This window comes from Euprymna scolopes, chromosome 31 (assembly GCF_053919585.1).
Source record: "Euprymna scolopes isolate OS-2025 chromosome 31, ASM5391958v1, whole genome shotgun sequence".
NCBI classification, from domain to species: Eukaryota; Metazoa; Mollusca; class Cephalopoda; order Sepiida; family Sepiolidae; genus Euprymna; species Euprymna scolopes.
In genome coordinates this window covers 73077694-73149782 of record NC_136512.1, presented here as the reverse complement: position 1 = coordinate 73149782, position 72089 = coordinate 73077694, and the positions used below count along the sequence as shown (strand labels likewise).

General features: G+C 33.9%; 1 protein-coding gene across 1 annotated transcript; it reads left to right on the top strand.

Annotated features, from left to right (window-relative positions):
• Positions 1-12742: 12742 nt before the first annotated feature.
• LOC145255816 (SRR1-like protein) lies at positions 12743-65728 on the top strand. Its single transcript, XM_080114521.1, has 7 exons — positions 12743-13030; positions 16169-16209; positions 19859-20283; positions 26657-26755; positions 42228-42385; positions 55130-55177; positions 61958-65728. The coding sequence occupies exons 1-7, from the start codon at positions 12873-12875 to the stop codon at positions 62136-62138; spliced, it is 1110 nt and encodes a 369-aa protein (XP_079970647.1). The 5' UTR covers positions 12743-12872; the 3' UTR covers positions 62139-65728.
• The last annotated feature ends 6361 nt before the right edge of the window (positions 65729-72089 follow it).

Below are 72089 nucleotides of genomic sequence, written 5' to 3'. Positions count from 1 at the left end.
GATATTGTTCTGCCGTTTGTGCATATTATATTTGCATGAAATATCTTGATTTTTAATCCTATTAATGTCAAAATCAGACGGGAAAAAATGAGTTCATTTTATTTATATATATATATATATATATATATATATATATATATATATATATATAAGAGAGAGATAGAGAAGAGAAGATATATTAGCGATTTCGAAAAGAAAAAATGACTTCAGTGCCATCGGCTAGATTTGAAACCACAACATACAACTCTCCAGCCTGATTCCTTAGCTTCTGAACCACACCCGTACACGTAAAATTAGTTAAACAAATAACGTTGTTTAACCTATGAAAGTTAGTTTGTGTATGCAAACAGGTTCCGTCGACAACTTTTGACAACGTCAACTTATTTGTTTTCAATTTTGACCTCTTGGTTGTTGTTGTCGGCTAAAAAGAAAATCGGAAGTATGCTATAGGTCCTAATACTCTATATATGAAATTTCAACTCTGTAGACCAAATATTTAGAGAAGAATTTGGTAAACACGTTTTACACACACAAACACACCGACAAAGTCACTTATATATATAATTGTCAAAATATGAAAGATTATATAATTATTTCCGCAGCCAAACAACGTCGAAGCACACAAGAACAGTAACAGTCAACAAACCGGAAGTCCAAGACTCGAGTTTCGTCCTCATTTGGGCTCATCAGTTAGACATATCCGAACTCGGGATTCGAAGCCCGAGTCTCGAATATGTGTGTTAGAACGTGTTCATCTTAAATTCTATGCAATTATGCAGAATGTAGAAACTTTCCATAAATAGAATTTACGGTAATAGTGAAATGAAACCGCCTGGAGTGATGTCACCCCCCCCCCCGGATATGTTCAGCTGGACGGATGGCCCAGTTTGAATCCTTGATGCATGGTTCAGACCCGGTTTCTAGCTCGAAAAGAATTAATCGAAAGTACAGACAAAGGTCAAAGCATCGGCAAACTCTTGGCTTTGAAGGTAACTTTCCTTAAAGTGTAGAGCGAAAGCTTGTGCCACGTACGTCTTACCCCTCATCCTCTACCGATTGGCTGTACTTCTTCTGCCTGCGAAATACTGTTACACATATGAATTGCTATGGTCGTCTTCGTTGTATAAACGAAGCTTTATTCGTGTTCAAATGAATACGAGACACTTTTTATGTTTTAAATACAGATTGTTTATTTACACTTTCCACTTCAAATAACAGTGATAACTATCATCATAGCGCAGTGGAGGCTAAGGACGAGGGTGGGTCGCAGAACTCTGTGTCAACCTATATTTTCGCTTTGTGTCTCTCGCCGCTGCTTTCTTTCTGCTCTTTTATTTATATCTCTTTGACCTGTTGACCTTTTTCTCGCCAGCTTGTTTATTGTTTTGCAACGCTCTGGGTCATAGTTCCTGTTGATTGACCTGTTAACCTTATTTCTGCTAGCATTTGTTTATGGTACTTTTTGCTGGTTTTGGTCTAACCAATTTAATATCGGTTAGCTTTCGTTTTAAATCCCGGGATTTCCCATTGTGTTCTTTTGTTTACCCAAATACGCTCTATAACACTATTGTAGGTCACCTTTCCTGGGATTGACTTATTGTGTTCTTTGGTCGTCCGGACACCTCTCCCTAACAATACCTAAAGGCCCTGCAGTACCAATTGTCTTCGCTTCTTTAGGACAAGAAAAGGCATCGGATTCACAGACAGGTCTGTGTTCAACGTCTGTTTAAGAGAGGTTGGGAATGCCCGACTTGAAGTGTAATCTAAACGCTGAGAGGCTGGTTTTCCTGAGTCGAATATTGACGATGGATTCCGCATGGAATCCCATGGTCGATAATGCCTTTCCCGACCTCATCCTTAATCATTCAGTCAAGGACCGAGGGGTAACATATAGTTCCTAAGAGAGTGTCGAACCACATTCAAGAATCTTCCAAGGTCCAGCGACCTTTCTCTGGTTTCGAGTAAAAACTACATAGGGGATTATTGACGGGGGGGGGGGGTCTCTGACGATCCGCTTGTCGGGCAGTTGGGGTTTTTGGAGGAGGAGAGCTGCTTGCAGAGAATTTAAGCGCCAGGCTTGAGTCATCTTAACAACTCTGAGTTTTACTTGACCTGGCGGTTGACCCCGAATGTGTTACCACTAAATGTCATACTACACAGTTTCAGGTTAGTAGATTCGCCTAGTTGTCCCCAGTGCAGAACAACAGCAGAAGAAACGCCGGAACATGCTTTCTTCGAAGGCAGTGAACTCCAGAAATACAGGGGGCTATGCCAACGAGGTGACAGCTAATATAGATTTTGAGCATCCTCGGCCGCTGAACATATTCTACATCATCAACAATGTCGGGGAGAAAAGAATGGTGCTTCACGCGATATTGACAGTAGCGAGAATGGTGGTGTGGTTGTTGCGTTTTAAGGAGAACTGAGGGGGTGAATCTTTTGGTGATCAACGTCTGATCGCGCTCTTCAAACACCAATTGAAGGTCAAGATCAGATGTGATAGGAAGAGATTACACCCTGCGGCCTTAAAAAGAAGGTGAATTAAAGTAGTACGCGCGTGTGTACGCAGAGGAGTCAAGTTTGAGTTTGTGTTCCCTGCTTAAGCATGACACACGCAGTTCCTGGTACTGTCGGATTCCACACCCTTTAAGGTAACCCTTCTTAGTTTCTTAGCTTGGCGAGCGAATGGTCCCACCCCTTCCAATAGGAAACCTCCAAGACGCCGACTCCCCATTTTTTAAATATTTTATTCTGGCCTCCCCTAAATTGCAAGGACATCACATACTCCCTAACTCCCCTATCCTATGTTTTCTTTTCCCATCTAGATTTCAGCCCCCATGTAGAGATCGACCTGTTTGTTTTCGGTTCCTATTAAGCCGGAAAACAGTGGGCGATCTACCATTTAAACAGAGTTGAGAGGGTCTTACTAACATCTGTTTGTATTTTCTGTTTTTCCCACCCTGCACCAATGAAATGATTTTAATAAAAACGATTAATTTATGTTCCTATTCATTTAATAATAAAACAAAATAAATGTATAAAAAAAAAAATAAAAACAACAAATTAAATAAATAAGTCGATTTGGGAATCTTAAGTAGGACGACCCCTGGAGTGAATGTGGTATTATAGTGATTGGATATTCTAGCTGAGAAAATTATATATATATATATATATATATATATATATATATATATAAGATACAGTGACAAGGATGACTATAGACCCCCCTCCTCAACACTTTGAACGACCTAGTGCCTAATTTATTTTTGTATTTTCCATAAATAAATTTTTCAGAGTGTAGTATCTGTTCTAACGCTACACTTAAAGTTAATTTTCTTTAGTAAATGGAAGGGGAAACCCTTCTATACTAAGGCAATTTTATTTTGGCCTACTACGAGTGTGCCTCTTTTTGGGGAGATGGTTTTCCCCTACATTAAAAACGACCTTGTGTCACATTTTTCTCTCGTTGGGAAGCAATTAAGTGCCGATAGAAAAAGCAGGCTTTTATTATCAAACTTCACTTTTATATAGGTAGATATAAACGCACACTTAAATGTTGAAAATCGATAGAAAAAAATATTCTATCGCTTTATAAAATTTTATGCGGATTGTAGGGGACTAGGATATATAAATCCCAATCCCGTTACAAAAGAATAATGAAACGAATGGAATTGAAGGAAACAAAGACTCAATTGATGGATAAGATAAACGTGTCGTTTATTTACTGTTGAAAGAATGAATGTTTTAGACATAACACGTGTTCATGCCCGCGCGGGTGTAACCATCGTTCGTTGCGGGACTGGTGTTGTAGAAAGAAAAGGAAATGTGTGTTCATCTCAAGTTCGGGTCACTATCGTTTGTTCGCGCGTGGGAAGAGAAGTAAGTAATGTAATAGAACGAGAAATGGCAGTCCATCGTGTAGACAAAGAAAAGGATAGAGGGTTGACGTCAGTTAGCAGTCAGCTACGCGAAGGTGTTCTCAGGGATCAGTAGTAGATAGAGAGAGAAAGAGTGAGAATGTGTACGTACGGTCTGTTAGCTTTTTGTCCCACATAGTAGTAAATGGTGTGAGGTACGCGCGGTCGGTCCGTAGAACGACCAGCTTGAAGGCTGGTCTGAAAAGGGTTAGAAACAGCTTGTCTCTTCTTTTTATACTTGTTTCCGGTGGTTTTTTGCGCATGTGTGGATTTCCTTTGAAAGGAGGTGACATCGTCCATCTGTGTGCTTACGTGTGCGTGTGTGTGAGTACATGTGTGTATGTTAGCGTGTGTGTATATACACGTGAATGTGAGTGTATGTACGCGAACGTGAATATATGTACGTGTGTGGACGTGGGCGCGTATGTTTGTGTGTGCGTATGTATATGACAAGTAATATAGCTTGAAATGTGAACGCGTGTTTTTGTGTGAGACTGAAAAAATAATTATTTGTATATATCTTTTTGGAGAAAATCTACTTAAAAAATATTCAAAAAACGAACCTGGAAACGTTTGAAGTGTATATATTTGCGGCATCTCTGCATGCGAGTGACATGAAGCGAATGTGTGTATTTTAGTTTTAAGAACCGCTGATAAATGTCGCTTGTCAGCCAAAGAACAGGGGTCAATAACTCTTCCTTTTCTAAAAATGCGTGCGAACTAAAATTATATTTTGATACATTTTTATACAATCTTTCTGTACAAAACAAAACAAAAACAAGACAAATTATTCTTAAACCTCTATAAATATTTCATGTCTTTAAAATTATATTTTGCTACATTTTTATACAGCCTGTGAGATTTCTCTCACAAGGGTTTTGCCCTTGGCAGAATGGAAGAAAACCAAGATGGATACTGCTAGCTGGGCATCCACAAAGGGTCCTTCGAGTCAGTCAAAAGGCGGACAAGCAGGTCAAACCGTAGACCTTAATTTCGTCTTGAGAGACATTAAATTGTAGCACAAGCGTACAAATATAATTTGCCCTACTTAAGGGCATTGGTAATTGCAATGATGATGTTCTGCTTCACGTTTATGCATTAAAACGTCAAAGCAACAAAGTATTTTTCGCTGCCTTGATTCGAGTGAGAAATCTGTCCAATCTCGTAGGAGATGACCTTTTCTCTTCCTTGCAACCTCTATCTCACAGAAGAGATGTTGCGAGTTTGTCTCTGATGTATCGTTATTTTCATGGAAAGTGTTCGACTGAGCTTCAATCTATGGTCCCCCCTCGCCAAACTTTCACAAGAAACATTCATCTAGCTGTAAACACTATCAATAATTCCCCCCACTCTTTATCTGTGCCTAAACCTAAACGTAGATTCCATGAACAGAGCTTCTTTCTTAGAACTGCACGCCTGTGGAATTGTCTTCCGTTTTCCTGCTTTCCGGCTGACTACAATATGGTTGTCTTCAAGTCTAACGTAAAAAAGTTCTTGATGAGCCGTTCCATATAAGTTATCAAATTTACCAAATTTTCATTACTAATGCTTACTATATTGTCCAATTTCTAATGTACACTCTTTAACCCTTATCCTTGAGTGGCCTCTTGGCCTTGATAATGTGGTGATGCCTATGTAAAAAAAAACAAAAAAAAAACAAAAAAAAAAACTCAGCGTCTTTTTAGATTCTGGTCTCAAAAAGGGAATATTGGCGCCAAGAACATTCTCGGCAATTAGTTATAGCATGCAATTTGATTGGTTAAAATAATTCCGTGGATAGAGAAACCGTCCAATAAAAAGCTTGCTTATTTCTGCAGAATTTCTTACAAGCCTTACCGTAAAAAACCAAAAAAAAAACCAAAAAACAATCTATAACTATTTCATGATTTTATAATATTTATTATTATTTTTCAGTTATGAATCACTCATTGAAAAAAAAATTATATTTATACATTAAAATTATATTTTGATACTGTTGTTATATTCAATAAATGTTTAGATTTTCATGTTTGTGTTATTTAGTTCGTTATTATCTATTTTTGCGTTATCGTAAACACTTGTTTGTACTTAAGGTTCACATAATGGCCGCTAGACGTCATTTCTCTTTCGAAGAACAGTAGCCGATAACTCGCCTCTGTTGCTTATATGTCACTGTCCTGCAGAAGTGCCAAATTTGCTCCCAAAAATGTACCTTAAATTTTATTCAGCAGAATCTAAAAAAAAAAAAAACGCATCTTACTATGTCTGAATATAATCACAAGTAAGTTAAATAGGAGTATGAGTTACAAACTTTTCACTAAATATGCAACAAAAAAATTAATCGATCACCCCAAAAAATTACTCCTGCTCTTTACAGAAGACTAATGCGGGAAGTTAAAAAAGACTCAAACACAACTTCTATGCAAATGAAGTATATTACGAGTGCAGAGTGCAGATTGTAGTTCCCAGACAATTGAGCAACATTTAAACAAAAAGCGATTTAGAAAAAAAAAAAAAGAAAAAAAAGGTTGCAAAAGCCATGTCTTTTTTCTATGTGCGCTAGTATCGAGGAAGAGTGCTGTATTTATGCTGTTAAAGACTTGGTTGATTAGGTTACAGTCCTGGGTCGAGGGAGAGCGCTAGAGGAAATATATGTAGCTAATGTTATGTTCCATGTTAAGTCTAAAGTATATAAAAGCCTGGTCATCTGATTCTAGTTTTGTTTCTCTAGTCAAGAGGACGATGTTTTAAATATAGACTCCAAGTCCGTGCATATGTCTGTCTGAGTCCTTATGGCAAAGTGGGAGATAACCAGGCATGTTAAAGTGGTTAGAGGGGATGGAGGAGTGTAGGTTAGTTTCACTTAGTGCTAAGATATCCAGGAAGTTTGCTGGGAGAAATGATTCAATATCATCTAAATTAGATCTAAGACTGCGGATATTTGTGAATGCAAGTCCCAAAAGGGGAGGCAAATTACTTTTGTTTGAGTTTAAGACTTGTTCTATCGTAATTTTTGATTGAACTGCCATTTTATTTTATTTAAGAGTTTGAGTTTTAGGGCGAGAGAAGCTGGACAAAGTGGGTATGCAGAAAACCAAACATGCAACACAAGTAGATCATCAGCGGACTCATCTAATAACCCTAACCCTAACCCTAACTCCTCATCTACAGCATTGTGGCCTCAGGAAAACCCACCGGAGATGAATGCAGGGCCCCTTTCCATGCGCGACATAGCACTACAACCATCCTGATACAATACGGCTGTTGATGGAGCAGCCATTGTAAGTGCTACCAAAGAGTTAAGGCTCTTGTACTATCAGTCAGAAACAGCAGCCAGAAAACTATCAATCTGGTACCCTCAACTTATCAGACAGAAATCACTCCAATCAAATTGCATTGGCATATATGCCACTCAGTTTTTTGGGATGAGATGTGGTGGAAGCGGGGAATGGCGTTCATTGCCCTAATCAGGAAACAAGGTTGTTTCTGTCAAGTCCCTGTGATCGCACCTCTGTGCCTGGCTAATAGGCAAAGAAGGAATATGAAAGCCGGGTTATAGACAGAGCCTATTTACTCCTTAAGCAGTTTAGATTTGCAAACCGGCAATTTGTTTGAGTCACCAGCTCTAGGAAAGTCATTGTCCAAAACTAGAGAGGCCTCCCTCCCCTAGGTTTAGCTTCAGAGTTTTCCTTCTCCTAGATGGATGACCTGAGAAGATCTACGGGTCCATCAGCACCGAAAGGGTTAGCCCCACGCTTGAGTCCTAAACCAGGTATTTCTACAACCCCACATGGGTAGTTAAAGTTAATGGGTTAGTTATTAAAGGTTATATATCTACTGAAAAATTACATTCCTCAAAATAATTAAAAAGGACATTACTATGTTTTCCATTTCATTGTTACTGGAAGGGGGGGGGGATAAGTAAAACCTCATGCAGTGGAAGCAACTAAATTTGCAACTGGTTGGTTTGAGATGGAGAAGTTAATATTTGGTTAAAATATTGTTCATATGTTAGTTTAGGATTAGGATAACATGTTAAAGTATAATTAAATTAATATTGGGAGTTAAAATAAGAGTTGATGCTTGAATTCTGGATATTTAAGACGATAGGAGGGATAATTACATTTATCTATTCAATATAGAGTAAAGTAACAACATATCCATGATTTGAAGTACAATTCAATACATATTTTGAAGTAAAGTGTAAGCTATGGTGTATTCAGTATGGATACTTTATTATTATAAAATATCCACCCCTGTTATACTTCTTCTGATTCTGAGGATAATGAGGAAGATCTCATACAGTTCAGGGATGATCCTGATCGCCTACTGCCCCTACAAGTGAACATAGAAACACTACCTACAGAACCAGATGAGGGAATGATGGAACATACTAGTGGTAATAGTGATGAGAACGATGGACATGAGGAAGTAATATCACCAGTTTCTCATCGAAGTACCCGAGAAAGACGAATACTGCCCACCTGCCGTGATTGTGAAACACTGCCTATAGCACTACGAGAGGGGATGATGGAACATACTGAGGAAGATGGAACCGAGGAAGTGATGCCTCCGATTCTTCGACAAAGACGGATACTGCCCCCTTGCCCTGATTGTGAAACACCGCATAGGGAACCACAGGGGGGGGTGTAGGGAAACGTGTGACTTACCTAACTAGCATGTGTGCATAATTCAACGGGTCGGTCGTGGAATGAAATGAATGAAGAAGAAAGAAACAAAAATGGCTGCCTTATCTCTTTATATGCCTGCAATGTGACCACCCGATATGCAAATGAGATGCTCCTGGTTGGAGATAAAAGAGGGTTGATTTTTTAGAGGGACGTTCATTTTGAAGTTGGATTTCAAAGAAATAAGTTGAATTAGCAGAAGTTCGTGGGGAGTTGAGAGAAGGTGCATTACGTATACAGAAGTTTGGAAGTTTGGACAAGAGTGTTAACCTTACCCAGGAAATTATTGGTGTGACGGGCGGAAGAAATAAAACTAAAGTTATTGAATTATATAAAGTATAAGCTATGGTGTATTCAGTATGGATAATTTATTATAAATAGAAACATGGTCATATTTTCAGTAGATACGAACATATAGAAATTGTAGATATTAAGTATATTTCTTAATAGAGTTATTCTGAGCCCGGATACGGACCAAAGTTACAAGTGACATGCTCATTCTATAGTGTTTTGGTAAAAGAATATGCACTGTTGATGGATGTATTCTTAGTTAAATCTAGCCAAAACAAGGCGAATTGGTTGAGGAGAGTGCTTCCGTGGGGGTTTGATGCAATTAAAAGAAACACTGAGCCTGTGCAACCTGCCTGCACTGCATCCGTGAGCTTCGGTCGGATTGGACCAAATCAAAATTGTTCACCATTTAGCAGTCATCCTGGTGTGAAACGGACCCTCTACTTTGCAAAACAAATTAATCCTGGGATTTCCAAAGTCACTGTGAGAACCTTCATCAAAGAATGCAAAGAGTTTCAGCGATCAATTTGTTACCTATACACTGGTCAAAAGAGGCTTTAAATGAATGCCTCGCCCTTGTAGACACTGGATACACCTGGACCCTGGTGTGCAAGGCATGTTGTGACACTTGGTATAAGGAGAGAATCTAACTGTGGGTGGAGGGTCATCAGCACAAGCATTGCGTAAGCCCTGGTGGTGAATAGGGAACTGCTTGGGTACAACCTACTTCTCGGGATAGATTTGATTACACAGTTGGGTGGAATCACTGTTGACTGCACTGGCAAGATAGAGTCCTCCTGACATGAGAAACGTGTTTGTGCCGCGATTACCCTGGACGAGCCTGACTTTCGGAGTATGACAGGGAAAGCAACGCGTGGACGGCATCTTGGAAGTGGTCTGGCGATCAACCATCAATATTCTTACAGAAGCGACTATCAGAGTACCCCCCTCCATTGAGCAGGGGGCAGTATGAAGAAGAACTGCAGACTGGATCAACAATGGCTGGCTGCTTCCATACCCGGAGGATGAGCTCGAGCCCCCGGAAGACTGATTCCCCTGATGGCTGTCTTACAAGATAGCAAACAGAAGGCCCAACCCCTCATGGACTACCATGAGCTTAATGAATATGTTGACCCGTACACGGCAGGGGTGGATGCTTGTATACTCAAATTAAAGGAGTGGTGGCAGTAAGCGGCAATTCTGGACCTGAGCTGGGCCTACCTGCAGATACGCATTGAAAAAACGCTGTGGCCATTTCAAACTGTGGAAGTTAAAGGAACTCGCGGTTGTCTGACCAGGCTAAGGTTCAATCTTAACGTGGCACCAGGTATTGTGACGGCAATTATGCACACGATCTGGCAACAGGATGAGGCTGTGCACCAGGCAACATCGTCTTACATCAACAATATCTTTGTAAATGAGAGCCTCATGTCTGCCCAGTCGGTCAAAAAAGCACTTTGAGAACTTTGGACTGACATGCAAGGAACCAGAGCGTCTGCAAGACGGGTCAAAAGTACTTGGCCTCTGCGTGAGCGGTAGCAAGGAGAGGCTCTACTGGAGGAGAGGTGATGACGTTTTCTTTTTGTGGAAAGCTGGTGGGCCACTTCAGGGTAGCAGTGGTGGGCATAAAACGTCTGCCACATCTGTATCATTGGGATAGGACGATAAAGTGCATGATGCCACACTTCTGAGCATGCTAACAGAAACTGTGGCCAGGGTGACTCATAATGACAGGGGAGGCAGTATTTTTCGACCCTCTAGACTGTAGATGAGAGCGCAAGTGAACAAGAGGTCTGCACAGTCCCCCTTCGAAGAAGCACCCAACGGAAGTGAGCACCTCCTCCCTGCCATCTCTGCGATCATGAGATCAGGGAGGATGTGGGGAAAATAGAAACGAAAATACAAACGACCTACCTGTGAAGCGCCCACGTGTATGCTTGTCATGCATGTTGGACAGGAAAAAGAAAAAACAGAAACGGTCTCATATGATCTTGCAAGTTCACGCGAGATTCACATGGGTGAATGTAATATAAAGCAGGTCGCTAGGAGGAATGGAGGAATTTTTTGCGGTACAGACGGTAAATAGGTGACGTTACGAGAAGGTTACTCAGTGTATTGGGATGAGTGAGGAAGTTGCCATTCCTAGAATTCCTTTTGGGCTACTTTGCTGCATTCACTTACTATATGGTTTATTGTTTCATCTCTTTGTCCACAGAGTCTGCGTTTGCTGTTTTCTTGAGTTTTGCCGACCTTTGCAGTTGTGGTTAGTTCTTATCGAGTTATCTTGTGCTGCTGTTATTAGGGATTTAGTTTCTCTGTTTACGTGTCCTTTTCTCATCCATGCCCATGTGTTTTTGTTTATTCTCATCTTTTGTCATCCTTAGGAATCTTTCGTGTAGCTGTTTCTCTTCCCATTTTTCTATTATTATTATTATTATTATTATTATTATTATTATTATTATTATTATTATTATTATTATTATTATTATTATCATTATTATCAATATTTGTTCAATATTATCTAATGGACTCGTATTTATTATTTAGTTTAGTTTAATTTTATTTAATATATGCGAAAAATGTATATTTTTTGGAAATATGTTAAATTAATATTCATTTATTTTATTGTTCATATTTTATTTAATTTATTAAATGTGAAAAATATTCATTTATTTTATTGTTCATATTTATTTAATTTATTAAATGTGAAAAATTCATGCTGCATTTAACATTCATTATTTTTGTGAAAATGTGTCTGTAAATAAAGATATTAAAATATGTAAATAAGTATATTATTAAAAAAAAACGTACTTCTCCAGTTTATCACCGAAAATGGAGACGCCAATTTATTTCGGGCACCTGTCGTTAAAATCAGAGGAAGAAATCAGTATTTTAAACTATGACCGAAGTAGGGAAAAAAATTTACAAAATTGTTTTATTAAAATTACATTTTCTTACGCAGATTTTTAAATAATTGTCTTTACAATAAATGTTTTGGTTTTCAAATGGCGTTTGCCAAGTTTAAACAATTATGTCTATGTCATTTTCATTTTCTGTTTTTAACAATAAAAAAAATACATATATACGTTTCCTGAAAAACTTTCCCGTTTTCATTAATTAAATCGAAAAATTTCCAATTAAACAATTACGGATATATGTTCTCTTTCACTTTCTTTATTTACTTTTTCATATTTCTTTCTCTAAGTAATTAATATCTAGTTTAATTTAAAAAAATTTTTTTTCATCTATTTCCTACTTCGGCCATAGTTTAAAATACTGATTGTTCTCTCTGATTTTAATGGCAGGTGCCCGAAATAAAATGGCGTCCCCACTCCCCATCTTTTTTTACATTTTTTAAAGGTGTCGTGTGTACCTATTTACAATGCCTCCCCACGGGACAGAGTTAGACACCAGGGTCGTTTTTTAACGTGCAGAAAAGGAACAAAAAATAAAAATTGTCTCAGTCGTGAAGGATTTCTCCTCCACTAACAGAGAACAAGAAATTGAAGAGTAGAATCTGAAGAACAGATACTACACTTTGATTTGGACCCAACAACCGCACAAATTCTCCGAATATTTTTTTTTTATGGGTATTAGTGCAGGCAGAGAGTGATCCGGACGTAAATAATAACGTTATTATTTAAAAAGCCATTCTTAACATGGGGAGGGGAGGGTGTTTTGTACCTATTCTATACTTCAACCTTACAATTGAATAAAAAAATATATCATAAAACTTTAATTAAACTTGGAAATACGATTTAAAAAATAGCGCGAATAATCACTCTCTGAACTAGAACCTTTTTTGAAATTTGCCGAACCGAACCTGATTTCGTTATTCGTTATTCACATTTCACATTTTGCTCTTTACCGGAAGTTGATACCACATGTTCATTATCGACAGCATGTTTACGTTCCCAGTTACATTTTTTTACGACTATATTTATTTCTTAAAATAACTCCGTATTGTATTTATTTTTTCAATTTCTATTCAATATTGATGGCTGATGAATTTCAAGTTGTGGTTCGATCAAAACGCCGGCAAAAGTTCTCCAAACAAAGAAAGCATTTACAAGAAACTCTGCAAGTTTGCCAAACGACAACAGGCGACGATGAAGAAAAAAATGATACATTAATCAACATTTTACAAGATTGCAGGTTTGTGCGGCTGCAACATTTATTTATATTTTTATTTTGTAAAAAATTGTTTTCACCTACACAGAACAATAACTTGAATTAGTTACCTTCATTTATCAAAGACACTATTACGTACTTAATTGGCATGCCGAAAATATTAATATATCCAAAAATTACGAAAATTCATCAAGTAAAAAGTAATTTTGGGTTTGTATTACTGTTTATGAATATTGAAATAAAAGACATTACTACACATTCATTACGGTACTGGTCGCGATTAGAGTTCCCTGCCGAACACCCTAAAAAAAACACTGACTTCTCCCTTAGTTGCCATAGTAACTAAACGATCATGGATTTTTATCGACTTTGTTTTACTGTTTATGAATATTGAAATAAAAGACATTACTACACATTTATTAATAATATCTCACTTTGAATCACTTTTATCGACCTATTTTTACTGTTTTACTGTTTATGTGTCACTTTTATCGACTTTTTCTTTTCTTTTTTAAATGACTACGTTTTAACCTTACAATTGAATAAAAAAACATTAAACTTTAATTAAGCTTAGAAATACGATTTAAAATATAGCGCGGATCATAAGTGCAGTGCACTAGCACCCAATTTTTTTATTAATAAATGTTTAGTAATTATTTTTCTTTTAATATTCATAAACAGTAAAAACGTCGTCATTTAAAAATAAAATGCTATTTAAAAAAGAAAAGAAAAAGTCGATAAAAGTGACACATAAGCAGTAAAAAAAAAAAGTCGATAAAAGTGATTCAAAGTGAGATATTATTAATAAATGTGTAGTAATGTCTTTTATTTCAATATTCATAAACAGTAAAACAAAGTCGATAAAAATTCATGATCGTTTAGTTACTATGGCAACTAAGGGAGAAGTCAGTGTTTTTTTTAGGGTGTTCGGCAGGGAACTCTAATCGCGACCAGTACCTTCGAAAAAGTTGTCAAAAAACAAATATATAACAAATAAATGTTATCAAAAGCAAGATAAGTTACTTTTCTACCTAACTGGATACATTTGTTTTTGTTTTTATTCAATTCAATGTAATATGTTTATTCAGCTCGAAAAACATGCAGTGTTTACCGATGTATTGGAAAATTCAAAATGGCGCCCGACACTCTCTTTAACATGGTAAGTTTGGGAAAAGGTGTTATAAATAATAAACTAGACAAAATACTATTAAAAAAACACCGAATATATGTCAACTTATGTCACGGTAACATATAATGAGCGAATTTCTAACAGTATTTTGTCTAGTTTATTATTTATAACATCTTTTCCTGAACTTACCGTGTTTAAGAGAGTGTCGGGCGCCATTTTGAATTTTCCAATACATCGGTAAACACTGTATGCTTTTCGAGCTGAATAAGCATCTTACATTGAATAAAAACACGAAAAATATATCCAGTTAGGTAGAAAAGTAACTTATCTTGCCTTTGATAACATTTATTTGTTATATATTTGTTTTTTTGACAACTTTTTCGAATCTATGTGTACAGTAATACAAACCCGTAATTTTTGCGGAAAATTGGGTAAAATTGCATTTTTCTTAAAAAATCATTTTTTAACGATTTTTAGCGATTCGTAGGTATTATTGATTTTTATCTATATTTCTGTCTCAGTAGTTCGAATTGAGTTGCCTCTCTTAATTTATTAACTATGGCAGACCAAAGCAAACCATTCTCGTTTCGTCATAAAATTTATTGGTTAAAAAAAATAAAACAGAAAAAAAAGTGCTATTTTTTTAAATAGTATTTTCGAGTTAAATTCAACTTTTACGAAACGTTTGTTTATTAAATTGTTAAATGAATGTACAGAATAGTCACAAAACGCCCTTGCCTTCTCATGTTAAGAATGGCTTCTTAAATAATAACGTTATTATTTCAGTGCAGTAACATAGACGCACAAGTACCAAAAAACTACTTGATAAATTTACGTGATCTTTGGGATATGACATTTTCGTTCCGTGACGGGTTCGTACATTGTAAAGATTTTACTGTGTATTTTTGATCACTGTTTGTTGACAGTTCGTCATTGTGCTGACAGAGATAAGCGCTTATCTAGTAATTAAATTTTTTTAAAAATTAGGTTGAATTCTGGACAAGAACCCCCCATTTTTTTTTATTGCCACTTGGATTTTAATGTAAGTGTTTGTAAATGTAATTATGTCTGAGAATGTTTTCTTAGTTCATGTTAAGCGATTGTGTCGAAAGAGTGTTTGATGCAAGGGAGATAACTACGTTAGACTAAAATGTAAAGAGACGATTTGGGACGCTAAAAAACGTACACTATTAGATAATAGTTGTCGAGTTCGTTTAAATTTGTGGAACTTAGCCAGAATACGGACCGTGCTGTAATAATGATATTATTTAAAAGCCCATTCTTAACACGGAGACGTAACTCTTCTGTACTTTTATCTAACAATTTAAAAAACAAAAGATGCCGGAAAAAATGAGGTGCTTCTTCTATATTATAATAACGGGAAAAATATTGAATTTCACCTGAAACAAATGGAACATACATAATTGTTAGCTCTCGAACAGCAAGATATCCAAAAATTACGAAAAAGCGATGAGGTAGAAAAATAATTATTAATACAAAAAGAAATTTGTGAAATCACTATTACGCTTGTAACAGAATGCATATGAGCGTGTGGAAAAATAGCAGCAGGAGCTGTAAGATAGCTGACTTATGAAGATATTAGCAGCAGCAGCAGCCGGAAAAAAAACACATATGCAAATTAGAAAGTGCGCGCAGGCTTACGTCAGAAGAAAAATAGGAAAAATACTCCACGTGGTTGGGCGGGAGAAGATGGACATGTAAAGTCGAAAGCGAGGAGTGGCTGACTAATGCCAGTGTGAGGTTGAGGAGAAAAAGAAAAATAACAGCCAGGTGAGATGGACGTGTGGCCCTGTGATGGTAGCAGAAATGAACAGTTAGAAAAAACAAGAAGCAGGTATTGTTTGGAAATTAGTGGCAATAAAAGCCTTTTGTTAAAACAGGAAAAAAGAAAAAAAAAAGCCGGGTTGGATTTATTTATTTTTGTTTGTTTGTTCCTTTTCGATGGTACCAGAGCATAATGGCCAAGTTACACTATAAGACTGAGTAACATTTTTTTTTATTCATCTTTTCAGTAAAGAAATTGAGTCCACAAATTTTTACGAAACCTTCAGAGGTAAGCGTGTGTCAATTTTTTATTTTTTATTGTAACATATTTTGTTTTGTTCAGTGTTTGTTTTACAATACACATTCGTACAAAAAGTGATAAAAAAAAACAAATATATAACAACTAGCAGGACCTGTGTACCGGCATTGCTCGTTGGAAGTATCACACAAAGTCAGGTCAGCTTCGATAGAGTCCTTCCACTAAACAAATTAAATTATGATTGTCTTCCCTGGAAAATACCGGGCACTGGTTTCTGTGTCCCAAATGAAATCATCTGGCTTCCATTGTTGGATGTTGTCTGGCAGTGGCAGCTAGCAGAAGCCAGTGACTGCTATTGTCAGCACTGGGGGTTACTGGTGAGTAGTTTTAGTTTAGGAAGATTACTGGCGAGTACTGGTAGGTACTGGCCTTTGTAACTGAAAACAATAAGGAATACATTGAATAATGAACGTATTAATATCATAATAACTACTTGTCGGCGACAAATTTAACTGGTATTCATATCAGACTTGAATACACCTAGAAATCAACTTTTTACATTCCATAATGGCTATCATAAAAAAAATGGCAACCTGGACATGGAAGACCGAGAAGGGAGGGGATGGTATTAGCAAGAATATGAACTGGACAATACTCATTTAAATTATTCATACCTCTTGAAAGGAGAACAACATCCAATGCGTATACACTATTAATCACCCTCCACAGTTGAATACATCCTTACTGTCTGTAAAGATCTCTAATAAACCACATGAAAATATCTTCTGAAAAACCTCCAACATAAGTTTACAATTAAACTATGGTTTTAAGTCTGTTTTATAACGTTTAAGAAAAATGCAATTTTACCCATGCCAGTTGTTAACATTCAGTGTTGAACTTACATGCATTGCCTGCAAAGCTCTTCAACAAACCAAATAAAACTATGTAAACCAAATAGAAAATATAAGGATCTGTTTATCAAGTTTCGTGTAGACAATATATTTAATATTTTGAAAATCACAATTTAACGGACTGTGGACGTCTGTATGGCAGCCGTATGTAAATGCTGAGCCAAGTGACGTATCGACGAGGAAAAAAAGAAAAAGATATAAAAGAGTCTTTAACCTGATAGGTCCTGAACTGTCCCATCGACGAAATGTTGCATCACTCTGCCTGTTCTACAAGTATTTTAATGGTGAATGTTCTGACGAACTGCAAGCACTTGTGCCCCCATGATGTAAATACTCCCGACAAACCCGACAAGCAGCTAAATCCCACCCCTACACAGTAGAGATCCCTAGATGTAAGAGAGCTTTCTACTCCAGTAGTTTCTTCCCCAGAACCGCTAGACTTTGGAATTCCCTTCTGGGTCCCTGCTTCCCCAACTTTACTGACATGCAGAAGTTCAAGTGTAACATGAACCGACATCTTGCTGCCCAACTCCCTACATAGTATTCCAGTAGTTCATGTCCCTAATAGTAGCCCCCTACACCAAAGTAGCAATGTGCCTTGTTTGGGGTGAAAATGTAATAAAAAAAAAAATAAATAAAAAAAAGCAGACAGCAGATCACGATCACGTTTGAGATGTGGATGAAGTCACGTGTGGCTGGAGAATGAAGAATCAACAAGAAACAACAAGTTGAGGTTCTTTCTATTCTTTGTCTTTGTCTCCTTTGCGACTGAGTCTACAACGTGTTGGCTCCTGAGTATCTACATGTTAACACGTGTACAACGTTACAAGAAGATTTGAAAAAACGCAAAAATCACTTTACCCACCTTCCAAATATTTTTACCACAATACGTTTAAAAAAGAAAAAAATCCATATGATCCATTAATATTCCACAAAAAATAACCTACACAGTACCGTACACAAAATATCTCTCACAATATATTCTACACAAAATATCCCGCACAATATATCCCACACAAAATATTCTACAGAAAATATCCCACACAATATATTCTACAGAAAATATCCCACACAATATATTCTACAGAAAATATCCCACACAATATATTCTACAGAAAATATCCCACACAATATATTCTACAGAAAATATCCCACACAATATATTCTACAGAAAATATCCCACACAATATATTCTACAGAAAATATCCCACACAATATATTCTACAGAAAATATCCCACACAATATATTCTACACAAAATATCCTACACATAAAAATCTACAATAAATAAGCTACATTAAATGACCTAACAAGATCGACATACCATTAAAACCAATCCACCATTTATTGTTATACTCAAATCTCTATCATCAAACTTTGGAAGCAACATGTTTATACAATTGATTGCATGTAGAATGTCACCTTTCCTTTTAGCACACTCCCTATATTGTGAACTGTTTAATAAATTTTAGATAGACAATATATTCAATTTTCTGAAAGTAACAAGGTCATGTGGCCCAATGGTTAGAGTACTTGAAAAAAATCCAGTCATAAAAGTGAGTTTCTCCTGAAGGTTGACGGTTCAATTCTCAGTGTTGGCGACCAAAAAATACAATTGTGAATTATTTAGAAACTCTATCCTGTGATGGCTGATAGAACGAGAGCATGATACTCCCATGAACTAAATAAATTCCGCTCGAAATTCCATGCAGATTCCTGAGTTTGGCAGTTTCACAAGATACACCCGAAGAAGATCGGAGGTTACATCGACCGAAATATTATGAAAATGATGCTCAAGGTAAGAACTGTAGTCCAAAGGATCCAAATGATACAATGACTGTTTTTGTTGGATAAAAATAAACTAATATTTATATTTAATACCAAGTTTGCTACTTGGATTTAAGCAAAATAAGATATAATCTCAAAATGAAGGAAGGCTACCACCAACAGGTGCAGTATAAACAAAAATAGTGATGACATACTACATATAATCATCCGTTGGTTGCCCAGTAAACTTGTCTGTCAACAGCAGGATTTCAAAGTTTTCTCTTTTTACAAATTAAAAGAAGGACTGGACCATCAGTTGTTTGGAAAAAAAGTTTTACACGCGTATCCTACAACAATTCCTTGATGCATCAATTCTAAAAAAAAAGAAGCAAAGTCTCCATTAAGAGATTCACTAATCTTATGTGATATTACAATCAGCATGTCAGAAGTTCACCTTTCAAGACAAAATCTATATTGAATGTCACTAAGTATATATGAGGGGGTCAGATATTTCCCAGATATAAATTTTTTCTTTTTAAATCGATTGTTATTGTAATTTTCCTATTGCTGTCATTTTCACCTAAAGGGAATTTTAGGCGCGTGGCAGGTTTTTCGTATTGTTTGCGAGAGTGGTAAGCTTTTAGTGACCTGATTCTTTAAAAATGAGGACCCAATGAACGTATAGGTTAAAATATTCCATATTCATCTGTCCCATTCAGGAAACAGCAATTAGACCTGTCAAAGTTTGGAACTTCCTCAACGTTGATTGGCTGGCGCTGAGTTGCAGGAGTAATTTATTTATCATGCCCTTTACATTTTTTTTTTTTTTTTCAATACCACATGCTTTTTTTTTTATCATTGAACTTTTTTTCTTATAGGACGCACCAACGCAATTCTATGCGAGGTTTTGTCCGTCTTTCCAAATGTTATGCTTTAAACAGCAATATCATTTTCATCCTAAAATTGCGCAACCCTATTGTTTTTAATTTTTTGCATTTGTAGATATTTTGCTGGTCAAACTGCACAATGGCTTAAAGTGTGAACAGCATCCGCCCTCATTCTTTTGCACTGTTCCGAATGATTCTCCGATACCGCCATCTGCTGCAATTTCTACTGCTGATCCCTCAAAAACATTATCCAGCAACTCAAATGAAGAAACTGATCTGAAAATTCCCCAAATCGAAAACGCAAATAAAACATTTTCTATTCGGTTTGAAAGTTCTCAAGCCTCGTCTTCATTTCTGTTATCATCTGGCGAAGCTGTTTCCAGTCGAATCGACCGTGTGGATGGTTTTGTTGAAAATGCTAATCATTGCAAAGAGCTGGATGGATTGGAATTGGTCATTTATGGCATTGGTAACTATGCAGAATGCTTAATAGCTCGGTACCAATTAGCTTTAATGTTGGCGTTGAGAAACACTCTGAAGGTAATTTGAAACATTCTTACTTTTATGATATCATAATTCTAACTCATTTGAACTATGAAGGTGCAATATCTAAGTATATATATATATATATATATACTAGCATTTCAGCCCAGCATTGTCAGGATGTTTAGAGGTGTATGTTGAGCAAAAAAAAAAGAAGCTTTTTTTAAACTTTGACCTCTATTATGACCCCTAAACATTTATTGTTTTGGGCTCAATTCAAGTTATTAAGTTAGGTCCATGTCCAAGGAACCTATATCTAAAATTTCAAGTGTTTAAGACCCAAAATTGTCGGAGTTTGGTAGAGTCCTCAAAGGTCAAATCATCGAACTTTGACCCCTTAACAGCCAAATTTCTGGCCGAAAACTGATAAAAGATTTTCCCAAATCTCAGTACTCTGTATATCAAATTTCGAATCTGTAGACTTAAAATTAACAGAGTTATTGTGTAGGGAAATATATGCAGACACACACACAGACATGTTCACTTTTATATATATATATATATATATATATATATATATATATATATATATTAGAGGAATTAAATTATTCAAATTAGCATATATAATATTTATTGTTCAAAAACAAGAAATACAAGATGCAATGAATTATTTCCTTATTCCATGGAGTTTAAAAATTTTTTTTTTCTTCAGTGGAAAATAATTAGCAAAACAATTTTTTTATAGACTTGTTATAATATTGCTGGTTAGTGGAAAAAATTACTAACTCTAATAGTCAGAAAGAGAGTAATGCTCAAAAAATTATAAAAAGTGCATGAGAGGATATTTAAAGTGATGTCCATGAACATAAATATAGTCACAAAGTCCAATTAATGAAGTTGGTTCAAAATTGATAAAATTTGGTATGAGTACAATATATTACCATTTCAAATATATGTAAGGCTTTTTTGCGGGTATTCTCGGGTGGGGGGTGGGTGGGTGTTGCTTACTATTTTTTACAACTTTTTATATACTTCCTAGATTATAATATCTACGATTATAAAATTCATGCTCTTCCATTCTCTCGTGTGTTTGTTGGTTTTTTTTTGTATAAATAAAACGAAACTCACCGTTGCAAAGGCCACATTTAATGCTGCCAAGAGAAAGCTCATTTTCTTTAATAATCACAAGGAATCTTCTAAACCACCAATAGCTGTGGCTAAAGATACATTACTTTATTCAAATTCCTTGGCTTAAGTTCGCAGGAAACATGAGTTGAACAAATACATTGAGGGCATTGCCAAGGCTGCTGTGAAGAAGTTGGGCTCTCTCTAACATGCTAGAAAGTTACTTAAACCTGAAAGTATCTTGTATCTCTACAAGGCCACTATTTGCCCATGTATGGAGTATTTTTGTCACATTTGGGCTGGTGCATCTGCTACTAGTCTCTCACTTTTGGACAGGGTTTAAAAGAGAGTCGCCAACCTGATAGATCCTTAAATGTCATCTAAACCTCAACCTCTTTTTCATCAATGAAATGTTGCATCCCTCTGCCTGTTTTACAAATATTTTAATGGTGGATGCTGTGATGAATTCCAAGCCCTTGTACCTCCTTGACGTAAATATCCCGTCAAACCCGACAAGCAGCAAAATCCCACCCCTACACGCAACAGATCCCCAGATGTCAGAAAGCCTTCTACTCTAATAGTTTCTTCCCTAGAACTGCTAGACTTTGGAACTCTCTTCCGGGTTCCTGCTTCTCCAACTGTACTGGCATGCAGAAGTTCAAGTGTAATGTAAAGTTGCTACTCAACTCCCTACATAGTATCCCTGCAACTTATGTCCCTGATAAAGTGCCCAGTTGAAAGTGAAGGAATTAATGTTTTTAGCCAATTTTTTCAATATTTGTCATCCGAAGGGTCGAGCTTCAAAACGATATTGATCTCGTGAAAATCTGTCGCCTCTGTCGAAAGTTTTAGGCAGACATACATACATAAATACATACATACATACATACATTTAAATAGACAGGTGAGATTTATGTTATAGATGATTATTTTATAATAAAAATATTATTTTATATATATATATATATATATATATATATATATCGGTGCTTATAAAAAATAATTTGTACAAAACGTGATGATTTCTACTAATCGGGAGATTTAAACCCAGCTACAAGGTATGAAAATAATTTATAATTATTTGAGCATTATCTGGGAAATAAAAGGCAGTTGGTTGGCCTAGTGCGATGCTCACAGTTTCTGGTCATTTGAACTCTTATTGACCATAATAATGTTCTTCCCATATTTGGTATTTATAGTTGTAAAATTTCCCTTAATTTTTATGGCAGTTGATCTTGGCCTGGAGGAAACTATCAATTTTAATAATCTTTCTGAGACTAAGTGGCATACTTTGGCGTACAGCTTCAGTGGCACTTAAATAGTAGCAGATTATATTTGTTCCTTAAATTTAACAATGGTACAAGGCTCTCACTATAAAAAGTCAGAAAAGTAAATGTTAAAGCCGAGCAAGAGTTATATATATATATATATATATATATATATATATATTTTTTTTGTTTAAATTTAATTCAGAAAAATGCTTAAAACATAGCGTACATGATAGATTTTATAAATTTACTATATTTTAGACATTATCTTATTGTATTTCTATTTTAAGTCCACCCTTAAAATATCTGATTTGAAAAATCTACAGCTATCCTGAGTTCCTAAGCTCAATTTAATGTGGACCCTTACACATCGTATCCTAATGATTTGTTCAAAATCAAAATTGGATGAGGAATTTAAAATAATTGCTGATACTCCATCCAAGAATGGGTACCGTCTTGATGTGATTAGCATGACGTCAGGAGAAAAAATGGTTGACATCAACTTTTTTTTTCTCCTCACATCATGCCTGCTTTATCTTATTTTATTCATATTTCAAGTTCATCTCCAGCTATCCTTAGCTTTTATCAAAAATATTACGGAGGTTTTTAATATATAATTTTAATCTACATACGAAATATAGCTTACAGCGGACACTTCAAAAAACTGCTTCCACTTCATAAAATGAGTAGGATTATACCCCGGGCTTTCCATACCCAAAGGATTATCACTAAGGACAAAAAATACCTTACAATAAATTGGAATCTACCTAGTGTGTGGATTTATCCAACAAACTCGGACTCTGACCACAATATACCAATCTATACAAGGATTATCACAACACCCGGATACCATGAAGTCATATCCTTTCATTGTATCTACTTTTTATTTCATCTATTTTCTTTATCTACGCACCTTAAAATGATGTAATTAATTTTTAAATATATTTTCTTTGTATGTGCTAAAAAACAACATTATTTTGAATTAGACCTAAAATGAGCCTACATTGAAAATTCATGAGTTAAGGAAAAAGATCTCAACTGTATTCTTTATTTAAACAATAAATTTCTGTTCTGAAAAATTATGTTTTTCAAATGAAATTTAAACAAAAAAACCCTATAAATTCCATTTGCTCTATCAAGTATATTGAGCTATTCTCTTTCTGGCTGGGATTGACTTATATATATATATATATATATATATATATATATATATATATATATATATATATATATATATATATATATATACCTCCTGAAATAATTAATCTGTGTTCCTATTCGCTTCTGAATTCTGATTGATTATATATATATATATATATATATATATATATATATATATAGACTAGCAAGGAGGCACAACGTTGTATGGGACTTAATGACTCACATACCAGCATTATTCATCTCACGCCCACATACTTACAGCCTAACAAAGTCAAACGAACATAGACGAATTACTATTCACAGCTATACACGCAATAACAAGGACAAGGTCAACCAACACACACACATACATAAGCAACATTGACTAATACTCGCATATATTACTAACACACGTATAATCTTCTACACGTTAAATGTTTTTATTGTCAATTAATTAATCTGTGTGCCTATTCACCTCAGGATTCTGATATATATATATATATATATATATATATATATATATATATATATATATATAAACTTTATGTGTGTGTGAGTTCGTTTGCTATGGACTCAGAAACAGCTGGGCTGATTTTCTAAAAATTTCACACAAAGCTATTTTATGTAGTGTTCTTACATACTTTTTATATTGAAATGCGTCTGTTGAGTACCGATAAAAGAAAAAATCTGATTAAAGAAGGAAGTCCGATTTTGACCAAAGTTAACACTTTTATACAACCTAACATCACAAGTTCATTTGATAAGTTTTCTCACTACACAAGCAGAAAAGTCTAGCATATAAATCAACTGTAAATTCTTTCATAAGAAAAACCTTTTCAGATATAAGGTTTAGTTTTAAATTAAAATTAATATTTTACTAACCCATTTATGTTAAAATGACAAAAATATTATTTTATATATAAACTAGCCTGAGTGCCTGGTGTTCATTCAAAATGAATGTTTCTGTTTAGAGCACAATTGAACCATAATACTTGTCTTTTTACATTTTAAACTTTAATTGAAGCTATTATTTAGAGATAATTTCATAAAATCAACAGTAGATTCTCTACAGTGCAATTTAGAGTACAGTGTATTGTGAACTGTCACTGTGGAGAGGCATCTGAAGCTTCCTCTCGGTACACTGCATGGGGGGGAATGGTAATCAAAAGATATGATTAAAAAATGGGTAATTTCATCGATTTCAATGATATTAAAAGTAAAAGAGATGGAAAATTTGTTAATCCTCATTGAATCCCGGACAACGTCGGGTCTCTCTGCTATTATATATATATTCAACATTGTCCAATTATCTTGTAATTAGTGTTACTGTTTTTCTTTTTGTAATTATGCTGGTTTCTATTTTCAAAATGTTATTTTTCTCTAAAGGGAAGTAACTCTGTCATGACAAATACAGTTAAATATCCATTTTAAAAAAAAATTTTTTTTTTTTATAAAGATGATATTTTAAAATGATCAAGTTTTTTTCTGACAATAATTAAATTGAATTACGTTTTAATCTTTAACATGTTGCAAGGATCCACAAGAAAGAAAAAAAAAATGGCAAACCAGAATCAAATATTGATTTTGTAGGAAGAAAACCATCAAGAAAAAAAATATGAGAAAGAAACAGACATTACTGTATATATTAAGTTTTAATTTATTAATCCTGTAAAATTAATCTATACAAGCTGAGGCTTTAGCTGGATGCTTATTTCTTGGAAATTTTTAATAGACTCCATATTTCCAGCCCTATCCTACTAGCTCAGGCTGTCCGAAGATACTGGCTTCCCAAGTTAAAATACAGCAATATATCAATGTTTTTTTCCTTTCCCTTCGAAAAGGGCAACATGTTCTGCAATGTTAAAAACAAAACCAACGATTTTGCTCTACAAACAACCAAACCAAACCAAACTTAAACACCATGAATAAATATTTGGGGGTATAAAGAATTTGAAACATGAAACCTAAAGAACTTGAAAAATGATTGATATGCCACAAAATAAAACAACCAAACCAAACCAAACTTAAACACCATGAATAAATATTTGGGGGTATAAAGAATTTGAAACATGAAACCTAAAGAACTTAAAAAATGATTGATATGCCACAAAATAAAACAACCAAACCAAACCAAACTTAAACACCATGAATAAATATTTGGGGGTATAAAGAATTTGAAACATGAAACCTAAAGAACTTAAAAAATGATTGATATGCCACAAAATAAAACAACCAAACCAAACCAAACTTAAACACCATGAATAAATATTTGGGGGTATAAAGAATTTGAAACATGAAAACTAAAGAACTTAAAAAATGATTGATATGCCACAAAATAAAACAACCAAACCAAACCAAACTTAAACACCATGAATAAATATTTGGGGGTATAAAGAATTTGAAACATGAAACCTAAAGAACTTAAAAAATGATTGATATGCCACAAAATAAAACAACCAAACCAAACCAAACTTAAACACCATGAATAAATATTTGGGGGTATAAAGAATTTGAAACATGAAACCTAAGGAACTTGAAAATGATTGATATGCCACAAAATAAAACAACCAAACCAAACACGAGAAATAAATATTTAAAAATATAAAGAACTTATAAATACTTATTTCTAAATTACTGGCTTTGGCATTACATGAAATGAAAAAAGCTGAAGTGCCATGAAACCAAACATCGAAACCAAACTTAGGCTGGCCATGAAAAGAATCTCTCTCCATATTTACACTGCCATTTAACAACTGATTAACTATCTCAAATATGCTCTCTCTCTCCTTGATCCTGATTAACGAATCAGAATATTTTATATCTTTCAGCCTTTTTCGTTATCTAACATCAGTCTACTACTTGCAATCTGTTTAAAAAAAAAAATGTTTATTCTTCAGTTACCTCAGGCTCGTCTTCTGGTCTTTGATCCAAGGTTATCGAACATTGAAAAGTCTGTCATTAATGAATTAGGATTATCCCTGATTAGCCATAACGAGGTAAGCTATCCCTTTTCCTTTTATTTTATGGAAGAGTAAGACAAAAATTACTTTATTTTACGAGACATTTTCCCATTTTTTTCTTTTAATAAGTACTTTATGCCTGTTGACTAGGAGTAAGTGTTTTATGCCAAACTTCTGGTGTGAATGTGGTATTGTGGTGACTAATCCCTATTAACCCAACTGTGCATCAAATGGATTACTTAATTAGCTGCATCTTATCATAACAAAGGTGCATACAAAATTTCAGCCAGATCGAACCAGTAGTTTCTGAGAAAAAGTTGAACGGACAGACAGACAGACAGACAAGAGAAATATAGATATTTTTAGATGAGGCAGGCTTTTCTCTATCTTTAAAAGAAGAGATTCATATTTTTAACTGGCCATTCTTGATTATGTTATGTTTTTTTATTGTCTCTAATAAGCGACCTGATGGGACAGAGACAATATTTTTTATCATGGTCAGCACGTAAGACAGTTATGAAGACAATATAGACATTTGCCTAAATTAAAAAAAATTTAAATAAAACTTATTGTGGATTGATTCTTACCTTTGGCTATTAAAATGTATCTTACCATGTGTGTAATATATATATATATATATAATTTCCTCAAAACCTCTGGCCTTGATGGAGGAGAGATTAAAACTTGCTGTTATGGTTTCAAATGATCAAAAATAACAGCAAGGGGAGACTTGATTCCAAATATTTCTCATATGTTATATCTCCCATTTTTTGGAAATAGGATATGATTATGAATATCTCCAGTATCAAATAATCCTTATACACTGTGAAATTTACTTTATGTATGAAAACCAAAGAGGGGAGATATAACGTATGAGAAATATTTGGAATCAAGTCTCCCCTTGCTGTTATTTCAGATCATTTGAAAACAAAGCAAGTTTTAGTTTCCCCTCCATCAAGGCGAGATATTTTGGGGAAATATCAGATATTTTGTAATTCATATGCAAAACTAGGAAAACAAATGACTATGATTAAAACATTTTATGGCTGTAAAATGTGCCAAAAATGGGCTTTGGATGATAGATGATCCCCTTAATGTGCGACCGTAAGGGCAAATGTCATCTAGGTCATTAGCTTTTCAACTAGCCTTCATTTGTCAAATTTTTTTTTTTTTTTTTTTTACATGGGCATCACCACTTATCAAGGCTTTGAGGCCACTCAAGGATAAGGATTAAAGAGTGTACAGTAGAAATTGGACAATATATCGTTAGTAATGAAAATTTGGTGAATTTGTTAACTTATATGGAATGGCTCATCAAAAACTTGTTTATGTTAGACTTGAAGACAACCATATTGTAATCAGCTGGAAAGCAGGAAAACGGAAGATAATTCCATAGGCATGCAATTCTAATAAAGAAGCTTTGCTCATGGAATCTACGTTTAGGTTTAGGTACAGATAAAGAGTGGGGTGAATTATTGATAGTGTTTTCTGCTAGACGAGTGTTTCTTGTGAAAGTTTGGCGAGGAGGAGGACCATAGATTGGAGCTCAGCCGAGCACTTGCCATGAAAATAACGATAAAGCAGAGACAAACTCGCAGCATTTCTTCTGTGAGAAAGAGGTTGCAGGGAAGAGAAAAGAACACCTCCTACGAGGCTACGAAGTCTATTTTGAACTCTATCAAGGCAGGATAAGTCCTTTCTAGCAGCTCCTGCCCAGATGTGGCAACAGTACTCCATCCTTGGATGTACCTGGCTCTTATGTAAGATAGAGAATTGCATCAGCAGTGAGATATCTACTGGATCGATAGAAGGATCCCACCATTTTTCCAGCGGCCTTGGCAACGGATTTAATGTATGTGTTCTACTTAAGATCAGGAATAAAAGTCAAACCCAGAAGCTGGTCAAAACATGAGGTCTCCCCAAGACAAGAGCTATTCATTTCAATTGATGCCAGATGGGGATCAGAGCGTTGATGATGTAAAGATAAAAGTTCCCCATCAATTCTGATCAATAATTGCAGAGATTTCGAACTTTAAAAATTTCCCAAAAGGTAGTGTGTGGATTTATATATATACTAGCATGGGTGCCCGGCGTTTCCCGGGTATTTGGAGGTGTATGCTGAGCAAAAAAAAAAAAAATGGTAAATTTTTTTTTTTAAACTTTGACCCTTATTATGACCCCTTAAAATTTATTGTTTTGGGCTCAAATCGAGTAATTAAGTTAGATCCATGTCCAAGGAACCTATATCTAAACTTTCAAGTGTTTAGACCCAAAATTGTCGGAGGAGTTTGGTAGAGTTCTCAAAGGTCAAATCGTTGAACTTTGACCCCTTAAAAGCTAAATTTCTGGATGAAAACCGATCACATAGATTTTCCCAAATCTCAATACCCTGTATATCAAATTTCGACTTGGTAGACTAAAAATTGACTGAGTTATTGTGTATAGGGAAATGTACACAGACAGACACACAGGCACATTTACTTTTATAGATATATAGACTAGCAGTTCCGACCGGCTTTGCTCGGGCCCTATGTACTGTTCATAAGGTTATGTGCATATGTATATATTAAAAATTGTGAATATGTAAAGTAATGCCTTTCTCTATAATAGTCTTCCTTAACTACCATAGAGAAAAGACAGACAGACACAGACATTTTCACTTTTATAGATATATAGATAGATAGATAGATAGATTGTATGCAATATATAGAAATGATTTAAAAAGTATTAAAAAAAAGACCCATGCGCCACCACCGAGAATCGAAACCAAAACATTCAGCTCACGATTTATTTTGCCTCTGCCATAAATGACTGGACTATGAAAACATGTTTACTGCAAGTCTAAAAATTAAAACATGAACTAAAAATTTTTCACTTTTTCACCGATTTTTTCCGGGCTAAAACCCAAATATAAATTTTTGAATGGATTCAAATACCTTATATATGAAGTTTCATGTCTGCAGACCAAAAACTGTAGGAGGAGTTTGGTAGGCAAAATTTGTTAAACAAAAATATATACGTATACATAAATATATATGGAAACAATTTTGTGTTTACTATAAAGTTTTTACACAAATATTATGCAAGTATAAATCATGTAGAATATCTGCATAAATATAATTACACGTAATAGTTAACTAAAGATGATTATCCCATTAGAAAACCGAAGCAACTAATAGGGAATTAATTAAACTGAATGTTTAATAGAATATGCAAATTAGCTAGATCTTTTGCTAGTGAATGCATAACTCATAAGAAAATTGTATTTTCTTTTCAAATAAGTAGAAAAGAGGGTTTTTAATATGAATATCAAGGCACACAAAAGAAAAACGAATTATTTATTATGGAAGGGAGATAACTAGCATCAAGTAAGCAAAAATAAACATTTTTTTGCAAGAGATAATTTGAAACGTTAAAATAATCGATAGAACAATGAAACAATTTCAAGTTAAATTTCGTCTTCACAAAAGCATAGTCCTGGAAATTGCTGAAGCAGTTTACAAAAGGATAAGTAAAAAAATCATATCCTTTCAAAACTAAAAAAAATAAATTTGCAATCATAAATATAAATATTATTATTAACAAAAATCTATGCGCGAATACTATACTTGAACCATGATCTCTGCAAGAACTGTTAGTCTTAGAAATTGCTGCAACAGTTTATGAAAATGAAACAAATTAATTAAAAAAAAATAAAAATGAAAAATAATATTGATTCGAATAATAACAAAAATTAATATGTTGTATGGTACTTCTACGGAATTTAAACTGAATTGTTGCTTTTTTAATCTTGACCTAACCCTAAACAGCACTTATGGAGTTCGAGACCATTATATAAGGGAGATAACTAGAATAAACTAATCAAAAATAAACATTGTTTTGCAAGAGATAATTCGAGACGCTTAAATAATTGGTTGAACAATTAAACAATTACAAGTATAAAAAGACCTTGTCTCCACAAAAGCATAGTTCCGGAAATTGCTGAAGCAGTTTATGAAAAGGATATACACATATTAAAAAAATCATATCCTTTCAAAATTGAAAAATGAATTCACAATCATAAATATAAATGAATACACAAATACTTGAACCATGATCTCCAAGAATCGTTAGTCTCGGAAATTGCTGAAACAGTTTACGAAAATGAAACAAATTAATTAAAAACTAAAACTGAAAAATAATAATTTAAATAATAACAAAAATGAATGCATGAATGTACCTGAACAATAATCACCAGAATAGCCGTTAATCCTGGAAATTGCTGTAATAGTTTACGAAAAAGGAACAAATCAAATAAACTAAAAATATACAATAATAATAAACCACGAACAATACTAAACCTGAGCAATCGAAATCGAAAAAGGAAACAAATTAATTAAAAAACTAAAAATGAAACGGTGTTAAATAAAAAAAAATAATTAAATTTGTTAATTAATGAAAACCAAAAGTAAACAAACTGTAAAAATGAAACAATATTAAAACTGCAAAAAATTAATTTGTTAATTAATGAAGAAAAAAAAAACATATATTAATCCCTGATCGAAATAATTATGGGAGGAAAAACTTTTCCGTTTTCTGCCAAAGAAATTCCATGAGATGAAAGTAGAACATCTCACTTTTTATTTAATTTATTGGAATTCATTTATTTATTGCAGACTTTTATCCTCATCGTTTTTAGTTGTTTCATGACGTTTTGGCCAACTATTTCTCTGGTCTTTGTCAGATGCTAACCGCGACGCGATAGGAACTCCGAATCTCCTAACTGCATTTCATAAAACATAGTCTTCAAAGCATCAACTTCCAAAGAAAAAATAAAATAAACTTCCGTTCAATAATCCAAAAATGTCCAAGTAAAAATAATCAAATAAAAAGCAGTGAACTATCTCATCAATTAAAAAAAAGTCATAATAGTTTTGGCTTGACATATTTTCCTAAAATATATTATTTAATTGGAATTCATTATTGAGATGAGTATTATTTATTAATTTATTTATTGCGGACTATTATTGTAATCTTGTAGTTGTTGTTTGACAACGTTTCAACCAACTATTGCTCTGGCCTTTGTCAGGTATTAACCGCAGTGGGGTCTACGTTTATTTTATTATCTAATCTTCCAGACCCGACGGTCCTTAATATGACCTAAAACTATATCCGATGGTGAGGCCCCACCTTGCGGGCTTTGGGGAGTGTGAAACCACCCTTTAATTGCCATTGCTCCCAGGTCCACTCTGACCCGGAGTGGTAGTACCTGTTAGGGTCCCAACTCTGGGTTAAATAGAATCTGACGTAAGAAAAAAATATACTCCATTAAAAATTGTCCCTCAAAATAACTAGATTCGGCATTAAATAACCTGAAAAAGGTTGATATGCCGTAAAACAAAAACAACCAACCAACCAATCCAGACCTAACAATGGAAGCTCAGATAACAAATAAATGTGGATTTATAAGACCAAAAAAATTCAATCTTGATCGCGTTTTAAGGCCTGTGGCATAGTGGATAAAGATGTTGAATCTCTACGGTTCCAGGTGAGCATTGTCTGAAGATAGCGGTTTCAATCCTACCCAAAGCCGGCCAGAGATTTAGTTGGCCAAAAACGTGGTGAGACGACATAGAAGGCAGTAATTGCTGAGGATGCAATCAGGAGACTCGGAATTCCTATCCCATCGCGGTTACCACCTGACAAAGACTAGAGAAATAGTTGGCCGAAACGTCATGAAACAACAGCTAAGAAAGATGAGGATAATAGTCCGCAATAAATAAAATAATCTCACTTTTTGTTCCCAACTATTATTGGATGTGCCTTTTGGCATGAGACCAAAACTCTTCATTTTAAAATATAAAATTTGTTTTTCTTTATTCTCATTAATTGTAAATACTAATAAAAAAAACATGTAAATTTCAATGTTAATTATTTATATACATTTTATATGATATAAATATAGAAATAATAGATATAATAAATTTTGACATTATATTATGTTAATTATATATTTATATATATTATATTATATAAATAATATAGAAATGATATATTAAAAAATAATGTCGATGTTATATTATGTTAATTATATATTTATACATATTATATTATATAAATAATACAGAAATAATATATTAAAAAAATAATTTCGATGTGATATTATGTTAATTATATATTTATATATATTATATAGCTAATTTGAAATAATATATATAAAAAAGAAATTTCAACGTTAATAAATATTTAAGCATATTTTTATCTTAACTTTGATTGTTTGTGTGCACTATAATCAGTACAATTGACAAAATTAGTCTCATCGATGACTGTGGCATGCTCAGCTACTTTAGACGTGACGGACTGAGCATACAGCTCTCTTGCGTTCTTTATTACTTTTTTACAGTAGTTGCTGGCAGTCCTGAAAGCCGCTTTAGTCTCAGTACATCTATTATGTTGGAATCAATGGAAAGTGATTTCTGTGCACAATAGCAGCAGCACTTTCTGGAGCGAACCACGACTGGCTGGTAGGTTTTTGCTGGAACTTTTTCGAGGATATGAAACGGTCTATACCTATGATTAACAATTCCGTCAGGTCTGATACTATAGAGGACACATCCTTTTTAAACATGGAATGCAGAGGTAGATCTGATATAAATGTGTTGGAAGCTATTCCAGTCAGCCATAGAGTATTGATATACTGTACGAAGGAAAGGTACATCTGAGGACTTATTACATTTAATTTTTATTTAACTGAGTGGTCAGAAGATCCAAGTGGAGACAGAACTGAAGCTGAACACAGTTCAAGGCAAGTTGTGAGAAAAAGGTCAAGGAGACTTGCATACTGACCGTCAGTGTCGGGCACATGGGTGGGTGCGTGAACAATCTGAGTGAAGTCATAAGTAGTGATAGGATGATTCCAATATTTTCCCCCGATTCCGATATCAATTACCGATTCCGTGCTAAAATTTCCGATTCCGATACCTTTTCCGATTCCGATTCTTTATGAGTCTCTGATTATTTAACTATAAGATTGTTATTTCCCCCAATTTTCTTAAAAACACACGTTAAAATATGCAGATATTTTGCTAAACATTAAAATACACCTGTGGAGGATGATCTATCGATTTTATTTGAACTGGTAATTTAAAATCAATAAATATTTATTATTTTATAATTATTACCAGCAATGGAAGATTTTGATTTCAACAAAATCAAATTAAAAAAAAAAGACAATTAAAGGAATCGTTTTAGCATCAGAAAATGGGCATCAATTTTTCCGATTCCCGATTCTGATTAATCGTCCCAACACTAGTCATAAGGAATGGAGAAATCATGACAGAACCTCCGCTCATCATTGGTCTTGTTTGAGTGAGTTAACCATTCCACATTGTGAACATTGAAGTCTCCACAGACATGAATATTAGTTGAAGGATAAGCAGATAGGACGTGGTCAATTTTCTTAGATATGCTTTTAAAGATAGTAACTCCGCTGTTGTATTGGTCTAATTCACCATATACAATCCAACCATCAGAGATGATACAAGTGTTCAGCAGAATCCACAAGCGAATGATCAGGAAGAGTGTTTCCCTATCTCTCGGTTCTACTATAGTTAGATTACATTTACTACTATATCTCTCCACTGTGCTAAAGACCCAGATATCACCTATCTATGAGGTCCTGGATATGACCTTAAACTATATACAATGGTGAGGCCCAGCTTACAGGCTTTGGGGAGTGTGGAGCCACCCTTTAATTGCCATTGCTCCCAGGTCCACTCTGACCCTGAGTGGTAGTACCTGTTAGGGTCCCAACTATGGGTTAGATAAAAATCGACTTGAGCTTCAATCTATGGTCCCCCCATGCCAAACTTTCACAAGAAACACTCGTCTAGCTGTAAACACTATCAATAATTCCCCCCACTCTTTATCTGTGCCTAAACCTAAATGTAGATTCTATGAACAAAGCTTCTTTCTTAGAACTGCACGCCTGTGGAATTGTCTTCCGTTTTCCTGCTTTCCGGCTGACTACAATATGGTTGTGTTCAAGTCTAACGTAAATAAGTTCTTGATGAGCCGTTCCATATAAGTTATCAAATTTACCAAATTTTCATTACTAATGATTACTATATTGTCCAATTTCTACTGTACACTCTTTAACCCTTATCCTTGAGTGGCCTCTTGGCCTTGATAATATGTTGATGCCTATGTAAAAAAAACAAAACAAAAAACAAAAAAAACAACAAATATACTCGATTAAAAAACTTTTCTTCAAAATCACTGGATTTTGCATTAAATAACCTGAAAAGGGTTGATATGCCATAAAACAAAACCAACCAACTAGTATGTTTCTCCACTGCGCTAAAGACCCAGATACCATCTTTAAATCGATATCTGTTATATTTTTTGCGTAAAGGAGCAGGATTCATCAATTTCTACTTCCTTGGGATTATTTTCTGGATCTGGATTTTTCTGGACCCAGCAATATTGGATTGTTTAAAATGTCTTATTGACACACTGATAAATTGTTTCCAGTCAACGACAATGTGGGAATCAACGCTGACGTCATTCTCAATTTCATGTTGCTTCATCTCGATGCTTCAGCAAAAAATAATCAGAATTATCTGCTTTATTTGCAGCTTGGCAATTATTATTATTAAATAAGTAGCTCCCACCTCCGCATATATGATTTTTTTTTTTTTTTTTTTTTTTCGTAAACTGTGTCGGAATTTTTCATTTTTAGTTCTGAACCTGAAACTATGTTGGCATTTTTCGTTTTTAGAAAAGAAACTTTGTTCATGGAATTTGCATTTAGATTTAGACGCAGATAGAGAGTAGAGGAAATTGTTGACTGTGGTTGAAGCTAGATGAGTGTGTTTTGTGAAAGTTTGGCAAGGGGGGGGTCGTAAATTGAAGTTCAGGGAAGCGCTTGCCATAAAAATAACTTTAAAACAGAGACGGCTCGCAATGACTCTTCTGTGGGGAAGAGGTTGCAGGGAAAGAAAAAAGGGCATCACCTACTAACTTCATATCTTTAAAGGTAAATACATAAAAAAAAGCATCAATCATTTTGGCTTTCTTTAATTTCAAATTGTAATATTCATTTCATAATGTTATTTAAAAAAAATACCATCCTATTTCTAATTAAGAAATAGGATGGTATTATCAGTTTTCATTAAAAAAAATTCTCAAACTTAGTAAAAAGAGTTCGTTGATAAAAAAATTTCAAAGAATCTTGAAAAAAAATACGCCTTTTCTTTATTTGGAATGGAATGGAAACGCCACTAACCCTATGCGGGTTTAACTGGCTTCCTCCAAAGGAGGAAGTTCCATAGGAGTATGCGATTCACAAGTGGTCCGCAGTTGCATGTATATACCCGTTAAGAGAGATGACGACATTAGGTTTTTGCAACTCTTGCAGGGAAGTGTTGACGTCCTTTTACACACAGCGCCTGGAATTCCCAAATTGGTCACTCATCTGGTACTGGCCAAGTTCAATCTTGCTTAACTTTGGTGATCTAACTAGAACCAGTATGTTGACGTGATTATGCCGTTTATTTATTTATTTTTTTATTTAGTTATTTATTATTACTATTTTTTTCTGACTTGCTCTTCTTTGGGGGTTTTGCCTTGGAGCATAGTGTAGTGTCTGTTTTGATACTACATTTCATCTTTTCTTTCTTCAGTCCGACTTGGACAAGTTAAATTTGTGTTTCTATTCAAAGAGCCCCTTTTTTGGGAGAGGCCGGATTTTCCTCCATTTTTCTAATGAACCAAACTAGAGTCAAAATTCTGCCTTCGTGGAGAGACAAGTAAATGAGGACTCTGCTTACAACTTAACAAATTAAGTAAGAAAAAAAAAATATTTTTGTAAATTTTGAAAACCACCATTTGTAAGTGTTGGCAAATAAGGGGAATTAATTCATAATTCAAGTTTGTAAGGGAAGTAATTAATGTTTGCTTCGTGAAATAAGGGAGATAACTAATGTCACCCTTCATTTCCTTCGGCTTTTTTTTTTTTTTTTACACGTTATTCAGTTATTGTATAATTATCAACCAACGATGATAAAGCATGTGTTTCTTGACAGGAAAATATAAACAACTAGCTGTATACCCGGTGTTCACAGGTCGAAACTTATCGCCGACCGAAGGATTTAGTCATATACTATTTAAGATAGGTAAATATCCAGATACGCTACTACAGAACACCGACCACTCTAATTTGTTTTTCTATAGGTAATTGAGGTCGCTGACAACGAATCTGATAGTCAAACTTGGGGCAAATTGCATGGTATTTACCCCTGAACCCACGAACTACTTTCCACCATTTTGCAGCTTCCGTTTATGCTACGCGCATGCACGCTGTAGCATAAACGACGGCTTCACACCAAGCAAACTACGTTGGGGGGGGGGGATTTTTTTTTTTCCAGAATTTTCAAAAATACATTATAGCACTTTTTGGGTGGAAAATTTAAAATTAGCTGAAAAAGAAATAAAACAAGAAAAGGAAAGCACTCCAAGTTGGAGTGGGGGGGGGTAATTTATCTTTTTTTTTTTTTTTTTTTTTTTTTTTTTTTTACCTGGAACATAGGATTTTCAAATTTTCAAAAAGTAACGCACCGACATTTACCAATTAGATCACATCCGCCACCCCCCGCTCGCGCCCCCAATGTACACAGTAAAATCTTCGGAAAATGTTAAATGGTGTTCTAATTGGTAAATGTTGGTGCGTTACTGACGGAAAAACGTTTAACTAAACTGCAAAAGCACCTATTAAGCCACATAAGTTCTATAATTGAATCCCCCTCCCGCAAAAAAAGAATGAAAAACAAAGATGTTTGGTGCTTGTTTTTGTAAACCACATTAAAAACTACGCGAGACAAAAAAAAAAAAAAAGTCCCCCAATTTGTTGTACTTTTCTTTAACTGTAAGTCATTAAAAAAATGTCAGCCCGTAATTTTTTGATTGGTACGCCATGTGAGAAGGCAGTTTGCTAGGTGAAGCAAGCTGTCGTTCATGCTGCAGCGCACGCGCGTAGCGTAAACGGAAGCTGCAAAATGGTGGAAAGTTATTCGTGGGTTCGGGGGTTAATACCATGCAAACAGTGAATTTGCACCAAGTTTGACTATCAGATTCTTTGTCAGCGACCTCAATTACCTATAAAAAACAAATTAGAGTGGTCGGTGTTCTGTAGTAGCGTATCTGGATATTTACCTTAAGATACACTAGGTACGTGCAAAATGAATGCCGATGCTCAAAATGTATAAATATTTCGATTCCTCCCTTTACTTAAAAATTCACCAAAAATCAGGAAATTAACCAATTTTAATGAAATTTTCAGTATTTATCAAATAATGATCGCGGAATATAATGAACTAATTATTTTTATTTAATCTTAGTGGAAATGTATTATTTTGTTTAAACAAAAAATACCTTCACTAAAGTTATGGTTTTCAGTAGTAAATAAAAAAACGCAAGAATTTATTTTTGCTTTTTTATATAAATAAAGCATCGTAATTTGTAACAATAATAAAAAAAATAAAATAATTTTTTCAGAAACATTACCAAAAAGTCCCTAAAGTTCGTATTAATGAATTCGATATAACTCCAAAAAAAAATGAATTTCTCGAACTACCGATATTACCATCGTTTATTTAATATTTTCACACACAAAAAAATTATAATATCAAAAATATTTCTACTTTTTTTTAAAATTACAGATTTCGCATAATTTTTATATGCAAGATTTTAATAATTTCCTTGCTCGCAAGAATGTGAAACTTTCAGCGTAACATAATTTTTTATATAATATTGAACAATAATTTAAAAACAGGAACATAAAAAATAATTAAATTAAAAAATGATAAAAAATTTATACAAACGTTCAGAATAGGAATGTATGAATGCACGTCTGGAAAAAAAAAGAAGAAATCTGACACTCCTACCTCCTTTTACTATCATGACTTCATTTTGAAACAGCGTTTTGATTGGCTGAAATTTTGGGCCTCCTTATAATTGTGTTTACAAAATTTTAGTTTGTTGCATTTTTGGCGAATGGTAAATTACTTGCTTTTTGAGGGCTAATTAAGTTATTTTTGCACAAACGAGGTGTTTTTTTTTTATTTAATTCAGTATCTTAGGACTTTACGAATTATATTTGAAATAGACCCAGAAAACTAATATTTATCTTTTTAAAGAATTTTTACAATGAATTTATTTAACTTCAAAATTTAGTTGAATTGGTTAGATCGCTGTGAAAACATTTTTCATAACTTTTTTTTCATGCGTACAAATATTTTTTTTCCTTTTAAAAATTAACTTTAGTCTTTAATCTTTCAAAAAGTAGTCGGAAACCTACAAAATAATTATGATGAATCGGCTTTCAAAACTAGATCCCCCTATTTTTGCCCGCTCATTTTTGCCCATACCTAAGATACACCGAATATCAAAGTCATTCTTAACATGGGGAGGGAAGGGTGTTTTGTAACTGTTATGTGCTTCCACCTAACAATTTAATAATAAGAAAAAGATATCGTGAAACTTGAATTCAACCTGAAAAAACTATTTTAAAATAGCGCGGTACGAAAAATACATAAGCAACGAAATAACTCTTCTGGCTTAAATAAATAAGCTTAGTTCCGGTTTTAAAAGCAACTGTTGTCAGCTATTTATATTTGAAAATAAGGCACTTGTACAGTTTAATCAACACATTAAAAAATGAAAATATCGGAAAAAGGTTATATTGTACGTATCTGTTTTGAACTGAAGATCTCTGAAAAACATTTCACTTAATTTGGTCGAGTAGTTTTTTTTTTTTTTTTTTTTTTTTACAGTAGAAAAATATGTTTTTATGACAGCACGTTGAAGGTAGACACCTTTGAATTTTTTAAATTTTTGTTTAGATTTTTAGACACACCACAGGGAGATAACTCAGTTTAAAGTGCCGACACTCCCTCCCCATCTTTAATTCTAGCTTTTCTTCCTAAAAATCGAACCTTTTGCTCGGTATCATAACAAATTGTTTTTTTCGCTGTAAAAAAAAGAACCCCAAAAAACTACTTGATGAAATTAAGTGAAATCTTTTTTCGTACAACTTCATTCCATAACGGATATGTACAATTTAAGCTTTTTCGATATTTTCATTTTTTAATGTCTTGATTAAACTGTACACGTACCGAAAATAAGTATAAATTAAAGTAAAAATAAATTAAATAATTATCTTTTAAACAATATTGTTAAATGATTTTAAATAGAACAATTAAATGATTCTATTACAACAAACAATAAATAACATGTAGCTAAGTGTTAAATTAGATATTCTAATATTCTGTGACTGTTAAGCTACAGTCGACAGATCGATTTTTAAAAATATATCGTTTTAAGCAAAAACAATAATACGTCCTTAAGTGACATACCGAAAATAGTAATATATCCAAAAATTAGAGAAAATCAACAAGTAGAAAGTTATTCATATTTAAAAAGAATTTTTAGGAAAATGGGGTAAAATTGCATTTTTCCTAGACGTAGACGGTAAGGGGACATTACTCCAAAACGAATATTTTAAATTACTTGTTCATGGCTGCAATGTTTGTTGTCTATAATTATAAACTTTTTTTTTTTTTTTTTTTTTTACTAAAAATACAATAGCAGTTGTTCTACTTAATGTATTTTCGTAATTTTTGGATATATTACTATATTCGACATGACAATTAAGTACGTAATATTGTATTGCTTAAAACGATAGATTTAAAGGAATTGATTTGTCGATTATATCTTTACATGCACCTAATATTCAAGCAAGCAAAGACAGCCGAATGTTCCACAGTTAAACAATTTGATCATTTGCATTGATTTGCAACCCTCTAGCACAGGAGAAGTGGCAAACATTTTGGTTCTTGTTCAGAATTCCCCCATATTAAAAAAAAAAAAAAAAAAAAAATCTGTATGATATATGCACCCATGACAAAATGAAAATATCATATTCCAAAAATCACATGAATTGATCAAGTACTTTTATTTTTAAATAAGAAAATAAAATTTTATGATTATCTGAGATGTGACTGTCTCGCCCATCATTTTGAAAAAAAAATTCCCCCACCCCCAAAAAACCCCACAAAACAAGGGAAATAATTAAACAATAAATGTTGTAATGCCAACGAATTCCCATTAATTGCTTATAAATTATTTTGTTTGATGCCCAGTTAGGGATTAATAGGAATTAGTCGCCACAATACCACATTTACTCTAGAAGTTTTCTCAGAAACTATAACCGATTTGGCTGAAATTTTGTATGGATCTTTATTATGATAAGGTGCAGCAAACTAAGTATTATGACCTCCGTTTGATGCACAGTTGAGGATTAATAGGGGTTAGTATTTAATGCAAAAATGAGCATAAATTTAACCACATTCAACCGTCAATTTGGCATAAAGCATTCATTCTAAGTCAATGGTCCATAAATTTTGCCCGTTTTTAAAGTTTAGTCTGTTTATACAGGGCTCTATAGAAACTTTATCTTTAGTTGACCTTTGACAACTAGATATTTTCGTTTACTAGCCAAATAGAAAAGTTACTTGCCAAACCCACGTGATTTTTGGAATATGACATCTTTGTTCTGTGACGATTATGTACATAATAAATTTTTTTTTGTATTTTTTTAATACATGTAATTCTAAGTATACAACAAATTTTATGTTGATAGTTGAAGGTATAAACATTCTGATTTCTTCAGATGTTTTTTAAACAGCCTTCGTTAAAAAAAGAGTATATTATTCTTATTAAACTTTTATTGTTTAAATAATTTAACTTTGTTCATTTTATATAAAAAAAAAAAGTTGAAAAAATATTTTTCACTCAGTAGTGAGCTTTGGAAGATTGTCAATGAAAGAAATACATTCACCAAAAGATAAACGTTTTATTATTTCTAGTCGCCATTTTGAAAAATCATTCACAAATGCGATTGTTTCACTTGCAATGTAGATATTTTTTAAATACGTAATTCTAAATGTACCAAATTTTATGTTAAGACTTGAAGGTATAAACATTCAAAATTCTGCAGATGGTTTTTTTAAATAGTCTTTGTTAAAAAAAAAGTATGTTGTTCTATTAAACCTTTTATTGTTTAAATAATTTTACTTTGCTCGTTTTATTAAAAAAAAAAAAAAAAAAAAAGATTGAAAAGATATTTTTCACTCAGTAATGAGTTTTGGAAGATTGTTGGTGAAAAAACACAATTGCCAAAAGAAAAGTGCTTTATTATTTCTAGTTGCCATTTGAAAAAATATTTGCAAATATGACCGTTTTACTTGTAATGTAAAGCCCTGAAAACTGTTCTGCTTGTTGAATTAATATTATACAATGTTTGTTGAATTAATATTATACAATGTTTGTTGAATTAATATTATACAATGTTTGTTGAATTAATATTATACAATGTTTGTTGAATTAATATTATACAATGTTTGACGGGGTGTAGTTCTAGTTTTTATCATTTTATAATTTATATGTCTATTTTTTTAATTAATCTTTGCAGGAAGGTAAACGACTTGGAAGTGTCGAACACTGGACATTGTTTTTTATGCCGCATTGTGGTAAGGCCTTGTGCAATAATCTATTGTGGGCTAACTGGTCACCTCATCAGCTTGCAAACATTATCATCATCGGAAATAGTTTCTCCAGTATTGTTGAAAGGTAGGACTAGATTCTTAACTTTTGCGTAAATTAAAAAAATTCTTTTGAATAAACAAAGAAAAAATGTCTTTGAAACTGTTTTTTTTTTTTTTTTTTTTTTTTTTAAATTTGACATAATTTTTTTCTTGTTAATTTTGTTATTGTTAATTATCCATCATCACCTTGATAACAAGATGAACCAAAGACATTTCTGATTATGGAACCAAAAAAAAATTTCTCTGATGAAGGATGTTGTACTATCCAAAGTTAATAAGAACATGCGCAAAACTAATAGAAATATGTCGGCAAGTTGAAATGAACATTTTACATTTCAACTTGTGGACGTATTTCTCTGCGTTATTCATTCATCCAAACAAAGATTTTACTCATTATAAACCATCCTTGGTGTATGATTACTGTTTCCTGTTATTTTCAGTGTTTTGTGACCAGTTGTTTATGAGTTTATTGGTTAAATATTTACACACAGATGGACACACATACATTCATTCAAGTGGTGCCTGGTAGAGGTATTGATGGCTATGGCTTTTTCATCTATCGCTCTCTTTTGAGACATTTATGAATTCATTGTTGCTCATCATTTATTTATACGAGATAGTGTAGGTGTTGTCATACGCACGTTTTCAGCTCCAATAAATTAAATCTGGGAAAATTTGCTCGACACCAAATCCAGCATTGCTGAGATGATAGTGTAGAGGCTTGTTGGCTAGGGGTGTCTTTAGGTCAGTGCAGTTCTAGGAGCTCCACCCTTCCAGGTTTTGCCATTTTTTTTCTTTCGAGAAGCGGTTCGTCTATTTTTAATGTATTGTTAATTGTCTGAGGCGCTCATACCGGGTAATTCAGATGAGGCTGTTCAAGCATTTTTCCTCTAATAGATTGGCTTTTTGAATCTCACTTTCTGATCCTCGTATCGCCTCATTCCGGCGCGAAAATGAATCGACTCGTTTATTCGCGGTGAGCGAATTCGATCTCCTGTTGGAGAACTGGAATCATTCTAATCGCATCGGACAATGATTGTGTACGAGAGCGCATTTGTCTCTCGTCTTCAGAATTAGCACGACGTTCGGAATAAAACAAAAAACAAAACTCGTTATAAACCATCTTTGGTGTATGATTACTATTTCCTGTTAATTTCCGTGTTTTGTGACCAGTTGTTGAAGAGTTTATCTGTTGAATATTTTCACACATACATACGTCTTCTGTTTTATTTATATTCAGACTAACCTGGGTGTTGAGTAAAAAAAAAAAAAGTGGTAGTAGGCAGGCAAGCTTGAACCCATACTGCGAAGGAAGGTAAGAACATGAAAAACGTGACGTCTTTGCCTTTGAGTCCATTGCCAAACTGGAAATAGCGAAGGTTTAAATTAAGGCTAAAACTGAATTGAAGTTCTTTTCTATTCTTTGTTTCCTTTGCGACTGAGCATACAACGTGTTGGTTCCCAGACTACGTTACACATGTAGGAGAGCTGGAACAATTGTTTCCCATTTGAATCCTCCATGTTGATGGCAAACGTCATGACCCATTTAGCGAGCATAGATGTCTCATAGGGACGAGTTATCGGATGTAGATAAGGTGCTGTTTAAGAGAAAGTGCTATCATTCAACACAGACGAGAAGATGAAAGAGACGGTCATTGACCGTTTGGAGTTACCTAACGTCTTTCAGGATTCACTGCCATAAAGAAGGATCGCTTGCATCAGAGCTTGGTAAATTCTTATTTCGTTCTTGTGTCTTGTCTTGGATCTTGACCAAAGCCGAGAATTTAGTCGCTAGAAGGTATGACATGCAAGGTCTATTTGTACTCTGATGTCGGCTGCGATGATGGCACAAAGATATTTGAAATTCCTGACCTCTTCAAGAACATCACCGTTGAGGACGATGGGTGTTTTGTCTGTTGGGGCAAAAAAATAGCAGACTGGACATCAGCAAATGTTTCACTTTTTTGGCAGGTGTTGTTTGACGTAATGCGTAAACTCTACTCGTGTGCAAATACACATTTATACATTTAACTGCATTAGTTTGTCAAGTTTTGATATGCATGTGTGTTGTTAGCTCAGATGGTAGTGAATAACGTTAGAGAGCTAAATGTTTTGGTTTCGATTCTAGCTGATGGCACTCAAGTTGTATATGTATTTTAAACTTTTAAACTCTCTACTACATATTTGGTATAATATAATGATAATAAGAATTAGCTCTATAATAATAAATACGAAATCTTCATGAATTCAAATATAATATTAAAGTATATTTTTTGACCAGGTAAGCCAGGCGGTCTGCTATTATATATATAAAAAGTACCCGTCGTTGACTGGGTTCAAAAACAGCCTACAGAAAATGGACTCTGATTTATGAAAGTATGATAGGTTATGAAAAGGAAGGGTTATAAAGAGATAGCTTCGAATTTGGGGGTATCAAAACCAAAGCAAAATATGATGAAAGTAAAAATAAAATAGATAAACCCCATAATTTATTATACCATACCTGTTCACACTGAAACACTTATCACAATATTCTGTGGATCTATATTAAAAAAACTTGTTAAACTTTGTGACATATTTCCATTCTATGGAGGTCAGGCACGAACGAACACTCCATAATTTTATTATACCATATTTCTTCAAACTGAAACATAATTATCAAAGTATACTTATGCAGATAGATATGAAAAGTCTTTATTAAAGTTTGTCCCTATTTCCATTCTATGGAGGCCAGGCACGAATGCAGACCCCACAATTTTATTATACCATCCCTATTTAAGTTAAAACATACTTATCAAAGTATTGTTATGTACATCTATATCAAAAACACTTGTAAACGTTTTTTTTAAATTTTTTATTTCCATACTTTGTGGACCAGGCGCGAACGTAGACCCCACAATTTTAATGAACCGTCGTTCTGCCAGATCAAACGTATCCATTCCTGTGTCTCGATACATCTTATATCATTATATGTTATCAATTTTTTAAAATAGTCAACCATATAGGAGCCTATTCGTGACTAGACACACACGCACACAGACATTCAACTTTATATTATATATATATATATATATATATATATATATATATATATATATATATTAAGTAATGTGATTTATAATTTAAAATTTAAAAATTTTTAAAAATTTAAAATTTAACTTATATATATGTATAGTAATTTATAAAATATATATGGCGATTAAGCTACACTGAATATTCGGCGTTTCATCCACTATAGGATTCGTCAGGCTTATGTCAGGCTTATATATATATAATCTGAAGTGAATATTATTTGTGGAGTCTCAGTCCTTGATGGCCAACCTACATCCAATAGTGACACTGGGAAACTTGAAGTGAAAAGTGTTGCCAAAAAAGAACACATCCTTGCTGAACACCAAACTATATTTACAAAATCTCATCATATGTGAGAACATGTTGAGCTGAAGTATGCTGAGAAGTTAAGGCGAAATATCGTCTGCTTGCATAAACTTTCAAAGGATGGCGCGTCGACAGTCGAATGTAGCAATAAAATCAATGAAGCATGAACGTTTTGTGTTGAAGATTATGATATGAGCTGGGAGTGGCCAAGATTGGGTAGATTGGCCCCTGGGACAGGGAGTCAACTTGAATGTTAAGATGGTCAGTGAGACAACAGGTCAATAATCGTTTTTGGGCAGAATTCGACTCTTTAAGGGGGCTGGATAGCAAGAATGTGCTCACAGTGTACTTCAAGACGACCATGTTGTAGTCAGCTGTTAAGCAGGCCAGCAGAACAGAGTTCCACAAGCAGATAGTTCTGGGAAAGAAGTTTTGTTCATGGAATTTGTGTTTAGATTTAGGCACTGATAGAGAGTAAGGAGACTTGTTGGTAGTAGTTGTAGCTTGACGAGTGCGTTTTTGTGAAAGTTTGGTGGTGGGGACTTTTGAATGAAGCTCAGATGAGCACTTGCCATGAAAATGTCTCTTCTGTGGGTGGGGGGGGGGTTGCAGGGAAGAGAAAACCCTTCAGCATGCAAATGGATGGCAAGAAAAACCGAATGCATAATTAAGACCTGTATAAAGGCTTTTTATTATTATTATAAAGGATTAAACTTCAAAGAAATTATTACAAAGCAAACTCAATCGGCCAAGGGAGGGATGAACATAATAGAATCAATACAATAAGTAGCAACATAGACAGAAATCTAACATGAATGATATCAAAAGCATGAACATTGTTGAACAAAGGGAAGGTTCAGGGCTGGGAGAAGAAACAGATAAAAGGATAATATATATATATATATATATATATATATATATATCAGGTCATAAAGTCTTCTGAATTATTGGTTGGTTGGTTGTTTTTGTTTTACGGCATATCAACCTTTTTCAGGTTATTTAATGCCGAATCTAGTTATTTTGAGGAACGATTTTTAATGGAATATATATATATTTTTTTTAAGTTGGATTCTATTCAACCCATAGTTGGGACCCTAACAGGTGCTACCACTCCGAGTCAGAGTGGACCTGGGAGCAATGGCAATTAAAGGGTGGCTCCACACTCCCCAAGGCCCGCAAGGTGGGGCTTCACCATTGGATATAGTTTTAGGTCATATCCAGGACCCTGAATTATTGGAAGGTAGAATTACAGTCCTATATTGCTCTGTCTCTTCCTTTTCGTTTTTCTTTTTTTTCATTTTTTTCTTTTCTTTCTTTTTTTTCATTTTTTCTTTTTTTCTTTTTTTTCTTTTTTTTCTTTTTTCTTTTTTCTTTTTTTCTTTTTTTTTCCTTGTTTTTTCTTTTTTTTCATTTTTTTCTTTTTTCTCATTTTTTTCTTTTTTTTCATTTTTTTTTTTTTTTTTTGTATTTTGGTTCCCCTTCGTCTCCTCCTCTCTCTCTTCTTATTTTTATATATATATATATATATATATATATATATATATCTGTTTTGTTTCTTTTTTGTTTTGTTTTTATGGCAATCGCTCCAGATAAGGCATGAAGCCACTTGATGTAAGGAGATAAAAGAAGAAAAAAAAATACTACTTCAAGGTCAAAAACTTGCCAACAATAATTGTTAGATGAAATAGATTCTGATCCAGAAAACAGCAATTCTTCCTCCAATGTCAGAAACATTGCTCATGGAATATAAGGATTAAAGAACAAAATAAATGAAATGAAAGTTGTCAGGTTGCCGAAAGTAAGCCCAGGATCCACTTTCTCATTTTAATCATCTATCTTGGTTCTTTTTCGTTGCGAAATCTTCTCAACTCTGAGGCAGTGAGTTATCGATTCATTGTAGTTCCTTTGTGAATCCTTTATTCCCCAGACAGAACTTCGCATTGGCCTGGCCTTGTTCTGGAGTCACATTCTGATTAGAATCGTTTTAGAAGAATCGAAAATGCATCAATCAGGCTGATATCACGATAGTTGCCGCATTATTACATATCACATGATCTGAATAAATAATTTAGAATTAAATAAAATAAAACAGCATAAATATAGAAAATAGAAATAAAATTAGAAAAAAATAAGAATAAAAAAATACGACAGAGGTTAAAAGTGCAAAAAAAAACAAAAAAAAAAACGTAGCTAAAATTTAGTTACTTTTCATCGCTTTCAAAAGTAAATCTTGGGTTTACTTTTGGCAGCCTCATCACTCTTGCTTCCTTTATTTTGTTCTTTAGTCCTCACATTCCATGAGCGATGTTTCTGACAAAAGGGAAAGAATTACTGTTTTTGTGTTTGAATCTATCCATCTTGCATGATTGGTTTTAACTTTGAAATATTTTTTTTTGTTTTTGTTCTTAGCACTTTTCATCCAGTTGGTTCATGCTTTGTCTGGAACGATTTCCGGTACTAGTGCAGAGAGTGATCCGGACGTAAATAATAACATTATTATTTAAAAAGCCATTCTTAACATGGGGAGGGGAGGGTTTTTTGTGCCTATTCTATACTTCAACCTTACAATTGAATAAAAAAACATATCATAAAACTTTAATTAAACTTGGAAATACGATTTAAAAAATAACGCGGATCACTCTCTGCACTAGCACCCGATTTCCATTAAAAAAACAAATACAAAAACAACCTTCTACTTCTTCTGTCTTTTTACGAGATGCCTTATATATGTTTCCAAACTTTGTTCGTATGTGCACTTTTATTGATAGTATACCCATGAACCTCTAGTCCCCTTCAAAGTAACCACCTCCGGCTGCAATACACTTGTTGCACCATTCCAACAACTTCTGGAAAGACCCATGAAAGCCCTCTTGTGTGTGCATGTCAATGACCCTCATCACAGCCTCTTTCATCTCTTCAATTGTTTCATAATGACAGCTTTTAAGGTTTTCCTTGAGCTTAGGGAATAACCAAAAGCCACAAGGTGTAAGGTCTGAACTATAGGGAGTGTGAGGAACTGTCTTGCTGCCCACCTTGGTCAAATAGTCTGTGACAAGGATGGAGTTGTGGACTGGTGCATTGTCCTGGTGGAAATGCCACTGACCTGATTTGAAAAGTGCTGGCTCCTTCTGCCGGAATCTCTTCTTGAACTCCTTTAAAACCTCAATTCCTTGTTGACTGTCTGTCCAGTGGAAACCCTGTGCATGTAGATCATGTCCGTGCTGTCAAAAAAGGAATCATCATAAGTTTCTGGGTGGATTTGCTCCGTCTGGCCTTTTTGGATCTGGGTGAACCAGCATGCTTCCACTGGAAACTTTTTCTCTTGATCTATAGGTCATAGTAGTAGATCCAGCAGGTCACCAGAGCATCAAGTACTGCGGGATCTGAATTGATCAGCTTGACCATATCCCTTCTGTCATGACAATGTCTTTCTTTCTGATCTTCTCTGACCACTCTTGGGACAAGTTTCACACAAATCTTTCGCATCTTCAGTTCCTTGCGAATAATTGTGTGTACAGTTCCCACACTGACATCAAACTGTGCACTTATTATCTCTATAGATACACGACGGTCCTTATGCGTGAAATTCTTTATTTGACCAATCAACTCTGGTGTTCTGACTTTCTAACTCCTCCCACATCTCTCTTCATCCCCCACAGACTCCCTGCCTTTCTTGAAACTCTTATGCCCCTCAAAAACTGATGCCCGATTCATGCAAGATGGTCCAAAAGCAGTCTGAAGCATTCCATACGTTTTTGTGGAATTTTCCCAAGTTTAAAACAGAATTTTATTGCTTATTATTTTTCTAACGTGTCCTCATGTTCAGATTGCACTTTTGAAATTCACCAGCTGTGACAATCAGGCTTTAGTAGGGTGTATTCTAATTCCTGCTGTAGCTTTTCTTTTGAACCTGAAATCATAATTGTTCAGTCATCTCATAAGATGTATAGCAATAACATACTGAATTCTCAAGAGTCTGCGACAATTTTAAATGCATGTACAAAAAAGTCTGGAAACTTATTGACATGGTTTGCTGTATTTTTTCTATTTTTTTTTTGCCATTAAAATTAATTGCTTGATTGATGTAACCTAGAATAAATATACAGAGAGCAGACGATATTTGTTTACAATTTTCAACTGCTAATTTATGCCCATTTTTTTTACTTGTGAATTTTGTCTTCATGAAAACAATGACTCTATTTCCATCCTTTTTTTTTTTCAGAATGATTGTTTTTGTTTTGTTTTTTACATCAGAGTAACCACTTATTAAGGTTTGAAGGTCACTCGAGGATAAGGGTTAATGAGTGTGTGGTGGTCACTGGGATAACAGCGTATTAATTGTTAGTAGTGGAAATGAGATAAAAACACATTATTTAGGGTGGTGACTTAAGAAGTTGTTTACACTAGCCTTGCAGATAACCATGTTGTAGTCAGCTGGAAAGCAGGCCCGTGAAGCAGAGTTCCACAGGTGGACAGTTCTAGGAAAGAAGCTTTGTTCAAAGAATTTGCATTTAGATTTAGGCACAGATAATGAGTGGAGGGAAACTGTTGATTGTTGTTGTAGCTAGATAAGTGTTTTTTATGAAAGTTTGGCGAGGGGGAACCATAGATTGGAGCTCAGACGAGCACTTGCTATGAAAATAACGATAGAGCAAAGACAGAGAGAAAGCGGTTGCAGGGAAAAAAAGGGCATCACTTACAAAGTTTTGAGCTTTGTCAAGGCAGGATAGGATACTCTGAGCAATTCCCGCCCATATATGGCAAGTGTATTCCATTTTATAATGTATATGGTTCTTATACAGGTAGAGAATTGTGTTGGGGGTTAGATACCTTCTGGAGCGGTAAAATGATGCAAGCATTTTTCCGGCGACTTTGGCAACAGATTTGACGGACTAGAAGCACTTGTACTCCCTGATAAATCTGACAAGCAGCTAAATCCAACCCCTTTACAGTAGAGATCCCTAAGTGTAAGAAAGCCTTCTATTCCAATAGTTTCTTCACCAGAACTGCTAGACTTTGGAACTCTCTTCCGGGATTTTGCTTTCCCAAGTCTACTGACATGCAGAAGTTCAAGTGTAATGTGAACAAACATCTTGCTATTCATCTCCCTTCAAAACGCCCCTGCAACTTATGTCCCTGATAGTAGCCCCCTACTTCAAAGTGGGACTGTGCCTTGTTTGAGGTGAAAATTGATTAATAAAAAAAAAAAGTTATTTTTTTTTATTAAATATTATCACGTGAATAAAAGTACTTTTATTCACGTGATAATATTTAATATTAATAATAATAATAATAATAATAATAATATTATTTAATAATAATAATAATAATATTATTTAATAATAATAATAATAATAATATTATTTAATAATAATAATAATAATAATATTATTTAATAATAATAATAATAATAATATTATTTAATAATAATAATATTAATAATATTATTTAATAATAATAATAATAATAATATTTAATAATAATAATATAATAATAATAATATTATTTAATAATAATAATAATAATAATATTATTTAATAATAATAATAATAATATTATTTAATAATAATAATAATAATATTATTTAATAATAATAATATTATTTAATAATAATAATAATATTATTTAATAAAATAATAATAATATTTTTTTATAATATTTAATAAAAATAATAATATTTAATGATAATATTATTTAATAATAATAATAATAATATTATTTAATAATAATAATAATATTATTTAATAAAATAATAATAATAATAATATTTTTTTATAATATTTAATAAAAATAATAATATTTAATAATAATAATAATAATAATAATAATATTTAATGATAATAATAATAATATTTAATGATAATATTTAATAATAATATTTAATAATAATATTTAATAAAAATAATAATAATAGTAATAATATTTAATAATAATATATAATAATAATAATAACAAAAAAAAATAATTTCAAGCTCCCTCGAAAAAGGGGGAGCTCTTAAATGAATAGCAATTGTCTGATATGAAGGGTTTTCCCCACATTGATCAAAGCTGATTGCCTTCAAGACGTGCCGGCCACGAAGGCCAGCGAGCTGATTCAATTCGATTCAGTTTTGTTTTATTTATACGAAACAGACAAACACTGGAAACCAGGTTTTTTTTTTTTTAGAAATTCACTCAAAATAAATGTAGAGACGATGACCGCAAATCGTAGATATTACAATCTAGGGAGTATATAAAAAGTTCAGAAAAAAAAAAGCCTTTGCTGAACATACAAAAACGCGCGCAGTCGTTTTGCCTTTTATATAATTATCGTACCTTGTCATGTTTTACTCTGGTAATAAAGAATTTCTGGAACACGTGTACGTATGGATAAAAATGGTAAAACGTTGCTTTTTATAACATTATTATAGAATAATCGTCTATAATGTAAATCAACGTCTCTGACGACAAATATCGAAAAATTGGCCAAAAACATTAATTCCTTCACCCTCAACTGGCCAGTTTTCTACAAGGAGGGGTCGGTTTTTGCATCACCATTTTTGCATTGGATTTTGGATTGACTATGCGTAATTTCAACATTCGAAACTTCCGGTCGGGCAATGGAGGCATCAGCTAAGATGCTATGTTTTTTTTCTAACCTGTTTTTCTCCTTCGATTACGGGTTGCCAGCCTTCCTGCTACCACTTTTTTTTTTTTTTAAGACATCTGCATGATTCCCCCCCCCCACTACTACCACTTTTTTATCCCCCTCCCCTGGGTTCCTTACTATACCACCTACACACACCTGGGCAATGGGCACCCCTGTTACTGTTGTTTTGATACCCCCCTCAGGGGGGTATCAAAACAACAGTCCTTACTACACCATCTAAACACCGGGCAATGCCGGGCACCCCCCGTTAGTCTAATATATAAAAGGCAAAATGTGTGTGTTTGTATGTCTCACAAAAACTTTTGACACACGCAATGGATTCTCATGAGGCTAGTATCATTTTGAAGCTCGATGTCTTGGACAAAAAATATCGAAAAATTGGCCAAAAATATTAATTCCTTCACCCTCAACATGGCCGTTTTGTACAAGGAGGGGGTCACTTTTTTTCATCAACATTTTGACAAGTCATCATCTCCTTTCGATTGACTATGCTTAAATTCAACGCTCGCCACTTCTGGTTGTGCGATATAGCCATCGGCTAAGATGTTACGTTTTTTTTTTCTTTTTTCCTCCCTTGCGTTACAGGTCTGAGCCTGCCTGTCTATCACCACTTTTTTTTTTTTTAATACCTCTCTTCACCCAAACTGCCTGCTGTTGTTTTGATCCCCCTCCCTCCTCCCATGTGCTACTACCACATTTGGGCAATTTCATCGGTTCTGATGACAAAAAAAGTATCAGAAGTGTCGAACATTCATTAATCCTCATTTAATCCTGGGCAACGTTGGGTTTCCCTCCTAGCAACATATATATATATATATATATATATATATTGTCTAATTGTCATGACTTCTTTTTAAATAGTCTATAATTAATTAATGTTTGCTGTTATTCATTTGTAATTTTACAGTGCTATTTTCCCTCTATATCTGCAATAGTTTTGATTTTTTCTTAAAATATGTTCATTATCAAGGGCGATAATTTAAATGAAACTAATATGTTTACTTAGCTAGAAAGATATATTGAGGAGTCATAAGAGTTTATAGATGAGGAGGTGACCACTCTCTCTCTCTTCTCTCTCGACCTTAAGTCCCAGTTACTACACTTTTACTTCATCTAGTGATGGACCCTTCCAAAATGTAATCAAACACACACTAGTACCACTCTGATGCTTACAGTGCACAAAATGTGCATATCCCTAAGTCCGGGTGGCAATACCTTGAACAGGCTGACCTTTTGTTGTCAGTCATCGAAGATTGAGTTATTCCTTTGCAGGTGCACTGATCAGCATATATGGGCCTCTTCTAGTTGCAGTTCGGGCATCAGGTTTCAGGGTTGATCTAGAAATTAACTGAATTATCTTCCAAAGATCAAATAATCAATCAAAGGAATCAATAATCAATAAAAACTGCAGAGATCATTTACTTATAAATGAAAATAATTAGAAATATAAGTCTAATAAAAATAATCCTTAGGTAAGAGCCCCAGGGATCCACTTTGCCTTGCAGAGGAACACAAGCCTAACTGATCACCAGCATCAGGAAAAAACAACTCCCTATCTCTCGCCAGAGAGCTGTCTCCTTTCAAATCTCCTGAAATCCTTTCATCCTTCTCTGACTTTGTTAATGATCACCATTCGACCACACAGAAGCTGACTACTCGAGATATCCACTAGTAATAATAGCTAGAAACATTATTTTTCTCAAATAGGTTGGTCTCAGTATGATTTCCCCATTTAAAGAGGCCCTTATTTTATTACTAGCAGGGGTACCCAGTGTTACCCGGGTGTGTGGTGGTGTAGTAAGAGTGAGAATAAAAAGCTGCCCGGTGACGGGGGGGGGGGAAACAACAGGGTGGAGAGGGGTGTAAAAAAAAAAGTGGTAGTAGCCTGGAACCCGTAATGCAAAGGAGGGAAAGAAGGTGAAAAAAACATAATGCGCTGGCCGATGTCGCCATCGCGCAAACAGAAGTTGCGTGCGTCGAATTTAAGCATCGAGCAGTTTCGGTTTATATGAAAAAGCCAAACAAAACCCAGAAACAGTGCCACGGTGGGAATCTTGTTTACCGCGATCAAAAATTAAAAGGAAAGAAAAGATGTCCGTTTGCAAATGCGAGTTATTATGATCTGGGAAATATGTGGAAACTTCTTGCGGATTCTAACCGACACGAGAAGCCCGATGCAAAAAGCCTTCCGCAGACATACACAAGCTTGCGCCCATTTTGCCTTTTATATATTAGACTAGCGGGGGTGCCCGGCTTTGCCTGAGTGTAAAAGAAAAAAAAAAAAATTTGGTAGGGAGGTAGGCCTGAACCCGAAACCTTGAGGCGAATAGCCTGACAACTTACCACGATGTTACGTGGGCAGAGAAGTGAGGAAGGGTGAAATTAAATGTTTAAAAAAGTGGTCAAACATCACGCCGCAGTAGTAGAGAAAATGAAATCACAGCACAGATTTTTCTACCATAAAAGTCGCTGGAATAAAAGATATTTATGACCCTCGCCTCAAGACACCCCCCTCCCCCCACCGAAAAAAGCCTTTGGCGGACATACAAAAAAATGAACACACACATTTTCCCTTTTATATAATAGAAGACAAGTGAACAAACGTTTCCCAACCGGAGATATTTTCCTTTGGCTTTGTATATATCACTCCCAATGCCTGCCATTCACATGCAGCATCAAAACCTGCAACCCCGTGCACGTTTACAAAAGTAATTTGTCTAATTCTCTTTCATTTTATTTCAGAAGCCCCGAGCAACTATTGAAAAAATATTACTACTACATCTGGAAAATATCCTTTTTGGCTTTTAAATTTCAATTGTTTCTTTTTTTTTTTTTCTTTTAATTTTTTCTTTTAATTTTTCGCTATCTCTGGCTAGACCAGATTGCGTATTGACACTAACGTTCTCATGGCAGTTTTATGAGCCTAACTACTTCCATGCTAGCTTATGATAAATTGGAAGCTGGCGTTTTGTTCATGATACCATTATTAGAAGATTGACCTACAAAAACAACGGACAACCTCCGGTTTGATTTTTTTTTTTTTTTGGTTTTAAAACCGAATCCCTCTTAAATATACATTGCATTCATCACAGCCGAGGAACTCCATCTACACCACTGCATGGTAACCCTCCAGAATATCAGAGGAGAGGCTACCTTGCCCAAGGGTGACCTGGAACTGTGCAAGGCACAGGCGGTCTATCTTGCTAAGGTATTATACCTGTTTACAGAATCTAGTATTCTCAAATGGTCACCCATCTGGTACTGGCCAAGGTCATTATTGCTTAACTTCTGTGAAAAAAAAATAGGAAAAATTATGCTTTGCCAGTGTTTCATATAAAATCATAAAATTACAGCATAATCATGTTGACGCTCCGGTTCCTGTTAGATCACCAAAGTTAAGCAACATTGAGCCTGGTCAGTTCTAAAAATGGTTATTTGGGAATTCCAGGTGCTGTATGTGCTCTCTGCTTATCCCGGCATTGTTTCCAGTCGTCCTGGACTTCTCCTTGTCACTGGCTAGTGCCAACTCAGGAGAGGTGTGGTTGGAGATTGTGCAACCCTTGCTTCTCTTACAGGGGTATCCATTAAAAATAACACTACTTGATCAATTTATGTGATTTTTGGAATATGATATTTTCTTTCTGTCACGGATACATGTATCTGACAGATTTTTCTTTATTTTTGTTTTAATATGACGGATTTCTAGCGAAGCACCAAACAAAAACAAACAAAAAAATTGTATTCATTTCTGATGCACTAAAAAAGAAAAATACCGATTGTTGACTGTGCTGTTTTAATTTTTGCCCTTTGCATATTAGGGAGATAAAGGAGGATAGACACTAAATAACGATGCCAGAAATGTTCACGTCAAAGACGTTAGTAGAAGTGAATAAGAAATAAAGGAAAACATCTCAAACTGGAAAGTTAAAAAAAAAAACAAAAACTTAAAGACAAAAAAATCCTATAAATCAGTATAGAAATCAGAAAAGAAAAAAGAAGAAAGAAAAAAAAAAAGAAAACGTCTCATTATGGAAATATATTTGCATTCTCTCTTCTCTTATTCATTGGGCGGAATTTTCTGTGACGGGATGCATATATATTTACGAATAACTACACATTGATCTTAAACATAAAGCGGAAGATTATTTTTAATTTTAATAAAATAAAGCTCCACAAAAACTCCACAATTAATTAAAGTTGCTTCAGTAAATGATGAAATCGATGGCGAAAACAGAACGCAATAAAAAAAAAAAATTTGTATAGACAATAAAAATGGTATATTATTTTATTATTGGAATTCTTTGAGATGAATTATTTGTATATTAATTATTATTTATTTAACCACCTGATGAAGGCCAGAGGAACAGTTGGTTGAAACATTGTGAAACAACAACTATGGATGACAGTCCACAAATAAATAAATAAAATGGTTTTATGTTGTTTGTTAAATATTATTAAACTAGTCGAAACTATTTTAATATATTATGACTTTTTATCATTCAAAAACTACTGTGTTTGAATGATATAGTTAAGTGTTAGTTTCACTCATATAGAACTGCTTTAAAGGTTCACCGCTCACGCATTTTATGACCGAATTTCAAACAAATTTTACAGTTCATAGGTCACCTTCTAAGCTATATTTTGAAATAAAATTTTTAAAGTTTTGTTCAGGAAAACAAAAGTTATGATAAAGTTACTGTGTTCAAAAGTTTTCAGAAAATGTAAGGAACTCAACAAGTTTTTTTCTTGTTGGCTGTTGGTTAACATAGCAGCTATATCAACATTCACGTTTTATAGATACGATTTCTTCTGAGAGACGGTTTTATGCGATTGGCTGTTGGTTACCATAGCAACTTCTCCAACATTCAGCCAGAGGAGCTTCTTGTGTTTCAAGCCCTGACTGGTCTTCCTGTGAACATTCAGCCAGAGGAACCCTGACTGGATTAAATGCGGAATATTCTGTGTAGCTTAATTGCCATATGTATTTTTATAACTTACTACTATATATATATATATAATGTATGTATTTTCATTTAATTATATAAAAATATACTTAAATAATAATTATTAATTTAGACCTACATGCACTAGTGCTTTATGCTTATGCAACCATCAGTATACAGTAACGATTCCTACTGGTAATATATATATATATATATATATATATATATATATATATATATATATATAATGTTCATATATATTTATATAATTATTATGTATGTATATATATATATATATATATGTTCATATATATTTATATAATTATTATGTATGTATATATATATATATATATATATATATGTTCATATATATTTATATAATTATTATGTATGTATATATATATATATATATATATATATATATATATGTTCATATATATTTATATAATTATTATGTATGTATATATATATATATATATATATATATAAAGTATTTATTTAGATCTACATATACCAGTGTTTCATGCTTATGCAATCATCAGTGTAGGGTAACAATTCCTGCCGGTAATATAAGATGATTTTGAGCACAAAAAAGAAAATATTATTACAAAGCAAAACCTGGAAAATGATGGATTATATAGAAAAATGCGAGCATGAAAAGTAATATGGTTAAAATTAAACTTAAAAAATAAAAGGACTAGTTGCTAAAACTGGAAAAGAAAAAGGACAAGATATTATAGTAAAAAATATAATAAATTTATAACTTAAAATATTGCAGCATTAAGAATTTTTTACAAAGTTCAATTTATAACATTATATAATCCATTTTATGTAATTAATGAATGGTTTTGTAACAGTTTAAAAAAGCATAATAAAGAATTTTCTGTTTAATGCAATAAATCAATCAATCAATATATACATATACACACACATATATATATTTGAGTTGGCGCTAAGATATGAGAATGAATGGGAAAGGATAGAGGTTTAAGAATCAAGATAAAGATAATGGAAGACTAGAAAGATAGTATTTGTATGAGCATGTGTTGGCCACCCTTAATCTTAAGCATACTCGTGCACATAGGTTCAAGCAGTAAGGGAATGTAGATTAGACATATCTATGCTAAAAGGGGTTTCAGATTTAATCCGGGTTATTCAGTTATAAAAACGCTTTTAATTTGACTAGAATTTTTTATGTGGTCAGAAAATGTACGACTTACGTTGCCCTATTGTATTAGAGAGAGAAGACACCCCCGTAAGGGTAGCTGCACATATAATTGTGAGGCAAGGATTGTGCAATAACGATACCTCTCCTGAATCAGCACTGTCTAGCGGCAAAGAGAGGCCCAAGACTGACTGAAAACAATGCTGAGATAAGCGGAGAGCACTTATAGCACTTGGAATTTTAGTACTGACCAGGCTCAGTGTTGACAGGAATCAGTGTGTCAACATTATTATGCCGTATATATATATATATATATATATGGATAGCTGTTATAATAATTTAATGAAATGTAAACATTGTCTATCACTATATTGAACATCCATACATCTGAGAAGAAGCGATGCTATAGAAATAATGATACCTGTTAAGAAACTTCTGCTGGTGAAGTGAGAGGTGTAAGAGGACTTAATGGATAGAGAGTGAGAGTGCTTGTTGCTGTCTTGTGAAAATACATGTTTGAAAAAAACAGTTAATTGGGATGTAATAATTTATATACAAAGACAAGGTGTACTCATTGTTTTGGGAAAAATGCTTTAGGGAGTGATGTATGTATTAACTGTGAAAGCTTTGTTTAGGAATTGTTTGTTCATTTTCCTTTTAGAACAGTAGATTCAGGGGAAAATCGACTTTATTATATTATATAGATGAAGAATTGTTTCAATTTAAAATCTTGTTAGTATTACGCATGTAATCTGAAGAATAACGTTTGAAATTCTACAGTAAATGAGATGGAGTCTTATGGTATTAAAAGTGTTGTATTGTTCACGGAGCCAAGTTTTTTTTGTATCGCTCAAGACAAAAAGTGCTAAAATATTTTGTTTTTATCACTATATAATACTAAATTATTTTTAATTCTCAAACGTTCTTAAGTTCATAATTTCTAATTTATATATATATATATATATATATATATATATATATATATATATTGGTAAGAAGCCTTGACTGTCATTTGGGCGGTCAGGTTTCAATCCTGGCTTGAGATAGTTGCCTGTCTAGCCGCACTGATGAACTGTGAAACAACGAAACAGTACTGTATGTAGATTACTATAATGCTCCCTATCTTAGGTTGAGCATATTGGTAAGTGATACACAAATTACAATAGCGTATTAAGCCATGCTTTTTGTGCAAACAAATCGAACTTCGGCATTTGGATGGTGTCAAACACTGTTAAATCACTACCTGCACAGCAGCAGCCGAATAGCATAATGGTAAGAAGCCTTGACTGTCAGTTGGGCAATCGAGTTTCGATCCTGGCTTGAGGTAGTTGCCTGTCTAGCCGCAGTAATGAGTTGTGATACAGCGAAACAGTACTGCATGTGGCTGACGATATACATATATCCTTTTAAAAGGGATAGACGCAAGTATTTACTCTTTCTTCAAAATGTTTGTCTTTGATTATTAACATTTGAAAATGAGTAAATCCTTTTAGCGTGATTTTTTTTAAGGAAAAAATATTGATAGCTCTAGTATCGCACTATTGAGCTATTTAAATGAGAATTTTGTTATTCATATGTAATTACTAGGGCTGTGACAACATAATATTCTTTTCATTCTTTTGACTCTCAAATATATATCTGACACAGTAAGACAGGCAATCAATTAAGAACCACATCAGTCTACATGAAAACATAAGATATTAACAGATATATATATATATACAAGAGTCAAAACAATGAAAAGAATATGCTGTTGTCACATCCCTAATAATTACTATCCGAAGCAATTTAATTATATATATTGGTAAGATACATTCCAATGACCAAAGAAAAGAATCAATCCACAATCATAAGTATGGATTATTTTTTTTTATTCTTTATTTAAAAAGTTGTTTGAATTTAGTCGAATGCCTATATTTTCTTAACTGTGTTACTGTTACACACATGTTCTGCTGACCATGATGGAAAACATTGTTTTGTCCAATCAGGCAGCTTATTAGAGACAATCAATAAACAAAATAAAAAGAAGATTGGCAAGTTAAAAACATGAATAACTTCCTTTAAAGATGATAGGGAAAAGCCACCTCCCCCAAACGCCTATATTTCTCTTTGTCTGTCTATCCGTTCCACTTTTTATTGGAAACTACTGGATCGATCTGGCTGAAATTTTGTATGGGCCTTTCTTATGATAAATTGCAGTGAACTAAGTATTATGGTATCTGTTTGAAGCACGTGAATTAATAAGGATTACATACCCAAATATTTACTCTCACTTGTTCTTGAAACCTACTGGGTCGATCTGGCTGGACCGTTTTTAGGATAAGGTACAACAAACTAAGTATTATAATATCCATTCGATGCACAGTTAGAGATTAATAGGGGTTCGTATTTAATGCAAAAATGAGCATAAATTTTGCCATATTTAACCATCAATTTGGCATAAAACACTCTTTCTGAGGGCTATATAACTTTTTCTCATTGATAACAAGCTAAAAAGTTTATATATATATATATATATATATATATATATATATATATATATATATATATATATATGATTTTCAGAATGTGAGAGATTATATAATTATTTCCACAGCCAAACATGGTCGCAGTTCACAAGAACCATGACGGCCAACAAACCGGAACTCCAAGACTCAAAGCTCGGGTTTCGAATCCCGAGTTCAAGTGTGTCTAACTGATGAGCCCAATTGCGGGCGAAACTCGAGTTTTGGATTTCCGGCTTGTTGGCTGTCATGGCTCTTGTGAACTGCGACGATGTTTGGCTGTGGAAATGATTATATATATATATATATCTTGTGTGCGAGGCGTTTGCTCAGTTGGTTGAGTGCTTGCCTCGCATGCAAGAGTTTCGAATTCTGAGTTCGGATGTGTCTAACTGATGAGCCCAAATGAGGGCGAAACTCAAGTCTTGGACTTCCGGTTTGTTGACTGTCATGGCTCTTGTGGGCTGCGACGTTGTTTGGCTGTGGAATTTATTACACACACACACATATATGTGTACATAGTGGATGCAATAAATATCTGCTACAAAACAAAACTTAATTTATTTTTATTACACGAAGACAAAAATAATAACAAAATTCTGTTATGTATTTTTGTATGATTTTTGATATGAGATTTATATTTATCATACAAAAATGCATTAGAATAGCAATTTGTTATTGTTTTTGTTTTCGTGTAATAAAAACTAATGAACTTTTTGCTTTGTGTCGGATACTTATTGCACCCACTATATATATAATACCAAGTTTATACAGATTTTTGAATAACTGACTATCCATTCCATCATTTTCCATTGTTTTTTTTATTTTCTGTTTAAAATTGATATCAAGAATGTGTACTTAAAAACAACAACAACAACAACAACAAAAAAATGACTCTTATTTCATAATTTTGTTGACAGCAGAAATGTTGAAATAATTCCTTAACCGATTCCCAGATTCATTCTATCACAGACGAAACCAGTTTACCGAATTCTTTCAAGCATGCAGATGTATTCAATGACACTTCGATCCATTGTTTTCGATCAGTGGACCTGTCTCGATTGCCCAAAGACTTTTGGCTGGAACACACGGAACCGGTGTATGATTCATCCGACCTTGAAATCATTGTAAATAAGTGACGATTATGGAAGACTTTTTTATTTTTTTATTTTTATTTTTATACATGTCAATGTAAGTATTTTTTTTAAAACTTGTATCAATAAATTTTTTTTTTTTTTTAAATCTATTAAGCACAACTGGTGTTGCCTAGGAGTCAATGAAGACTTCTGCTTTCTGCTCCTTCCAACCTTGAATTAAGCCTAACCTGAACGTCATATTAATATGACGAAAAAAAAAAATCACAGACCGGACTTCCTACCCTGATGAAGCTTTTTTTAGTGAAATATTGGACTTAAAACAAAACAAAAAAAACATGTAAATAAAAATGATTTTTATCATTATTTTCAACACTTCAAAGTTTTCAAATTTCTCATTTAAATTTTATTCAAAATAAGTGTCTTCTAAAAGTGTGTGACCATTTTTTACTTTAAAAATAGAAATGTTAGTAAGAGATTCAGAGCTTGAAGCAGGAGTTAACATAGATCCCGATTGATTCCCTGAAAAGTCTGAGCATGCCTCTTTGGGGTTCAAGACTAAATTTACCTCAACTTATTTCAATGAAGATCACTTCTTGTGGAGTAAGGTTGTAAAATATGCTGACTGCACCTCTGTAAAAGGCTAATACTTTCCTCTCTCCCCCAAATGACCATCTGTTGACTGTGGGTAGTGATTGGTTCCGTCCAGGGCCAGAATTGTGGAAACTGAACAGTCTCACCCTGGTTGCTTAAATAACCACATAGTTTGCAACATTCCACTTTCGTCTCTACTTTATCCATCTACTAACCTAGGTGCCCGGCGTTACCAGGGTGTTTGGAGGTATACGTGTCGAGAAAAAAAAAAAAAGTGGTAGTGGGCAGGCAGGCTCGAATCCGTACTGTAAAGGAGGAAAAGAATGTAAAAAAAACATGACGTCTTTGCCCTTGCGTCCATCACCAAACTGGAAGTGGCAAAGGTTTAAATTAAGGCTAGTCCATCAAAAAGAGGGGATGACTTTTGAAAATATCGGCAAAAAAAAGCGACCCCTTCTTGTGCCCAGTTGAGGGTGAAGGAATTAATATTTTTAGCCAATTTTTTCGATATTTGTCGTCCGAAAGGTCAAGCTTCAAAACGATACTAATCTTGTGAAAATCTGTCGCCTCTGTTGAAAGTTTAGGCAGACATACATACATACATACATACATACATTTAAACAAACAGGTGAGATTTATATTATAGATGGCTAAAACTAAAAATACTTCCATGAGCAAAGTTTATTTCCTAGAACTGGCCATCTGTGGAACACAATACCGCAGGGCTGCTTCCTAGCTGTCTATAACATGGCTATATAGTTCCTGTTGAATGTCCCTCTTAGATAATCAAACACTACCAAATTTCCACCATTACTGATCATCACGATGTTGTTTCAACGACCACCTGACACTCATTAACCTTTTATCCTCGAGTGGCCTTAGAGCCTTGATAAATGGTGACACTCCCTCCTCACCTCCCTAGTAAAAAACAAAAACAATTTTAAATTATTTGTGAAAACACTTTGAGCATTCAGTCCGTCTGCATAGTCAGCAGGACATCCAATGAAACTTCCTTATACTAAGCATGTTGGTTTAATTAATTATTGTCCCCCCCCCACACACATTTAATTTTTCTAACAGGAACCGGTGTGTCAACATGATTATGTGGAAGTTAAGCAACATTAAGCCTGATCAGTACTAAAATGGGTGAGCATTTGGGAATTCTAGGTGCTGTATGTGCTCTCCGCTTATCTCTGCATTGTTTCCAGTCGTCCTGGACTTCTCCTTGACGTTAGACTCAAGCAGTGCTGATTTAGGAGAGGTGTGGTTGGAGATTGCTCAACCCTTGCCTCACAATTACACAGGCAGCTACCTGTACAGGGGATATCCATTGTCTTTTGAGACTGAGCGGAAGCAATGATGATGATTTCATTTCTGGTTATGACCTCTTTCCATAAGTTTTGGAATTTTTTGCGATAATAGGAAAATTAAATACTGGGATAGCTTTCGTAAAGATCAAAACCAATTTTTTGCTGATACTGAACTACGTAAATAGTCGGAAAAAAGGCAAATTAAAACGAACCTGCGTCAAAATCAGAACGAGGCTGATTTTCAACAAATCTCCTCTTTCATCCTTTAATAACATATTGTATATATGTACACTTTCTACAAACTCATAAAATAGACTAGAACGCCTTTATTATTATTTTCTTTTTAATGGAAATTGCTCCAGACAAGGCAGGAAGCCACTTAATATAAGAAGCTAAAAAAAAAAAAATTACTTCAAGATTCCAAACTATCCATCAATAAGTGTCAGATGGATAGATTCCCACCTAGAAAACAACAATTCTTTCTCCTTTGTCAGAAACATGGCTCATAGAATGTGAGAATTAAATGGAATGTATCAGCAGCGAGATAAACAAGATTGTGAAACTTGATGTTCGGTGAATTATGAAATGTGATGAATTATGAAATGTGATGAATTATGAAATGTGATGAACTATGAAATATGATGAACTATGAAATATGATGCATGCACTATGACATATGATGCACTATGAAATATGATGAATTATGAAATATGATGGACTATGAAATGTGATGAATTATGAAATATGATGAATTATGAAATGTGATGAATTATGAAATGTGATGAATTATGAAATATGATGGACTATGAAATATGATGAATTATGAAATATGATGAATTATAAAATGTGATGAATTATGAAATATGATGGACTATGAAATGTGATGAATTATGAAATATGATGAAATGTGATGGACTATGAAATGTGATGATATGTGATGGACTATGAACTATGAAATGTGATGGACTATGAAATATGATGAAATATGATGGACTATGAAATATGATGAACTATGAAGTATGCTGGAATGTGATGGACTATGAAATATGATGGACTATGAAATGTGATATAATGTGATGGACTATGAAATGTGATGATATGTGATGAACTATGAAATAATTGATGATCCCGAGGATGATGTTGCATAAGAATGTCTGACAATTTTAAAGTTATATTGTTACAGATAAGAAGCCAAACAAAAATAAATAATTTCGCAAAGTATTAGAAGGCTATCACAATGCAAGAAATGGAAAGTTGCCGATGTAATATATTAATTTTTTTTACAATAGTAAATCTCACTTGAAAAGCTAAAACTTCTACACCTTAATGTGTTTGATAATATATTTTGAGGAAAATCCCCAAACATTACCAGTTTGCACGGTTTTCAATGGGAAAGATAAAAACAAGTGATTTTCTATCAGATTATATAGACATGTATATACATATATATATATATATATATATATATTATGATAGTAAATCTATCTTGAAAATTATATAGACATGTATATACATATATATATATATATATATATATATATTATGATAGTAAATCTATCTTGAAAAGTCCGACTGATAATCTATTGTATGTGACAGCGTTACATAATATATTTAAAAGAAAATTCTTTTTGTCAAATGATAGGTGTTTCAAATCCCTTGAAAATGGTGTGGACTGGGAATTTTTTTTCCTTTTGGATGTTATATCTCATTGAATAAATGGAATAAAAATTATTATATAACTTATGTTTTTGTATTGAGGTAACTGAGTTTGTGATTAAATGCTTTAAAAGAAACTTGTGATACAAACCTGTTTTGATGCAGCCTGTAGAGTTCGTTGGCAGGCAAAAAAAACCCAAAACGGCTGCTACTTTTCTTTATATGTTTGCGATCCTCTCGCCTGATATGCAAATGAAATGCTTCCAATTTTGAATAAAAAGGATGAATTTTCAGAGACTGTGAGTATGGATTTGGATGTTGGAGCAGCAAGTTTTGACAGCAGAGCACAAGTTTTGGAGGAGCGAGTGTTGACAGAAGAGTTCGAGTTTTGGAGCAGCAAGTTTTGGCAGAAGTTGCGGGTTTTGACAGAAGAGCTCGAGTTTTGACAGTAGAGTTTGAGTTTTGGAGTTGCAAGGTTGGTTATCTGGTAAATTCTTTGAGGCATTCCATTGTTGCCTTACTTTTAACAGAAGGAATTTATCACATATTTAATTACGATGACATTCTCAGACGAATTATTAGTATTATTATTATGATTATTAGTAGCAGTGGTAGTAGTATTTGAATTATTATTATAAGAGGGAATGATATTTTTCTGTAAGAAAGTATGTTTATTTTTTACGAATGTTTCACATAAAAAAGAATGTTAACTTAATTACAAGAAATAAATATTACACAAATAAAAATGAGAATTGTTCATATTGTTCCACTTATTTTCATATAAAATGTTTTTTTTATATGAAATACATAATAACAAAAAATAATAACTTGTGTATAATTTCCTATATAATATTTTCTTCAGAAATTCCCCTCTGGACCCAAGTATCGTAGGTTTGCAATAACAGATACTACATACTAATTAATTATGTCTAGGCTATTAGCCATTATTTTATATAATTTTTGAACACAATTTTAGATACATAAAGTTGTTATAATAAAATGCTACATTGCATCCTAGGAGCAACACCATCACAATCTATAGAGGAAGGAGTCCCTATTTTTCTCTATAAATATTTAGTCCTCCCATTGTTACCAGTTGACACCGGGACCTATTCTACATGTTCCTACGATACTTTCATTGCACCTATCGTAACTGGTTATTAGCTACATACACATGACATAATCTTTTCATTTCCAGATTCAAAAAATAAATTCTCCCTTCTCAAAATCCATCTATTCTGATTCGCTGAGACCTGACAATCCTATTATTCCAGAATCCACTTCTTCATACATAAACGAACACTCTAGAGATTTTCCAATATGGCGTCGCTCTCTACATGAGGCAATCATGCTAAAAAAATCAACTTATTCAGTTAAGTAAAAGAATAACTTATCTTGCTTATGATAACATTTATTAGGCTTGTTTTACAATCCACAGAAGTATGAAAAAGTGGTCACAAACCAAATATATGACAAATAAATGTTACCGAAGGCAAGATAAATTTTTGGCGTTGTTAATGTTTATTCTGTTCGAAAAACAAGTAGTGTTGAGCGTTAGATGAGAACAAGAAAAAGTGGCTGCAAAGTCTTTTGAAAGTTTTGAAGTCTCAAAAATGACTTAAAAATAAAGAAATTATAGAAAATAATGGTAGAAACTATTGTTGTCATGGCAACTTAAAGACATTAAAATGGCAACAAGACAGTTCCTCACCCTCCCTATAGTCCAGACCTTGCTCCCTGTGACTTTTGGTTATTTCATAAGTTCAAGGAAAACCTTAAAGGCTGTCGTTATGAGACAATTGAGGAGATGAAAGACACTGTGACGAGGCTCATTGACACAATCACACAATGGGACCTTCCAGAACTTGATGGAAGGGTATGACAAGTGCATTGCAGCAGGAGGAGATTACTTTGAAGGGGACTAGAGTTTCATGTGTGTACTATCAACAAAAGTGTTCATACGAAAAAAGTCTGGACACTTATTGAAGCCACTTCATACGTCAAATCTGTTGCCAAAGTCACTGGAAAAATGATTTGATCATTCTTCAACTCTAGTAGATATCTCACTGTCGATACAATCCTCTACTGTTGTCACCTCTGGGTGGGAGTTGCTTGGAGCAAGCTATCCTGCTTTAACAGAGTTCAAAATCGGTTTCAAAACCTGGTAGGTGATGCCCTTTTCTCTTTTCTGCAGCCTCTTTCCCACAGAAGAGACGTTCCGAGCCTGTCTCTGCTCTATCGTTATTTTCACGGCAAGTACTCTACTGAGCTCTGATCTATGCCCCCCCACCTCTGCCAAACTTTCACAAAAACACTCGACTAGCTATAACCACTAGCAACAATCTTCCCAACTTTATCTATGCCTAAATCAAAACGCAGATTCCATGAACAAATCTTCTTTTCTAAAACTGCTCGCCTGTGAAATTATGTTCCTCTGGCCTGATTTCCAGCTTACTACAACATAGCCGTCTTCAAGTCACATGTAAACAAGTTCTTGTATAGCCGCCCCAATCAAACAAGTTCTTGTATAGCGCCTAATAAAATTATTCCCAATTACCATCACTAACGATTACTACACTGTTGTCCTGATGACCACTGCACACTCATTAATCCTTATCCTCGAGTGGCCTTCAGGCCATCATTAGAGTTTTCAATTAGCAAGAGCTTATTTATGCAAATTTGTGTTTGATAATGAAAGTCACAGCGTGAATAATTATATGTACAATACATGTGAGTATTTAGCATCAGTATGTATGTGTGTTGGTTTACTTTGCTCCTGTTAGTGTGTAGGACAGTGATTATCAATCAGTATCTGTTGACGTGACTCTTCTGTTGACGTGACTCTTGGTAGTGTGAAAGACTGTGCGCACGAGATAAAAAAGGTTGGTATATGTGTCATTGAAATGTTCCATTTTGCCTAAAGGTAGTTGAGCGTACATTCTGGTGTCTTTTGATGCTGTCTGCCGGTGAAGTATCTGTGTAGCATTTGGCTGTGGTTTCTAAGTTTGCATCAGGTTGTAAATCTCTCATGGACTTGTTACTTTTGGGTCTTGAAACGGTTTTCATTGGTTGAAACTACTGTAAGTTATCACGTTCCTGTGAAAACTAACTAGGAACTCACAAAGCGAATACAAACGAAGCAGAGAAAGAAAGAAAGAAAGAAGGTATATTTTTAATTATGTTTTTAAGAAGAGGCAGATTTTCTTTTATATTTCAGTCACGTAAATTATTAATGAAAGTAATAAAAATAATCCGGGGCAACCACGGATAGAGACATCTAGTTTTCTATGCAAGGAATCATCAGGAGGAGTCAAAAACGAAAGTCAACGATTTAAAACGGGAAACAACACAGGTTTAATTGTCATCGACAAAGGTAAAACTGAAAAGGATTAAAAAAAAAAGGCATTCTTTCAGAGACACACAGATGATGAAGATTTACTAAAAGCTTAAAGAGAGTCGTAGACTTAACAAACTTACAGAATAGAAAGCACCTGAGTATAAAAACTACTCCTAGAAAGGAAAAGAAAAATACAAATCATGCTAAGTAACAGCCAAGTTCTGAGTGGTTTCACACGTGGGCGAAGGGTAAGCAATGTTCATTTAAATAAAATAAATAACACTAAAAAAATAATGCTTCCATTATTCAAGATCCAGAGACACAATAAAGGCAATCGTTAAAAAAAATATCGAGATACTTAAAGGGAGAAAAACTATGCCATAGAACCGTTTAGGAAGACAGCTAAAAGAGATTGGGGACATCAGAGGCCTCAACCGGTGAATTGGTGTGAAGAAAACCCATAACCATTGTTGTTTCCTGGGTCGGAGTCTATCCATCTAACATTTGTTGAAATATTATTTCTTTCCTTCTGTTTTGTTAGCTCTTTACATCAAGTGGCTTCATGCCTTGTCTGAAGCAATTTCTTAAAAAAAAAGAGCAAGAAGAACCCACAAAGGGAGGTAATTTCTGAGGACTTTATTCTATGTAAGACAGAACATGGCTTGTTGCACTTTGCTATTTTTTGTTATTTTTTTGCTATTTTTTTGCTATATTTATTTACTATTTTTTTTTTTACTATTTTTTGCTATTTTTTAAGTTTTTTTTTGTTATTTTTTTGCTATTTTTTTGCTATATTTTTTTACTATTTTTTTTGCTATATTTTTTTACTATTTTTTTTGCTATTTTTTTTTACTATTTTTTTTTTAATAAATACGATTTGATTTGATACCAGGATTCGCGCTGCAGTTTTGCTTATGCATGGATAGAGATTCATTCATTCGTTGACAGTTTCGTCCACTTATCATCGTGCCTGCAAATGTAATTCTTGTTTTGTAATTGACGCTATTGATCTCTATCGATCACATTAGACTATTTTTCTTTTGTATGGAATCCCTTAATGATAAAAATCTAAAATAATAACAATAAAAAAAGAACTTGAATGATGCTGTCACGTTTCTTTGTTTTTGTCCTCGCTTTGCCACCATCCATAAATCTTCTTTTTTTTTTCTTCTCCTTTTCACGCAAAGCTGCCAATTTCAGGCGGTCATTTATTGACGTCCGCGCTTTTCGCTTTTGCTGTCTTTGGTTTTCGCGTCAATAAATCAAATGAAAATAAACCGGATATTTTCTTCCGTTTTTTTTTTTTTTTTAAATTTATACGCGATTCTTTTGTTTTGTGCTCTTTTCTCTGGCTCTCCTCTCTAATTACTGAATCGTTTACACGTTTCGCCATTGTAAACCTATTCACCGATGCATGAAGTATTGGCGTTCCTGTCCCATCTAGACTGTTACATCAACCGCTAGTCTCTTCCTTTTAGACAGGACTCCCCCAAAAGAGTCTCTACTCTCACACTGTTCCATCTCCGCAATGTTGTTGCATCACTGTTTTTTTTTTTTTTTAACTTCAATAGGACATGATCTAACACACTTGCCGCACTTGCCACCTCCCTGAGATAAATATCCCTGACCAACCCGACAACCAGCAAAATCATACCCCTTCACTTCAGAAGTCCTCAGATACTTTTTCCTAAATTTTTACTGATTCTCACCTCGAATTATTTACTATCATAGACTAAATAAGATGTGGCCAAGTATAGACAATGGCAACATGGAAGCTCTCTTCTCATTAGATGCTACACTAAGGTGTAGGGGAGGACGTCACATTATTTCCCTGGTTACTCCACTTGCACTTGATCCACCTTAATAATGCTGAGTATTTAGCAAGGGGGTAGCAAATCATTTTTTTTAAAGCCTTTCGGATGACTGGATTGAGAATTGGACCCAAATCTCTTGGCCCATTCGCTTGCCATCATGCCAAATGGGTAAAAAAAAAAGAATTTCTGATTTAATAGATCCCACACTGTTCATAAAACTCCAGCCCCTGTCCCATCATCGCAATGTTCTTACATCTATATACTTGTTTTACTTTAATAGAGTGTGCAAACTTGCCATGCTGATGGTTTCCTCCCTTGAGATAAATACTCCTGACCAAACGTGGCAATAAGCAAAATCACACCCCTTCACTTCAGATACTGTTTTTCCCAAGTGTTCTTTTATCTGATTCCAACCTCTAAGTGCATCAACTACTAGTCTCTCCCTCTCTCTTAGATTGAAAAGTTAAGTAGCTAATCATTACTGAGGGCGAACTGAAGGCTTCCTTTTCATTACCGAGTGGAATGATAAAATTTCGCCCTAGAAAAAACATGATTCCATTTCCGTTTGATGAAAACCGGCTTTCATTTGTTTTTTTTTTGCAACCTATCTACTAGTGTTATGCAAACGCCAAGCAACGTCGGGTAGAAAGCATTTATTCAGTTAATTGTTTATTTATCTATCTATCTATCTATCTATCTATCTATCTATCTATCTATCTATCTATCTATCTATCGGTCTATCTATCTATCTATCTATCTATCTATCTATCTAATTATCTATCTATCTATCTATCTATATCTATCTATCTATATCTATCTATCTATCTATCTATCGGTCTATCTAATTATCTATCTATCTATCTATCTATCTATCTATCTATATCTATCTATCTATCTATCTATCTATCTATCTAATTATCTATCTGTCACACGGAGTATAAAACGGAAGTTGAATCGTGGAAAACGATAAGCGAGCATGCAGGTGTAGAAACGGTTAAGGGGGTTCGACGTGTTATTGCCGAAATACAACCGAATTTAATGCGTAAAGTTTGTCAAAATTGGATCTCTAGATTATGCGATATACGCGTGAGCCGCAGAGACATGTGGTCGAAGATGTACTTAAATTATAAATGCCAAAAATTAATCTTCGGAATAAACCACATATTTGTATAATCCAAAACATTTTTCTGTGATTTATTTCAATTTAAAGTTCGGCACCTAAAAAACAAAACAAACAAACAAACAAACACACACACACACACACACACACACACACACACACACA

What these genes read in the sequence shown, in the direction of transcription:
- LOC145255816 (XM_080114521.1), top strand. Translation starts at nt 12,873, where the DNA reads ATGGCTGATGAATTTCAAGTTGTGGTTCGATCAAAACGCCGGCAAAAG. An exon ending in TTTTTACGAAACCTTCAGAG is followed by an intron (nt 16,210 to 19,858) that starts GTAAGCGTGTGT and finishes TTGCATTTGTAG; the next exon opens with ATATTTTGCTGGTCAAACTG. An exon ending in TTCTCCAGTATTGTTGAAAG is followed by an intron (nt 42,386 to 55,129) that starts GTAGGACTAGAT and finishes ATTTTATTTCAG; the next exon opens with AAGCCCCGAGCAACTATTGA.